We start from the raw sequence: 72,089 nt of genomic DNA, 5'->3' as shown, positions 1-72,089 counted from the left end.
AACATCAATAGATAAGAGGGCAGCCAGCCAATAGGAACACATATTCATTCCTAACTGACCTTCAGTGACCTGGAAAGTGTTTATTTGTATCATTTTCAGTTAGTGCGCACTAAATCGAGTTAGTGCGCACTAACGGGGAGTTAGGGCGCACTAACTCAATTTAGTGCGCACTAACACGATTTAACGATTTTTAACGATAAATCGTTAGAATTTCTATTGTATCGTGTTCTATAACGATTTAAGACGATATTAACATTATCGGACGATAATTTTAATCGTTGAAAAACGATTCACATCCCTAGAAACTGATGGCTAGGGTGCAGGAATGTGAGCATAAGAGGAAGAGGGGCAGTGGGCATGGTGTGGAGGAAAGAGAAAGCTCCTCACAAGGTACTTCAGCATCAGCAACATCCTGAAAGCTATTATTTTCTACAACGCACCGGAGGCCCGAGAGTAAAAGATCACACCGGGACCCCCCCCCCCCACTGGACCCCAGGTAATTTAAGGCATTTGAGGGGGGGTTTGGGAGGGTGGGGGATTTATTTTAAAGGGTCGGGGTGGGTTTTAGGGATGTTTTAGTGTGCCGCGCCATTTCTACAACGCACCGGAGGCCCGAGAGTAAAAGATCGCACCGGGACACCCCCTCCCCCCCCACTGGACCCCAGGTAATTTAAGGCATTTGAGGGGGGGGTTGGGAGGGTGGGGGATTTATTTTAAAGGGTCGGGGTGGGTTTTAGGGTTGTTTTAGTGTGCCGGTTTTCCTTCCCTCCCCCTTCCCCCGATTTACGATTTTTGATGATAAATCGGGGGAATTCCTATTAAATATCGCCTCTAATGATTTTTGACGATTTAAAATATATCGGACGATATTTTAAATCGTCAAAAAACGATTCACATCCCTAGTAAATACACATACCACATACACACATTCGCTATTATAAGAAATAATAGTGCACTGCTGACTATGTATTGATTAACTCTGACTCTGTGTACTGCTATTCTGGGTACTATGCCATTACTTGTACATTCAGAGGATAAACTGTCATAGTGCACAGCACACACTGAAAACAGTCAGTGTACCTTTCCAAAAGACACAAACTACAGTGACTGTCTCTGCTTTCAGTCCTGCTGATATAAGGGTGAATTTTAAAAGCTCTATACACAGCAAATACAAGACTGTTATGGACAGCGTGTAAGTAGTTAAATATTTTAAAAAAGGGTAGTTAGTGGGATTTTAGGGGTTGGTGCTAGTAGGGTAAAACGGAGGCAAATTAGGTGGGGGATTTGGGAAGTCCGCTCATTTACTGGGGCAAACTGGGAGGGAACTGGGAAATAGGTCTATTGCGTCACCACACATACCTACTAAAATTCCCCCCCCCCCCCCCCCTTATGTGCTCAAGACAGGATTCACATGCACATGCACGCGTCGATATAAAATTGTACGCACAGGTAGCTGAGCACATAAAAGCTCACATGTTATAAAATCAGCATGTCCATGTGCGTGCACTGGCAAACGCACACGCATTTGAGCATGCGCATCAGTTTCAAAGTTACCATCATATTGTTTTACTCCAAACATAATGGCTTACAATGCTACACAGTCCACAGTACAAAAGCAGTAGCACAGCAGTGCACTGAAGCTGTGACAGATGACCACACAGTTTTACTCAATTATTTTTCATAAATGTAAACACCCCCCCCCCCCCCCCCTTTTTAACAATGGGTCACATTTCCATGCACTGCTGAGCACAGACCTACTCATTACTGTGGTGAGAACATGTAGATTCTGGATAGTGACAGGATAACCTGTTAGGTCCTAAAGAGGGTCACACTTAAAAAAAAAAAAGTCTACACCAAAGTGTTGTGTTCAAAACAGAAAAGTAGCTTTCATCTAAAAGAATCAAAAAATTAAGCAGATACAAAAATCAAAGATATAGTCCAGATTTCAAAAATCTAAGCAGATGTAAAGAGGGTGCCTACACTACCCCTTACTAGCAGTGTTGTCTTTTACGTTCATGGCAGCAGTGCTCTGAATAGATCTGCTTGCCAGCTGTTAGGGATGTGCATTTGTTTTGAACAAATGTGCAATCCGCAATGCATAAGTCCCTGTTCGTTTGATTCGTGGGTTCGCAAAATGCATGGCGATCCCCCACGAATGAAACATATCATTAGTTTTATTCTTTTGGTTCACAGTGATTTCTTAGTGGCCATTTGAAATAGGACAAGGCCATGTGGGAGTATCCTTAGCAAAAAACAGCCCTTTCCTGTGAGTCATAAGAGACCTCATAGCCCTGTCATAGAGTGGGTCAGACAGGTTGGAAAGGAGACGAGAATGCAACTTATCAGAGCTAAGCATTTTTCTAATGCAGCCAATCGCTGCTCTAACTCAGTGCTCTGTGATGCTATTCCTGTTGACACTCTACTATTTACACCTTAAGCACATGGTGTGCCACGCAATTTGTTTTTGGGTGTTGTCTGGGGAGGTGGCTTTACTCAGAGCTAGTCTGAGTGTCTCAAATCTTTATTCAATTGCTAACTACTTTGATAGAATTTTCCATTGAAAAAGATATTTGTTCATTTTTGCTGCTGTGCCAGCCAGGCTTTTTTTGACTGCACTTATTTTATTGAACTCAGACTGTCTCTCTGTCTCTCCCACTGAAACAAGCGGTCAGTAGTGGCATTTTTCTGCAGATCTTACCTCCCTGGGGTAGGTTGCAGGCAGGGGTGGGTGGGAGATAGTGTGAGCATTGCAGTGGCTGTCTGGGGGTTGGTATTTTCAAACAAGAAGCATCACTGTAGAAATTGGGCTTGCTCAGGCTTCCAGTCTTTTGTGTATGTGTGTGTGTGTGTGTGTGTGTGTGTGTAGTTTTCCACACTCCCTTACTCTCCATCTCTCACCATTTTTAAACCACGTGAGAGATCTAGGAGCCATGCTCAACTCCAGAATGAACCTCAAAAAATTCATTAATACCACCACCAAGGAATGCTTCCATAAGCTTCACGTCCTGAAACAAATAAAGCCTCTCCTTCACTTTCAAGACTACCGTTCTGTACTACAAGCCATACTATTTTCAAAAATAGACTACTGTAACGCGCTCCTCCTGGGCCTTCCAGCCGCCTCAATGAAACCACTTCAGATGCTGCAAAATGCCGCAGCAAGGATCCTTACTAACTCTCGGCGCAAAGACCACATCACACCAATCCTAAAAAACCTACATTGGCTACCTATCAACCACAGAATAATGTTCAAGACCTTATCCATCATCCACAAAAACATATATCACCGATCCACTCTACAACTCAAAATTCCTCTCAAACTTCATGTTTCCTCAAGACCGATCAGATCAACTTACAAAGGATCGCTCCATGCCCCACCAAATAAATCCACCACTCATACTTCCATCCTGAAATGAACCTTGTCCACGGCCGGACCGTATTATTGGAATCTTCTCCCCCCAGAACTTCGACAGGAACAATGCCCGCTTTCTTTCAGAAAGAAATTAAAAACGTGGCTGTTCACCCAAGCCTTCCCTTAATGGACACCATACGAACAGCAAGTTATGCAATCCATTCTCACAGATCCCCTCCCTCCCCCTCCCTCACTCGCACCGGCAACTTTATAGACCTAAAGACTAATCTATTGTCTAAGCCTGCTACATTCGTTTATATGTTAAACTCCGTTATTTTAAACTTAGTTATGTATAACTTATTATACTAATTGTTTGCTTTCACTCTCTACTCTCCCATCCTGTAAACCCCTTGTTCTTTGTAACTTTATTTTCATAGTTAATTGGTTACCCCTTGTTTCAATGTAAACCGGTACGATAAGACACCAGTCTTGAGTATCGGTATATCAAAAAGTATTTAAATAAATAAATAAAATAAAGAAATAAAGAAATAATACTTTTAATTGAAATCCCTAGTAGGCAGTGACATTTACTGCAATTTTTTTTTTTATTATTGAACTCAGGCTGTCTCTCTGTCTCTCCCACTGAGACAAGCTGCCAGCAGTGGCATTTTGCTGCTGATCTTACCCCCCTGGGGGAGGTTGCAGGCAGGGTTTGGGTGGTGTGGGTGGGAGATAGTGTGAGAGTTGCAGAGGCTGTCTGGGAGTTAGTATTTTCAAAGAACAAGCAGCATCACTGTAGTAATTGGGCTTGCTCAGGCTTCCAGTCTTTTATGTGTGTGTGTGTGTGTGTGTGTGTGTGTGTGTGTGTGTGTGTGTGTGTGGTGTTCCGCACTCACATATATTGGTACAGAGGTGTTCAGTCACCAATAAAAAAATAATTCTTTTAATTGAAATCCCTAGTAGTGACATTAAATCCATGATATCAGGGAAAGGTGGACATGGTCGAGTGATTGGGTCTGGCAGAGGAGGCACTTCAAAAGGCAGTGCCAGTCCCCCATTAAAGTTAAAAAGGGAGCTGTTCCAATCTAAAATCTCTTGAGGGGCAGGCAGTTCCATTCAGAAAAAACTGAAATTTAAAGATGATGCACTGCCACCACCTGTTTCTGACCCTGTTGTTTTGGAGGTGAGGGAAGGGGAGGCTGAGACATGCAAGCCAAAAGAGTGAGACCCAAAAGCAGCAGTGTGACAGCAGACTCTAGTTAGCGCTGAAAATGTAGCGTAGACACTGTTTGCTTCTGATTCCAATGAAGAATCATCTTGTGTTGGATTCTCATCATCAGAAATGGAAGAAGTAATAGCTGAAGAAGGTTTATGAGGATTAGTTAGTTCTGTCTTAGCCTCCACTTCAGTGCTGCAGAGGAGAGATGAAACTGATGATGAGGAGGAGGAAGAGCAGTCAGCACAGGCACAGAGTATGTCTGATACCCTGTCATTGCTTCTCAGGGTGCACACACTAATTCAACTCCAATGCCAGCATCCACCCAGAAGGCTATAGAGAAGGGATCATGAAAGAAATCTGTGATCTGGAGCCACTTTAAAGTGACGGAGGACCCGTGTTTTGCTCAGTGTAATTACTGTGCCAGGGCTATTAGCAGAGGCAAGCAAATGGGACATCTAACTAATTTTGGCATGATGCATCATATGCAGAAGCAACACCCAACAGTACTGCCATCTGGGGATGGTAGCAGTCCCAGTCAGGGGACCCCTTTTTCCAGGCGGCATAAAGTGGTTGAAAAGGAGCAGAGTCACCCCACGCCCTCAGCCCCTTCTAGCAGTCAGGTGGCACGCCAGCAGCCCCCTGCCATGTATCAGAAGCGACAACCCACCATGGAGGAAATGGTGTGGTCTTTGGTAATGCTATCCCAGGAAAGAAGGCAGGGAGCCTCAAAGGTTGTAACCATGAGTATTGGGGATTGCCCTTGATGACCAGCCCTTGCAGGTAGGGGAGAATGTAGGTTTCAAGTATTTGCTGAAGGTCTTAGTTCCAAATTACAAAGTCCCCTCCAGAACCACATTTAGCAGACAGGTAATCCCCAGCCTGTACAACTAGTGTCGCAGTCACATCCAAGCATTGCTAGCTAAGGCAGAGGAGGAGGGGGGGGGGGTGCATTTCCTCTGCAATATCTGGACTGCTATGAATGCTGCACACTCTTACCTCTCCCTGATAGCACACTGGTGGGACCTGGCTGAGGCAGGGGCAGGCAGCAGGTCTATTAGTGAACAAGTATCAGGTTGGAGGTGGGCTTTACTGCACATGCACCTGATGGACGAGGCCCATACCTCAGCCAAAATTCTAGCATGCATCAGACAGATGCTGGTGGGCTGGCAGCTATACCAGCAAGACAGGAATTTTCAGGCAGGGTTCTTTGTCACAGACAATGGTGCAAACATGGTAAAGGCAATATGCGATGGGCGCTTTCAGAACATCCGATGTTTTGCACACACTCTGCACCTGGTAGTGAAGTCAGCTCTGGGGTTGGAGTCCAATCACCAAGAGAATGAATACCTGCATATGTTAATACACAAGTGCAGGAACATAGCAGCACACTTCCACAGAAGTGTAAAGGCGGGGCAGGTTCTCCGACAAAAGCAGACTGATTTGGAGATGCCTCACAAGCGTCTCATTCAAGACATTGGCACCCGGTGGAATTCCACCTATATGATGCTGCAGAGGTTAGTGGAGCAGCAGACACCCCTTCATGAACTTTCCGTGGCAATGGACATAGGTGTGCAGAGTCCCCTAGGGTATCATGATCGGTTAGTCATGAGTCAGCTGCTAAAAATACTGCAACCCTTCAAGGATGCCACGGAGGAGCTGAGTTCTAGAAGTGTCAACTTGGCTGACATCATCCCTATAATTAATTCTCTGGAGGAAAATTTGGAGGGTTTTAAACAGGAAGAGGGAATGACAGCAGAGGTGCTACATTGTCTGGATGTTTTGCAAAAGCAGGTGCAAGAGAGATTAAGACATTTAACAAAAGTCCACACATACATGCTCACCACAGTCTGTGATCCCCTTGTGAAAGGGACACTCACCCTACAGTCTGATTGTCTCACATTTGTGAAGGACCTGCTGTTAGTAAAAGTCCATGAATAGGAGCACCATAGGCAAAGACAGATTAGGCATGAAGCAGAGGAGGAAACAGCGGGCACTTCAGAGAGTAGTGCAAGCAGAAGCAGGAGCAGCACTCTGTCAACGACAGCTAGTACTTCCTCCTCCACTTCATCACACCAAAGCCATGTTGCCCCTAAAAAAGCATCTGTTCTGGAATGGGCTAGAGTGAAAGCAGCTGGCAAGAAGGACTTTCAGCCCACCCAAGTGAAGGAGACACCAGCAAAAATGTCAGTGACACAATATCTCACAGAGCCCATAGAGGATATGCAGACAGATCCACTGGCATATTGGGCACACCTCTGTCTGGCTACAGCTAGCCAAAGTGGCTCAGTGATATCTGTCATGTCCACCAACCAGTGTGCCCAGTGAAAGTGTATTTTCAATGACAGTGGCTATCATGAGCCCTCATCACTCAAGACTGGCACCAGAGTTGATGGAAATGCTAATGTTTTTTAAAATAAACATGCCTTTGCTTGGGTTTCCAAATTTTCCCTGTGACTGGCAAGATGAATAAAAGCAATTTAAAGCATTGCAGCAGATCCAACTGCCTCATATGCTCTAGATAAAATCAGCACATGTACCTGACCTCAACCACTGTGCCTGTCTGTCTACTATCCAGCCCTTACATCACTACAAGTGCCTGACTTCAAATGCTGTGCCTGTCTGTCCAGTGCTTATATTACTACAATGGCCAGACCTCAAATGCTGTGCCTGCCCATCCAACCCTTAAGTCACTACAAGGGCCTGACCTCAAACGCTGTGCCTGCCCATCTAACCCTTACATTACTACAAGGGCCTGACCTCAAATGCTGTGCCTGTCTGTCCAGCCCTTACATTACTACAATGGCCAGACCTCAAATGCTGTGCCTGCCCATCCAGCCCTTAAGTCACTACAAGGGCCTGACCTCAAATGCAGTGCCTGCCCATCCAGCCCTTACATCACTACAAGGGCCTGACCTCAAACGCAGTGCCTGTCTGACCAGCCCTTACATCACTTCTAGGGCCTGACCTCAAACGCTGTGCCTGCCGATCTAACTCTTACATCACTACAAGGGCCTGACCTCAAACGCAGTGCCTGTCTGTCCAGCCTTTATGTCACTACTAGGGCCTGACCTCAAATGCTGTGCCTGCCCATCTAATCCTTACATCACTACAAGGGCCTGACCTCAAATGCTGTGCCTTCCCATCCAGACCTTACGTCACTATAAGGGCCTGACTTCAAAACCCTTTGCCTGCCCGTCCAGCCCTTACGCCACTGCAAGGGCCTGACCTCAAAGGCTGTGCCTGTCCATCCAGCCATTAAGTCACTACAGGGGCCTGACCCCAAATGCTGTGCCTGTCTGAGTTTAGTTCTAGTATTTCTAATTTTAGTTTCATGTATTTGTGCATCACTTCTTTACAGAAAATTCTTTTTCCTGTTTTGCAACATTTGGAATGTAAGAACATAAAAGGCTGACTTAGGATGTTTGGAGCTTGCATATTTCATATGCTTAATAGTTTCCATATGGGCCATTTTCCCTAAATCGTTCTTAAGTGCCAACATTAATGTTTCTAGTACTATAGAAAACTGGTGGTAGTTGCACTCTAGTTCATCTAGGCACTGTGTAGGGTACAAAGTCAACATAGGTTGATATTGTAGATTTGGACTTGAGTAGCAGTTTTCTTATTTCTGAGAGCTCTTCAAGTTCCTTTGTCATCAGCTGAAGTTCATAAGCAGTTAATAGCTTCTGGGTATTCACTAGACGCCAATGGAACCACCACACCTTTGAGGCCAACCCATTCTAAGAAGCCCTTTCCTGCGCAAGGTAAAGGGAACTCTCCCCTGGTGTAGCCAACCTATCTCTTAGTACCTGCTGACCCACGTTGAACCAGAACCGCTGTTGACATGGAAACCTTCTCCATCTTGGCCTTCAAAATTCTCGTTTTAAAATCTGGTGGACATAGCAGATATACAAAGACCAGCGAGAGCTTACTAGATGCCAATGGAACCACCACACTAGAGGCGAACCCATTCTAGTGAGCCTTTTCCTGCAAAAAGGAAAGGGAACTCTTTCCAGGGCCAGCCTGTCTTGCCCCTATCAAAACCACAGGGACCCGAGTACCTCACCTCTGCCAACCTGTCTTGCCCCTATCAAAACCACAGGGACCCGACTACCTCCGGTCTGCTTTCCTGTCTTGTACTTATCAACTTTCTGCCACTCTGCCTTGCTGCCATACACCAGATGACTCATTCTGCTCCTTGTGGTGTTCTTGCCACTGTCATGGTTCCTCATAAGAACATAAGAACATAAGAAATTACCATGCTGGGTCAGACCAAGGGTCCATCAAGCCCAGCATCCTTTTTCCAACAGAGGCCAAACCAGGCCACAAGAACCTGGCAATTATCCAAATACTAAGAAGATCCCATGCTACTGATGCAATTAATATTAGGCTATTCCCTAAGTAAACTTGATTAATAGCCATAATGGACTTCTCCTCCAAAAACTTATCCAAACCTTTTTTGAACCCAGCTACACTAACTGCACTAACCACATCCTCTGGCAACAAATTCCAGAGCTTTATTGTGCATTGAGTGAAAAAGAATTTTCTCTGATTAGTCTTAAATGTGCTACTTGCTAATTTTATGGAATGCCCCCTAGTCCTTCTATTATTCGAAAGTGTAAATAACCGAGTCACATCTACTCGTTCAACACCTCTCATGATCTTAAAGACCTCTATCATATCCCCCCTCAGCCGTCTCTTTTCCAAGCTGAACAGCCCTAACCTCTTCAGCTGTTCCGCATAGGGGAGCTGTTCCACCCCCTTTATCATTTTGGTTGCCCTTCTCTGTACCTTCTCCATTGCAACTATATCTTTTTTGAGATGCAGCGACAGAATTGTACATAGTATTCAAGGTGTGGTCTCACCATGGAGCGATATAGAGGCATTATGACATTTTCCATTTTATTAACCATTCCCTTCCTAATAATTCCTAACATTCTGTTTGCTTTTTTGACTGCTGCAGCACACTGAGCAGACAATTTTAAAGTATTATCCACTATGATGCCTAGATCTTTTTCCTGGGTGGTAGCTCCTAATATGGAACCTAACATCGTGTAACTACAGCAAGGGTTATTTTTCCCTATATGCAACACCTTGCACTTGTCCACATTAAATTTCATCTGCCATTTGGATGGCCAATCTTCCAGTCTTGCAAGGTCCTCCTGCTTGCTATGTTCCCCCTTCATTGTGCTGTAGGATGTTGATGCCACTTGACTTGCCACTTTGCCTATCGTGCTGCCTTCGAGGGTTCATGCAATTGTTATTGGTGGTCTCTTTTGAAGCTGTGGTGTGTTTTTGACACTCTCGCTGCTGCTGCTTTGCACCTCTGTTAAAGCACTCTTGCCCCTCCTGGTACCCCTTTGCCCCTTTACAGTGCCTTAGGCTATTCATGCCACTTTGGTGCCACTGTGCCACTGTCTAAGTACCTTGGAGCTCTTTTATCGTTCTGATGATTGCTCCCCAGATGTTTCATCAGAATTGATAATAAAACCCCAATTCTGCAGCCAAAAATAGGCTGCAAATACTTCCCCCATTGACTTTAATGGGAAGTGAAAAATGAATGAAACTAATAAACAAATCAATTTTCCCCCCTATGAAGCTAATGAAAAATATTTGGATACTGGCGAAATGAAAAACGATACGAAACAAATGTTTTCCTTCTGCACATCCCTACCAGCTGTAGGTGTCAGCGATCTCACTAGATCTTGCTCTTTGTTGTGATATCATTGTGGTAAAGTGTGTTAGTGAGATGTACCACTCCCAACTGGGAGGGGTTCTGAGGTTGTATAAAAATCCTGCATCCATGTGATGCAAGGGGAAAACAAGAGAATTGGAGAGCCAGAATTAGCACAGAACAGGAGAGTGTGTCTCTCCTTGTGGAGGACACTTGGTGGGTCTGTTCATCTACAGGGAATAGGATAGGGCCACAAGGACTGAGCTTTCTTCTGGACAAAGAGGTGTCAGAAGAGAGAAGGAACTTCAGGATTCCAGGTGGGGAAATTCCTGGGAATCCAGAGTGAGCTGGAGTGAAGATCCGAGAAGATCGATAATGAAAAGGAATCTTCAGCAGCTGCTAGATAAGAGAAAAAGGAGTAAGAGAAACCGAAGGGAAAGCAGATCTGCTACTCAAAAGGTACCAGGAGGGCCTAAAAAGGAAGGCTTCCTGTCCAGAAGAATTATCTGTTAGGGAAAGTGTGTGAAAAACTGAAAGAGGCTGAGATCATTGGAGTTCTGGTCTTCGTTTCCTGGCGTATACTATCCACTGATACTGTTTTGGACTTTGTTTCCACCCTGCCATCAGTTCAGTAAAAGTTTTATTTTTGAGCAACAGTTTAAAGTAGAGTGCAATTTTTGTTGTAACTGGACATGTGGGCAGAAAATCCCTAAAGCAGAAAAAAAAAACCCTAAGAGCCTTGGAAAAATTTACTTTTCTCCCCTGTGCAGATCGTGCAGCTTTGCATTGTCTATAACCCTCCCATGTGTCCCTACACCCAAGAGCTGACTGGCATCGGGGCTACACAGGACAAACAAGACTTTAATATTCAAAGCTCACCAGAAGACAGATCAGTACCTTATGCAGCTTAAGGACTACATAAGAACAGTGGAATCACTTAATATTCTCCCAAAAGCCTGTGACTCTTCAGACTTCAAGAGAATGGTAGCGAATCCTCCTCTTGCTTCCCAAAGTTACTCACAAATGATAGGCTTGACCAGAAAAAATTATCTTCTTGTTGGATTCTCCTGGGTTGGTTCTTTGCTAATTACAGGAGAGGACACTGCTCTGTTGCAGAATCAAAGCACAATCCCTTAACTGCCACTACCCATCTCCCTCCAAGCAATTTTCAGCTTCTCGTCTATTCAGAATTCAATGAGGCACCATTTACATCTGTAGCCTATTGACCCATTCTTAGGGGATAAACCTCTGGGTCACTCCTAGGTGACTTCAACTCCCCCTAAACCTTCCTTCTCTGGAATTTTCCTAGTTATCTCCTTGCAGAAACATAACCCCATCTACATACATTTTTCCTGGAACTCTAAACTATGAGAAGCAATGAGCTTCCTTGCCTGTGTGGAGCCATGTAGCTTAGCTTTCTGTTCAATTTCAGGTAGAAAAAACAACAGCCATTGAAGCTGAGATGAACTACTTAAAAACTGCTTTCCAGTGATTAGTCCTGCTCCTTACTCCATCCACCACCGGCTCCAGGTTATATGAGACTAAGTAAGAAAAATGCATAAAAAGATTTAAATCATTACAGAAAAAAAAGAAAGAAAAATTGAATGTTTTGTTTGCAGTGATATAACGTTTTGTTGTCAACAAAAGAGAAAATATAATTTGTCACATTTTTCTTCTTATTTTTTTTAATGCATGCACATCCCCACAATTTATATAAGATGAGGATATTAGATAGCTAAAAAGAAGTATAGTCAGTAAAGTGTTAAGTGTTTGCCAGGTTATTAATGATTTATCATTCAGAAGTACAATCATATGATTTTAAATAAAACTGGGTTCAACTCTGGGTAGTAAGTGATAAGTTTGTTACATTAATCTTATTTCTAAGACTGCTTTTTTTTTCAGGGAGAGTATTATCATTTGATTTATATATACGCAAAGCTAAGATGAGTTATTGCTACGTCTGCAGTTTGGTTTATTCTGCTATAGCAAACAGATACTAAAATAAATGCTTTTAATGTTGGACAGCCTCCGATACTTGTAGTGCTTTCTTTTCCATTTACTCGTGACTACTAAAAGCTTACCAACAGATTTAATGGTACCAGGTAAACTTTATTAGATGTCAATAATACCCATTGCAAAGACTTTTAATAAGCTGAAAAGAAAACACTATAGATTCCATGTTGTGGCCGTGCGGTTTTCTGTGTGGTGAATAAACATCAATAATTGTTTTATTTTAGAAATGGCTCAGCCATTGCACAATATTTATTTTATGGCAGGAGGCAATGATCCTGCACCAACCTGTCAGCACAAGGATAATATCATTTCATTACATGTTACCTATGTAATGATGCACTTAGAACTCAATCTATCTAAACTGAGAGCTTACATATTTTATAGTAGGAAGTTATTTGCCTGTATCATGGGTGTTGGGGAGGGAATCAGAATCTGTGTTTTTTGTTTTGGTTTTTTTTTTTACTTATTTATTCTTTATTAAAATATCTTATAATCCACCACCTCCTATACAATAGTCCAGTGAGGATAACAATTTAAAAATACATAATCATTTTGACACACATAAAATCATCATAAGACTCTCACAATTTATAAATCCTAAAAACACAGTGATACAAAGTTAACCAATAAAATCAAAGTTTCCAAGGAGATGCTTATGCAAATGCTTTTTGGGGGTCCAGAGAAACAGAAGAAAGTCCAAAGGAACCCGCGACAAGGGCAGTCCCACCGGGCATATGGCCTTGGCAAACTGTTGCACTGTGATGGAAGGGAGCGCTAGGGGACGCTCCCCAGTGCGGGGGTGAGAAGTGTGTGCCCTTGCGGTGAGACAAACCTCGTCTGGGAATGGAGTCCAGAAGCGTTGGAGACTCGGAACTGAGGTACAGAAGAGATGACTTGGCACTTGGAGCTGAAGACGAGGACTTAACACTTGGAACTGAAGACGAGGACTAGACACTTGGAACTGAAGATGAGGACTTGACACTTGGAACTGAAGACGAAGGCAAGAGCAAGGAGCTCCGAGGACCTAGAAACAGTTCAAGGGAAAGCTTAGAGGTGGAGCTTAGAGCCAGGTGCCCAGAGACAGAACCATAAGCCAGGACACTGAGGCAGGATTCAGTGAAGGATAGTTAAAAGCCAGGAACCTCAGGAGACTTGCACAGCCATGGAGACATCCGGAGATGAAAGACAAGAAGACATCACGCTTACATAGCCATGGAGACATCCAAAGACGAAGGACAAGAAGACATCACATGAGCATGAACAAGGGATCAAAGATGGGACTTGCCAGGCAGGAACAGAAAACGGAAGTTAAAATGAAGCTGAACACAGAGTCCAGGAAGGACTGCTCCTAGGAAGCAAGCTCCTTGCCAAGGCGACGTTGAAGAGTCAACTGAGCCCTTTTGTAGGGCTGGTGCGGAAACTCCCTGGGAGGAGCTGCCAGGTAGACCACACCTCCCTGTCCCTTTAAGAAGGGGAGAGAGGCATGGCCTTGCCCCCTATGAGGGGCAGGAACAGGAAGTCCAGGACCCTAGACAACGGCCAAGCTGCCGCTGATGCCGAGGACCAGGAGGAGCTGGAGAAGGGTCTCAGGCAGGCTCCGAAGCAGAGTAGCGGCATCCTGCCGCTGAAGGCAGGCTGAGGAGTGGCTTCTCTGCCACAGGAGAGGTCCCAGGAGGTAGAGCAAGGCGGCGTCCATGCCGCTGAAGAGAAGCAAGGCCATGGCTCCTGCCGCGGTGAAGAGGAGCAACTTGATCAATTCAGGGGCAGCACCTGCCACAGGAAAGGCCCCGGCTTCTGTGGCCTCCGGGCCGCAAAAGTGAGCGCCTCCCATGGCTCCAGCCGCGGGAGGATCACAACACATACTAGAGTACTCATCCATTCATACACATAAATACCCATAAAGCCATATGTAAATGCATTTAAAAAATCAAAAGGTATAACCTTCTAATTATAATAATAATCAAAAAAGATCTTTTTGTGAAACCATAAGACACTTACAATCATAAAACTTGGGCCCCAGTTGGGATCTTTCCAAATGAAGATTGTTTCTTTGATTGGATGTGAAATTGTTACTTTTGAAGATTAAAGGAAACAACATAAGCACTAACAAGTCAGATGCAAAGCACTGATAAGGAAAGCAAAGAGAGAATTTGAAAAGAAGCTTGTTCTGGAAGCAAAAACTCATTATAAAACCTTTTCAGGTACATTGAAAGCAAAAGCTCTGTGAGAGAGTCAGTTAGACCTTAAGATGATCAAGGGGTAAAAGGGGCAGTAAAGGAGGACAACGCTATAGCAGAAAGGATAAATATACTTTTAGCTTTGGTCTTTATTGAAGGAATATGTAAGGCAGATAAATATGCCAGAAATTATATCTCAAGGTGATGATTCAGAGGAACTGAAACAAATCTCAATGAACCCAGAAGATGTAATAGGATATATTGACAAACTAAAGAGCAATGCTGAAATAAATGAAAACTGAAATTGCAGATCTACAATTAGTAACTATCATTAAAATCAGCTACGGTACTTGAAGATTGGAGAGTGGCCTACATATCGCCAGTTTTTAAAAAGGGTTCCAGGGTTTATTCAGGAAACTACATACCGTTGAGCCTGACATCAGTTCCAGGGAAAATGATTGAAGCTATTATAAAGATCAAAATTACTGAACATGAAGATAGTTTAATCCTAGTTTAATCGGACAAAGCCAACATGGATTTAGCCAAGTGTAGTCTTGTCTCACCAATCTGCTATATTTTTTGAAAGCATGAATAAACATGTTGATAAAGGTGAGCCAGTTGATATAGTATAACTGGATTTTCAGAAAGGGTATGACAAAGTATCTCCTGAGATACTCTTGAGGAAATGAAACGTCATGGGATAGGAGGCAGGGTTCTATTGTTCATTGAGAACTGGTTGAAAGATAGGAAAGGGCTAAATGGTCAATTTTCTCAATGGAGAAAGGTGAATAGTGGAGTGCCCCTGGATCTGTACTGGGATCACTGCTTTTTTAACATATTAATAGATGACCTAGAGATAGAAACAATAAGTTAGGAGATCAAATTTGCTGATGATACAAAATTATTTAAAATTGTTAAATTATATGGTGGTCAAGTTCGGATGTATCACAAGTTTGATAAAACTACACAAGATCGCCGTAAGGCTTTCTTAGATATGAAAAAAGAAGAATTGGATTGTGGTGCATCATTCCTTCTATGATACCCCTGCAAATGTGTGATAAAAAGGGTAATAACACCTTTATCTTTTTTAATCCAAATCAGCTGTGTAATTTCTTGAAAAACCAAAAGAGCCCCCAGATTTAAAACAGCACCCGAGTACTACCTGGTAATATGTAAGTTTACGGTAGTTGTTTAACCACTATTTTTCCTCTAAAATTTTTGATATATTGTACAATCTCCTCATTACTAAATTTCCCTTGTTAAAAAGATTGTGTATCCAATATAGAGATGATTGAGCTGTCTGCTCTATGTTTTTCTTTTTCTTTTTCTTTTTTTTTTTTCTTATATAAAGATATAAAATTTCTTGGCAATGATCTCAACGATTGCTGTACAAAGATGTATTGCTTTGTATATTAATTTGAAAATATTAATAAATAAATAAATTGTTAAATTACAAGACAATTGTGAAAGATTGCAAGAGGAGTTTGCAAGACTGGGCATCCAAATGGCAAATGACATTTAACATGGACAAGTGTGAAGTGTTGCACATAGGGAAGACTTCACACCACCCAGGAAAATGATCTAGGTGTCATCATGGATAATGCTGAAATCCTCTGGCAGTGTGGGGTGGCAGCCAAGAAATCAAATAGAATGCTAGGAATTATTAGGAAAGGAATGGAGACTGAAACAGAAAATATCATAATGTCTATGTATCACTCCAGGACTATTGCCTGTAATTCTGGTCACTGCACAGAGAAGGGGGACCAAAATAATAAAGGGGATGGAATGATTCCTTTTTGAGGAAAGGCTAAAGAAGTTAGGGCTCTTCTGCTTGGAAAAGAGATGGCTAAGGGGAGATATGATAGAGATCTATAAAATAATGAGTGGAGTAGAACAGATTAATGTGAATTGGTTGTTTACTCTTTTAAAAAGTTCCAAAATGAAGGGATCTGCAATGAATTTTCTAGGTAATATATTTAATTTTATTTACTCAACACATAATTAAACTCTTTAATTTGTTGTCGGAAGATGTGATAAAAGCTGTCAGTGTAGCTCATTTTAAAAAAGGATTTGGACAAGTTCCTGGAAGAAAAGTCCATAAAACATTATTAAGTGGGATTTTGGGAAACCCACTGCTTATCCCTGCTCTGGCCATCCTCATAGCAGAAGCCTGGCCCAGGAATCAAACTCAGATCTTGCACATGATGGATTTATGGTCAATTTGACATTTAGTTTTACTTTTATATACACTAGAAATCATTATGAACAGATTCTCTATGCATAAAATATAATCTCTGACATCTGTCAAGATAAGGGATTTGTACATTGTGTGAATAACAAATTTAATTTCACATGGAGCTAATTATCTCAGTCTGCAAATACTGGAAAATGATCAAGTGCTATCCATGTTGGCTTTTTCTCCTGGGATTCTTTATGCAGAGTTACCTGATTATTTGACATTAAAAAAAAAAAAAAAAAATTAAAGTGAATGCTAAGGCAGGAGCACTCGTCTTTGTGCCAGAACACCTGGATTTGAAAGTTATACACCACTGCAGCAAAGCACAGCATTTCAAGCTAGAAAAAAAAAATCAACCTTATGGGTAATAAGTAGCAGATGTCATCCCAGTGGAGGATCAAAAAAAAAAAAAAAGAAGCTAATACCCTTTATTTATGCTAACCCTTTATTTCTGGGACCGAGATTATGAAGCCTGAATGAGATGTTGTTCCTTAAGTGAATGTTTTTCAAACAGTGTGACATGGCACACTGGTGTGCCTTCAGACTTGACCAGGTATGCTAAGGAAAAGTCTCCATTGTCTGATGCTCAGATCCAGGCCAGCATCTAGGCTCTGCTCTCAGCATTTCCCAACAGGCGACACCAGCAGAGGCTATTATACATGTAGGAGCTCCCTTCTAAGAATGTGTGCATGCATGCCTCTTCTTCCTAATTATAGCATGAGCCTTAGAATATGATTATTAATGAGCAACATGCAAGGCATGGTCCCCGCTTTCTGCAATATGCACATTGCACACGGCAAATTCTCCTCTTCTTCTGGCCTCTTTCTTGCCCCCTGAGTGAAATGAGGAGAACATCCAATGAGCACTAAATGGCTGTGATTCATTCCTAGATTTGGGAGCAGCAACAGTGGAGTAGCTATGGCAGCCACATGAGGCAGCCAAGATGAGACAGAGCCAAATGCCCACACCACATCAGCTTCTCCCTTATCCCTTGAATATAGAGAGAGCTGGCCCACCATGATGAGTCCACGTGTGTCTCCGTCTAGCTCTCTCCTTTTGTTTTAAAATTTGGAAGAGAGACTGGTGGGGTTTTCAGTGCTTCCCTAGCTCTTCTTTTGGCCATCTGAGTCCTCTCCTTTTCCACACTATATGCTCTGTGAAGGGTGGTATGCCACATAACATTTTTATTAAAATAGATGTGCCTTGGGCTTGAAATGGTTGGGGAAAAACTGCCTTAAGTGATTCTGCAACTATTCAGAATATGAATAAAATCTACCAATAAATGATATACAGTTAACTGACTGCAAATTATTACATCATTCCTCCATGTCTATGGTTCCACTAATGTCTTAGTAAAGGCAGAAGAAAGGACTGCAATCCAAAATCAGTGTTAAAAATAAGTAGGAAAAACATGTAAAGATATGGCTTTGGTAATATTTTCCAACATAAATGGGTAGAAGGGCATGCTGGGAGTTAGAGCTCTTGAAATGTTGGTGATCATTACAGTCCAAACAATCTCTCTTGCCCCCATATCTCACAGTCTGCTGTCAGACCCCTTGAAATGGGGGCAGTTGAGAAGGGAAATGTACCACTCCTTCCAAGTTTCCAAACCCAAGACTTTGCTGAATGTGAGAAGTAGTCATCCTACAGTTTCTCCCTTTTTCAGTCATGACAGGTGCAACTCATGTCCTTCTCAGCCTATTTTATTGCTCACTCCCTTCCCCCACCCGGATTCCCTTTTTCCACTTGATCTGTAAAAGGACTCTATAGGGGTCATTTTCTAATGGGATTGCACGCAATAGCTTACTAGGGGTGGAGTCGGGGCGGAGTCCCCACTGGAAGAGGAGGAGCCGGGGCGGCGTCGGAACGGACTCCATGACAACTTCGCTGGCGGCAATAAGGTAGGCCACGTTATCATCGCCAGTAGCGCGCCCAATAGCACCACTTTTCACGGTGGCGCTATTGGGTGCGAAAGCCAGCAGCAATAACACCGCGGTGGTGTGATCGCTGCCGGCTTTCGCAGGACCGCCCCCCGTTATCGCGGGATTCACAAATCCCTGCGGAGTTAGAAAATCCAGCCCTCTATTTCACCATTTTTCAAGAAATAGTCTTTATTGGATGTATATGGTCACAGGGTAGGTCAGTTGCATACCGCTGAATATAATCACTGAATATAAACAAATATGTCAACTAACTTTCCAATTACCTATTGGCTGACCGCACCTCTCACTCTCACCAGTCCCTGCTGAATTTTAATTTGCCAGAAGGATGCTGTAAAAACGAACCTCCCTTTCAACATTTCACTGTCCAAGGATGCAGGACCCGTAAGGTTATCCTGCAATCTGATTCTTGCTTGCTGAGTAAGATGTTCTGTACCATGCCTCGATGTTCTGGTCTATGAAAGAACAGCAGTCATTTATGAATATGCTTTATAACTGGGTGAAGAATAGCCCATTCCAAGATGTTAAAGTCTGTACTTGGCAGGTAACTTGTCTCAGCTGCTATGTAAAACATGGGGCATGAAGACAAGTTAATTGCCAGTCCCTGCCTGACCAGCCTTAACAAATTACTTGCTGTGTGCTCCTGAATGTGGCTAACCCTGATCTTCACTATACCACGACTGTTCAAAAAAACTATTTATCCCACTACACTATAATAGGGTCACCTGCAGGCTGTCCCCCAGATGGGTGAGATGGATGGGAAAAACCACTGAAAGAAGAGGCTGATGGGTGGCAGGCCCATACTTATATCTGAGGTTGTTAGTTCATCTCCAATCTCCTCCCATTCTCTGCAGGCTGTAATCCTGGGATCCAGAGGTAGAGCAGTACCTCAATTGTGACATCTTCACCCCTAAAAGGGGATGGGTCGGCTCCTTTCCCACAACTTACTATAATACTTGGGCATGGCTTAACTTGATTTCCAAAATTAAATCTTTGTGTGTTTTTCTCAATTTTCTTTTTTCATTTAATTTTCCAAGTTGATTCTAAGGGCCATTCCTCAAAAGAAACATGTGAAAGCTGCCGGGATATTGTACTGGGAAGGAGAAATCTTCAAAACAAATATATCATATAATTTATTAATTTCTGTCACTAACTTCATTATTTTGAAAGCTTCTGCATTAAGGATAGACATTTAACTCTTTTACATAATTCTTTCCAACATTCCATATATTATAATGTATTTAAAAAATGATTCTTCAAAGATGTTGTTGTATATCACATTTGGAGGAGTGAGATATTATAAGACTCAAAGGTGAAGGCTGATGAGGAAAAAGCAAAAATGCATAACAGATATTTCTGTTTGATGTTCACTGTGGAATGGCCTGGAACAGGACCACATAAAACAAACACAAATAAGATTGAAAGTAAGGTAAGCTTCAATTGATTTTCAGAACAGTGTGTTCGTGAGGAGTTAACCAAACTTAAAGTAGATAAGACGATGGGGCTGGATGTGATACAACCAAAGGTACTAAGGAAATTAGGCCTGGATTTATCAAAATGCAGTAAATAAATATCGCATGCGATAGGAAAAGGGTTATGCTTTATGATAATAGCCTGTTTATCACAAAGTGTGCTTTGCATAGGTATTACGGCAGACTATGATAACTTTTTCACACTTTGGAGTAAGTACCATAATTGTTACAACTCCTACCTACAACCACTGAGAGAGAGAGCGAGACTACATAGGTATTTATACCACTATATGAGGCCTAGCTAGTACCTCGAGGTGAGGTTTAGGTAGTAGTATAGGGATTAGGTGCCACTTTGACATTCAAAGTGAGACATACGAACAGAACACTACACTCTTGTGAGGATTTGATTACTTTGGAGTGAGGAAACTCACACAAAGATGAGATTTGTACAATGTTCTCTCAACCTAGCTTGATGTTACCAGGTAGAGAGTCCATCAAGCTAGGTTGAAAGAACATTGTACAAATCTCATCTCTGTGTGTGTTTCTTCACTCCGAATGTAAACAAACCTTCACTAGGGTGTACTGTTCTGTTCGTACGTCTCACTCTGAATGTTAAAGTGGCCCCTAATGCCTACACTACTACCTAAATCTCACCTAGAGGTACTAGGTGGGCCTCATATAGAGGTATAAATACCTACGTACTATAAGGGCCTTATAGCTAGTCTCGCTCTCTCTCTCTCTCACAGCAGAAAATGTTATTTGCAAAGTGTGATAAAGTCATATTGCACAGCTTAACACAAATGAAATGGTGTAATTTCCCATGTTAGAATTGTGAAGCCAGCCTGCTTGGTCAGAAATCACAAACTCCTCCCCTTTTCCAACTTTGCATCTCACCATGCATTATGGTGCTTTCGAATGCATTAAAGGTGTTTTTTTGCATACGAAAATGCCATAAAGCACTTTGATAAATGACCCCCTTAGAGATGTCCTGGCAGCTCCTCTATCTGACTTTTTAATGCTTCTTTACAGTCTGGAGTAGTTCCAAAGGACTAGAAAAGGGTGGATGAGGTTCCAATTCATAAAATTGGAAGTATGGAGGATGCTGGGAACTAAAGGCCAGTTAATCAGACCTCTGTGGTAAACAAACTAAGGAAATTGCTGCTAAAACAGAGGATAGTGCAATTTTTGTAATCCAATGGATTGCAAGATCTGAGGCAGCATAATTTTACCAGACGTAAATCTTGTCAGATGAATCTGATCAATGTATTTGATTGGGTAACCAGAGAGTTGGATCAAGGGAGAGCACTAGATCTAGCATACTTGGATTTCAGCAAGGCCTTAGACATGCTTCTGTATAGAATACTTATAAATAAACTGAATGCCCTTGGTATGGATTCTAGAGTCACTGACTCAGTTAGAAACTGGCTGAATGGGCGGCAACAAACGGTAGTGGTAAATAGAGATTTCTCTGAGGAGGGGTTGTTACTAGTGGTATGCCTCAGGGATCGGTCCTTGGCCTGGTTCTTTTCAACATTTTTGTGAGTGATTAACGGAAGGATTATCGGGAAAGATTTGTCTTTTTGCCAATGATACCAAAACCTGTGATAGGGTAGACAGCCAGGAAGGTGTGGAAAACATAAGGAGGGATCTAGTGAAGCTTGAAGAATAGACTAGGATATGACAACTAAGATTTTATGCTAAAAATTACAGAGTAATGCATTTAGGATGCAAAACCCAAGGGAAAGGTACAATATTGGAGTTGAAATAATTCTAAGCACAAAGAAAGTGTGGGATCTGGAGGTAATTTTATCTGATGATCTTAATGTGGCCAGACAGGTAGTTAAAATGATGGCAAAAGCCAGAAAGATGCTTGGCTGCACAGGGAGAGGAGTGGTCACTGGTCAGCAGAAAAAGGAAGGTGGTATTGTCCCTGTATAGGTCCCTGGTGAGACCTCACTTGGAATACTGTGTACAATTCTGGAGACCACACTTTCAAAAGGATATAAAAAAGATGGAGTTGGTCCAGAGCGTGGCTACTATAATGATGAGTGGTCTTTGTTCTAAAACATATGGGTACAGACTTAAAAATCTAAACATGTATACCCTAGAGGAAAGGCGAGATAGAAGAGATATGATAGAGACATTCAAATATCTCAAAGTTTCCATGTAAGGGAGGTGAATCTTTTTCAATGGAAAGAAGGCTCTAGAATGAGATGTCATGCGATGAGGTTGAAAGGGGGTAGAATCAGGAAATATTTACAGAGAAAGATGCATGGAACAATCTCCCAGTGGAAATGGTGGAGACAAAAACAGTATCTGAATTCAAGAAAACATGGGATAAATAATGGGGATCTCTAAGGAAGTGATGAGAATTATAAAGCTAAATGGATGGATGGGCTGACTGGATGAGCCATATGGTCTTTTTCTGTTGTCATATTTCTGTTTCTAAATATGCAAACAATAGCATGGCACACCAATGTAATTTAGAATATACCAATATTTTTGTTTCACAGCAAAACTGCCTTCCTCTGTTCCCCCCCCCCCCCCCCCCCCTAGGCAGCAGGCAGCACCGAAATTGGAGCAGCCTGGAAAGGTACTTCCCTTCCCCCTAACCTGACCTTCCCACCCCTTCCCCTAACCTTCCCCCCCAGCCCTACTCTAACCCCTCCCCCGTCCTTTGTCTTACCCTTTTGCGCCTGCCTCCGGATAGGCACAAGATGCACGCGCCAGCACGTGATCCTCCGACACAGCAGCAATGGCTGCTCTGTCAGAGGCCTCTGGCCCCACCCCTGCCCCGCCCCTGGGCTGCCCCTTTTGTAAAGCCCTGGGACTTACACTCCTCCCGGGGCTTTACGCGCATCGCCGGGCTTTTTAAAATAGGCCCGGCGCGGGTAAGACGATTTACGCGCGTAACCTTTTTAAAATCCGGTCCTATGCGTACTAGTTGTTATTTTTTCACAGACTTATGCACTTAAATTTGGCAACTTATTTGTATAATTTTAAACCTGCAAATTTATCTTGTGCAGTTGATATCAGACTTGTCTATTACTTACCACTGCTTGGTGTTGCACTTCCCGGCCGCGCTGGTGCCGCAACCGGGCCTGCTCACCTGGCGCTTCCACCTACAAGCTCTCTCAATCCCAGAACGGCTCACCCGTGGAATCTACAAGCGGCCCCAGGCCCATCGGGGCCTTCTACCTCGCAGCGCTCCTCGCGCCGGGGCTCGGCATCCTCCTCGGTGTCAGCCCCGCCCCCTAGCATGTGCTTGCAGAGCTGTTCCATCTTTAAAAGGCCAAGCGCGGGAAACTCATGGGTGGCGCCCAATTCTGATGTCACTTGAGCCCTGTATTTTTAGCAGGGCTCAGCCACTAGCAAATTACCTTGGCAATCGGATCGTACACTCCGGTGTCATTAGTTTGCCTGTTCCAGTGTCTCCTGTTCCAGTGTCTCCTGTTCCAGCGTCTCTCCATTCCTGGTAGTACCCTTTGGACTGATCTCACGGTACTGACCTTTGCTTGCTCCTGACCTCGTCTGACTGCTGCCTGGATCCAACGCCTGTTCACTGACCACGTCTGACTGCTGCCTGGAACCGACCTCTGCCTGTCCACCGACCACGTCTGACCGCTGCCTGGAAGACCTCTGCCTGACCTGACTACTCCCGGATTGACTACAGGTACTGACCCCTGCTTCGGCTGACCATTCTCGACTGATTCTCTGGCCTTGATCCTTGCTATCCACTCAGACACTCTATTCTGGCCTCCTGCGACCTCTGGACATTCTTGCTTGGACATTGACTGTGCACCCTTGTTCATGGTGGGCACTCCCCTGCACTTCCTTTCTAGGAGACCCTCTGAGGCCCACCTAAGACCAGGCGTCCCGGGTAACCAAGGGCTCAACCTGAGGGAACCCCGGGTTGCTATTGGCGAAGCTCCAGCTAGCCTCTGTTTCCTCCTGTAATCCACCTCCTGGTGGCAGATGCTCTCTGGGCCCAACCAGAGGGCTGTACCAATCCTGCACCAGGCCAAGGGTCCACCTCCAGTGCAACACTTGGATTGGAGGTCTGGGTGAACTGGGGAGAGTTCAGAGTGAAGAACTAGGAGGATCTTGATGTCCTGGAGAAGGACTGGGTGAATTGGTGGATGCTTTAACAAAGTGGTGATTTCAATTATGTGTGCATAAACAGAGCTTTTCACAAGCAAGTCACAACTTTATTCACACATAAAATATAAAAGTGTATGATTTTAAAATAGGCAGGAAAAGTACATTCTTTCAATGCATCATCATAGATATTTGCATGTAAGGAAACATACACGCATATGTTGGGGGTAGACATAAGCGTATTTTATAATCTGCTTGTACCTGATTCATGCAGGTTATAAAATAGTGTAGTAAATCTCCACGTGGCCATGGGCACATATATATGGGGGTCACATGGAGTTGTTTGAAAGTTACCTTCCCTAAGTTCAGTTGTTTGAAATGTCAGTGCAGGGATTGTGTGGCATCATTTGGCGTCTTCAGTCTTGTTCTTACCATGGAGGCTTTTATTTTGATGAAAGCTGAGTCTCATCCTTCTGAAGAGAGAATTTCTGTATTACAGAGTACATTTCTATTGATCTTGTCTGAGGGTCTGCCAGAATCTGGTCCTGGGCATCTCCTCAAAGGTTAATATGGCAATGCCCTTTAAATATTAGTGTAGTGAGCTAAAATCTTGGAAACATCAGCAATCTATTACATCCTTGGCAAAACACTAGGTAATTGCTGTTCAGGTCATTAGAACAAATTGTACTATGCTTACATATATTTAAGTAGAGTTAAGAGACCATTAACAAAAAAGTAACTATATAAAATAAAAATAATTACCTAATGATATATATTCTTCTAATTACAAGCTTCATAACATATTGTCTCATTTAGGAAGGGTCAATTCTCAGTTTTTTCACAGTAGTAATTTATGTTTTAGCTCAAATTTTAATGTAAATTGGGAGTGCTTTTCTTAGTTTAGTTACTAAAAAATGAGAGCCAGAAATATAATCCTAAATCTTTATGTATCAACATAATAAAGGTAATTTTCAAATGCATTTCTGTGCATAAAGCAGTTCCATAATCGCAGAAATGGGATATTTGAAAAGTATAAACCTAACATGCAGGTAAGCTTATGAGGGCAGAGTTGAGGATGGGTTTGGACGTATATGCACATTTTGGATTTTAAAAATTTTGCATGTCAAATTTCACAGAAATTGTGTGTGGACGTTTTAGCAGCAGGTGTAACTTGTATGGGTAGATTTGTTGAGATTATTTTCAGAGCAACATTAAGTATGTACATAAATCCACCTGAAAACTGGTGTAAAATTCACATTGTTACAAAATTATCACCTGAAAGTTTATTGTCTAGAAAGGGGCTGCTCAATACACAGTAAATCTAATGCAGTACAATGCATTAGAATTAGGAATTTAGATATATAATTAGAACAAAGAATCAGATTTACTAAATATGTATAATTGATAGCCATTTTTATAGAACTTTATTAAAATAACCACAATATTCTTCTATTAAGAAACTGCCAAATTGTTAATAAATTAAGGTTTAAATGCAGTTGCACAGAGCCTTTAATTCTGCTCTGTTATTGTCACGATTGTATTTGACCTTCATTGTGTCCTTGCCTTCAGGTCAGGATACAAAGCTCAGATGTACAGTAACACAGGGATTCATTTACCCATTTTAGGACTGCATAGGAAGCTGAAAAGAATAACTATGCATGACTCTGCACTTCTTGACAGAGTCCCATTGCGGAAAGCATAGAAGGTCCCTTCCCATTGTAGAAGAGACAGAAGGTAAAGTTTGTCTGTTTGCAGATAAGATCTACAACAGAGTGGTGATGCCTGAAGGAGTAGAAAGAATGAAAAGTGATTTGAGAAGGCTTGAAGAGTGGTTGAAGACTTCTTAGCTGGGATTCAATGCCAAGTAGTGCAGACTCATTCATCTGTGGTGTGGTAATCCATAAAAGCTGTATGTGATGGGAGTAAAAGACTAATGTGTATGAATTAGGAAAGGGTTCTTACATGGAATGGAACAAAGTCAGCATGGCTTTACCCAGGGCAAGTCTTGCCTCACAAATCTGCTTCACTTTTTTGAAGGAGTTAATAAACACGTGGATAAAGGTGAACCGGTAGATGTAGTATACTTGGATTTTCAGAAGGCATTTGACAAAGTTCCTCATGAGAGGCTTCTAGGAAAAGTAAAAAGTCATGGGATAGGTGGCGATGTCCTTTCGTGGATTGCAAACTAGCTAAAAGACAGGAAACAGAGAGTAGGATTAAATGGACAATATTCTCAGTGGAAGAGAGTGGATAGTGGAGTGCCTCAGGGATCTGTATTGGGACCCTTACTTTTCAATATATTTATAAATGATCTGGAAAGAAATACGATGAGTGAGATAATCAAATTTGCAGATGACACAAAATTGTTCAGAGTAGTTAAATCACAAGCAGATTGTGATAAATTGCAAGAAGACCTTGTGAGACTGGAAAATTGGTCATCCAAATGGCAGATGCAATTTAATGTGGATAAGTGCAAGGTGATGCATATAGGGAAAAATAACCCATGCTATAATTACACAATGTTGGGTTCCATATTAGGTGCTACAACCCAAGAAACAAGCCTTTCCCGAATCTAATATCCAAGGAGAGATCCTACGGCAATCAAGCCCTCCAGAGTCTAATATCCATTGAGAGACCTTACTGCACAACGTAAATAATAACCATAAAGAGACATTACTGCACAATGTAAATAATCTACCTCTGTAAAGATTTATATTTATTCTTGACTATTCTTGTCTTCTCCCCCCCCCCCCCCCCCCCAGTTTCAACAACCTTGTTATATTGTAACTTTTTTGCTTCCTCTGCACTGGTTAAAAGAACAAAGTTATTGCACCCCCCTGTTATTTGTAAACCGGCATGATATGATTGTATCATGAATGCCGGTATAGAAAAGCTTTAAATAAATAAAATAAATAAATAAATCTAGGCATCATAGTGGATAACACATTGAAATTGTCGGTTCAGTTTGCTGCGGCAGTCAAAAAAGCAAACAGAATGTTGGGAATTATTAGAATGGGAATGGTGAATAAAACGGAAAATGTCATAATGCCTCTGTATCGCTCTATGGTGAGACCGCACCTTGAATACTGTGTTCAATTCTGGTCGCCGCATCTCAAAAAAGATATAATTGCGATGGAGAAGGTACAGAGAAGGGCTACCAAAATGATAAGGGGAATGGAACAGCTCCCCTATGAGGAAAGACTAAAGAGGTTAGGACTTTTCAGCTTGGAGAAGAGACGGCTGCGGGGGGATATGATAGAGATGTTTAAAATTATGAGAGGTCTAGAACGGGTAGTTGTGAATCGGTTATTTACTCTTTCGGATAGTAGAAAGACTAGGGGGCACTCCATGAAATTAGCATTGGGCACATTTAAAACTAATCGGAGAAAGTTCTTTTTTACTCAACGCACAATTAAACTCTGGAATTTGTTGCTAGAGGATGTGGTTAGTGCAGTTAGTATAGTGGTGTTTAAAAAAGGATTGGATAAGTTCTTGGAGGAGAAGTCCATTACCTGCTATTAAGTTCACTTAGAGAATAGCCACTGCCATTAGCAATGGTAACATGGAATAGACTTAGTTTTGGGGTACTTGCCAGGTTCTTATGGCCTGGATTGGCCACTGTTGGAAATAGGATGCTGGGCTTGATGGACCCTTGGTCTGACCCAGTATGGCATTTTCTTATGTTCTTATGTTCATGATAGTGTCTGGTGATCTGAAGGCAACAAAGCAATGTGACAAGATGATAGCTAAAGCCAGAAGAATTGCTAGATGCATAGAGGGAGGAATAACCAGTAAGAAAAAGGAGGTGGTAGTGCCCTTGTACTGGTCCTTGGTGAGGCCTTACCTGGAGTACTGTGTTCAGTTCTGGAGACTATATCTTGAAAAGGATAGAAACAGGACGGAGGCAGTCCAGAGAAGGACACCCAAAATGGTGTCTGGTCTGTATCAGAAAACTTATGAGGAGAGGCTGAAGGATCTGAATATATACCCTGGAAAATAGGAAGTGCAGGGGAGATATGATGCAGACCTTCAGATATCTGAAAGGTTTTAATGATGCATGTTCCTTAAACCTTTTCTGTAGGAAAGCAAACAGGGGGATGACTCAAAAACCAACATCAGGAAATATTTCTTCATGGAGAGGATGATGGATGACTGAAATGCCCTTACAGAAGAGGTGGTGAAGTCGAAAACAGTAAACAAATCAAAAAAGACTGAGGATCCCTAAATGCTAGAGTTCTATATTAGTAAAAGAGGTCATTGGGGGTAAGTAGCATGGAACGACAGCTACTACCCCTAACAGAAGGCATGAGGATTATTACACTTAACCAATTAGCTTACATGATTTTGACACAACTGCAGCATCACTCTCAGATTCAACAGCAGAAGGAAAAAAGGGTAATTGGATTCAGCTGTCAGCCAACATTGGACCCTGACTTTTACATTCCAGATTACTGATACACAGACATTAGGAAAAAGCACAGGACTGCTTCTATGACCAAATCCAAAAGCAAAGCACAGTCAAGCAGCAGCATTGTATGAACTATCAGGAAGGATGCTCACCCTATAAAAATGTTGATAGCAGTAATTTTGTTATGGATTTTACAGCTGCTTGGTTTTGATTGTTAATATTTGATTGTTACCATAAGGTAACCTGTACGAAGCAGCAGTTACTAGGGGTGTGCATTCGGATTGACCGCATTAGTAAAACGCAACTCATATTTTTTTTTTACTTAAAAAATTGATTCGACATAAACGATCGGATTTCCCACATATCGAACATAGATATGTTCGATATGTGGGAAATCGCGATTGTTGAGCCAAAATAAAAATATAAACCCCCTCACCCTCCTTAATCCCCCCCCCCCCCCCGACTTACCACAACTCCCTGGTGATGGAGCGAGGAGTGAGGACGCCATTTCTGCAATCCTTGGCGAGAAGCATGTGACGTCGGCGGCACGTCGAGTGACGCCGGCGTCACGTGATTCCCGGCTCGTTCGCGCCGGACGGCTCGTTCGGCCCAAAAAGAACTTTTGGCCAGCTTGGGGGGGCCTCCTGACCCCCCCAAGCTGGCCAAAAGTTCTTTTTGGGCCGAACGAGCCGTCCGGCGCGAACGAGCCGGGAATCACGTGACGCCGCGTCACTCGACGTGCCACCGACGTCACATGCTTCTCGCCAAGGATTGCAGAAATGGCGTCCTCACTCCTCGCTCGATCACCAGGGAGTTGTGGTAAGTCGGGGGGGGGGATTAAGGAGGGTGAGGGGGTTTAATTTTTTTTTTTGCACATATGTACATATACCCAACTCATTGGATTTTTTTTATGTCCATATTGGCCGCAAGTGGGACCCCCTTTCGGACATAAAAAATATGAACATAAAATTTTGCTCTGCACATCCCTAGCAGTTACTACCCTAAACAGAAACATGAGGGTATCCTGCAAAGAGCAGCAGTTACTACCATAAGAAGCTTGCTGGGCAGACGGGAGAAACCATTTCATTTTTTCTGCCATTGTTACTATCTTACTATATAACTAATCAGGAAGAACAAAAAATGAAAATATTTTTTTTCAAAGCCAGAACAGGGATGCCAAATGAGACCAAATATTGGCAATTTGGAGATAATAAGCGCAAAATAAAAAATTTCAGGCCCATGCCACCCTGAGCCATGGAATGCATTATCTCCCTCCTTTCCCTTTACACAAGTTCAGTTATCCTTTTTTGGACATGGGTGATGTCAGCCCCCTATAAGAATAGACTGACCATTCTCACTGAGCATATGTAGGCTTTGATGGCAGCAGAACTGAAGGGCAAAAATCTAAAATGCCTATCCACACTTTAATCTCTACACAGCTTCATTTGCATACCTTATGATAGATAAAAAGGAAAGCATATGTCTCAGGCCAGCTCCCATTATTTTCCTTGGGAGGAAACTGAAAGAAAAAAATGTATTTTTCCTCCATAATAAATAACGGAAACCACTTGGGCAAATGGGAAGCCAGATTAAATAGAGTAAATCTATTAAGAGTAGATTCACTGGGCAGGTAAATAAATGCTGTGCATTTGGGAGGAGAAGGCAGGTGAATCACTAGTTGTAAGTGGGATCATAGGCAAATTGGAACCTGAAAAGGGTAAGTATAGGCAGTAGGGATGTGAATCGTTTTTTGACGATTTAAAATATCATCCAATATATTTTAAATCGTCAAAAATCGTTAGAGGCGATATACAATAGGAATTCCCCCGATTTATCGTCAAAAATCGTAAATCGGGGGAAGGGGGAGGGGAAGAGGGAGGGCGGGAAAACCGGCACACTAAAACAACCCTAAAACCCACCCCGACCCTTTAAAATAAATCCCCCACCCTCCCGAACCCCCCCAAAATGTCTTAAATTACCTGGGGTCCAGTGGGGGGGTCCCAGTGTGATCTTCCACTCTCGGGCCACGGGTGCGTTAATAGAAATAGCACCGGTGCTACCTTTGCCCTGTCATATGACAGGGCAAAGGTAGCACCGGCGCCATTTTGGTTCCTGTCCCCCGACGTCACGAGCGCAGGAGATCGCTCCCGGACCCCCGCTGGACCCCCAGGGACTTTTGGCCAGCTTGGGGGGGCCTCCTGACCCCCATAAGACTTGCCAAAAGTCCAGCGGGGGTCCGGGAGCGACCTCCTGCACTCAAATCGTATTGCCTTTTTGCAAAATGGCGCCGGCCATACGGAATGCAATACAAAATGGCACCAGCCGTATGCCCATATTGCCGTATTGCAAAATGGCGCCGGCCGTATGGCCGTATGGCTGGCGCCATTTTGCAATACGGCAATACGATTTGAGTGCAGGAGGTCGCTCCCGGACCCCCGCTGGACTTTTGGTAAGTCTTGTGGGGGTCAGGAGGCCCCCCTAAGCTGGCCAAAAGTCCCTGGGGGTCCAGCGGGGGTCCGGGAGCGATCTCCTGCGCTCGTGACGTCGGGGGACAGGAACCAAAATGGCGCCGGCGCCATTTCTATTAACGCACCCGTGGCCCGAGAGTGGAAGATCACACCGGGACCCCCCCCCCCCACTGGACCCCAGGTAATTTAAGACATTTTGGGGGGGTTTGGGAGGGTGGGGGATTTATTTTAAAGGGTCGGGTGGGTTTTAGGGTTGTTTTAGTGTGCCGGTTTTCCCGCCGTCCCCCGATTTACGATTTACATGATTTAAAAAAAAAAACAAAACCGCGACGATCCGATTCCCTCCCCCCCCCAGCCAAAATCGATCGTTAAGACGATCGATCACACGATTCACATCTCTAATAGGCAGTCATTAATTCCTGCATGCTCTGAATATCTCTCTTTAATCTCATATATAGATATCTTTGTAAGAGGTTGAAGGCAGCCCAAATAGCACTGGAAAATGCCCTATCACAACAGTGACTCTTTGGGAAAACTTGATTCTAAGCTACTATTGGCCTCCTGGAGGCCAAAACCATCAAGGGTGGCAAGGTCCTACAATTATCAGCAGATTGCATCTTCTTAGTCTACTCAATGTGCCTCATCTGCTATGTTGCTGCCGGATAGGGATGTGCAGCCTCAAAGAACTTGTTTCAGTACATTGGTTCATTTTGTGGATACTTCAATTCATTTCATTAGTTTTGGAACAAAAAATATTTTGTTCATTCCATTTGTTTTTTTCTTTTACATTGAAATCAATGGGGAATGCTGTGTGGAATTCACTATAAAAGAAAAATGGGCCGAGGCCCAGCCCAGACAATGGGACCTAGCCAAATCTGGATCCCAAGCCCAGGCTTGGGCCTAGACCTAGGACTAATGCTGGGTCCTGGAGGAGGCCAGGTTGTAGTTGCCAAGGCCCAGGCTTATGCCTACATCCAGGACCGAGCCTCAGTGATTGGGACAGCCTCGGACAGGCCCTGGCCTAGACCTGGGCCTTACCAACTGGGACCCAGCATTGGAATGGGCCTTAGTATCAAGTCCAGGCCTGGACTTTGGTGACCAGGACCCAACCTCAGCTGCACAACAAACTGGAACAATCCACTCTGAAGAAAGGCACTTGGTGGAGGATATCATTTGTCGACTCCATATCAAGAAAAGAAGATGCCAAAAGGCCTGCTCCTGGGCCTCCAGGTCTAGGCCTCAGGCCTGGACTTAGCATAGGCCTAGGCCCTGGTGACAGAATCTGGCCTCAGCCATGCCCTGGCATTGGATCTAGGCATAGGTCTTGGGCCTTGGCCTGCACCTTGGCAACCTGATCCGGCCTTGACCTGGCCCCAACATTGGAATGGGCCTATGCCTAAGTATTGCCAACAGAACCCAGCCTTGGACTGGGCCCTGGCCTAGATCAGAGCCTAGGATCTGGGGATGAGACTAGGCCAAGACCTGGTCCCATGTGAGGCCCTTTTTTTTTAAGCAGACGAGAACATATATACACATTTTCATATATATTTGCTGAGGCCTATTTTCAGTTGGTATCATTCATATAACCTAAAGTAGCTTTATTTATTGCATATTTTTGCATTTGTTGTAAACAAATGCACATCCCTCTTGCCGAGCCTTCTCGATCTTAGGCAACCTTTCTCCTTTACTTTTTTTGTTCCCTTTTCTGTCTGTTCCAAGCATGCTTGAATTCTGTCACTGCTTTTTTGCTACACATCTTCTGATAGACAACAGATCATTGCCAATGCTTTCTTTAATATAGCACCCACAAGCACCAGCACTATTACCTAAATATAACTGAAGTATATGTAGGGCAAAAATGAAATAAAGACAATAAAATAAGAAAATGAAGAATTACCTAAAAAAGTATACTTGAGAACTTTAAATAGGTGTGCCAATTTTCTTTAAATTGTTTAGATTGAAGATTGTCCGGTTGTGTTGTGGCTTAGTCAAGCATTAGGACAATGCTTTCAGTACTAATGTCCATAAAACTATCAATTATACTCTCGTAATGGAACATGTCACACAGCTGATGATATCATAGTTTAATTTTCTTGTGCATCTTTTAGATATTTTCAGCAAATAAATGTCATTAGAATACAGTACTCTTGTTGCATGTTAGGGAGCTGGCATCTGATGGTGTAGTTTCATTATTCTCAAAATTAAACTATAATTTTACAAGTATGCAGGTTGCGCCAAAAAGTTTTTTTTCCTTAGACAGTGCCTATGAACAGAATATTTATTGAACAAGGTCCTATATTGGGAAGGAGGAGAAGGCATGGCCTGGTGGTTAGAGCAATAATGCTGGGAACCAGGCAATGCAGCATTCAAATCCTGTTTTACCCATTAACACTCCTTGAGTAACCTTAGGCAAGTCATTTTATCTAGCATTGCCTTAGATTGCCACTTAGAAGATAAGCTCTTTGGGAAATTGAATTATTGTGCTTGAATTACTAATAATATTAGCTGCCTTCAGCATTATTTGGGAAAGCAGACTGAAAACCCATATTATTTATTACTTGCAAGTAATAGTAAAATATTTTGAAAGAAAATCATTAGCATTCTCCTTCAAGTGATTTTATGAATATTATCCATTGTCTAAACAAAAATATGTACTTATTGAAAAAAGGCACCTTGGATTCATACACTTTATGGACTTTAGAATAGTGTTACCACGCACATGCAGGAGGACCTTAACCACCTTTTAACCACCTAGTGCCACTCCAGCTGTCATGCAGTTAGAACCACAGGATTGGCTTTGCATGGTTTAAACCATGAGACAGCTGGAGTGGCGCCAGGTGCTTAGAAGACAGTCAGAGGCCTTCATGCTTGTTGGTGGGACATACTGCTTTAGATGCCATTGTATTTTTCATTGGACAGGAAAAATTGCCACTACCTAAGCATCACAAAAGGACTTTTTTTGCCAGCTATATCTGCTGGTTTTCTTCCAGCTGCTGGATAAAACCTCAGAATCACTCACCTTCTTTGCAGTCTTGGGTTTGTCAATAGGCACCTGGGCCTAAGGTGACAAACATTTAAGGGCAGCAGGCAGATTAAGATTTGATGCCCTTTAACTCTGCTGAATCTCATTTAGCAGAGAACCGGTTTCTGCTACCCTGTAACAGACACTTTCTGGATGTGGGGGGTTAAAAAGCACCAAACGTGCCTTGAGCAGCAAAATCCTAAATCTGTCTCTGCTTCTTTGGGAAATAGGTAACACAAATATGAAATGAGAAAGATTATAATGGACACTTACCAAATAAAACCTCATGGATCTTTATTTTCAACCTAAATATCAAATGAACTTTAAAAGACAATATTTGATATTATTAATGGAAAACATTAAATGAAAGATTACTAAATTATTTTATATCAGTATTATACTGCAGGAAAAGGTGGACTGAATTGGTACAGCATGAAATCATATAAGTCAGGATAGAAAAATGTCAGACATATGCACATAACCAAGTAGTTTAATTACTGTGCAAAGAAACTAATTAGCTTAACAAAACGTTTGCTTCATCAAATGCATCAGTTGCTAAAGCAGCAAATTAATTTAGAATTTCCAGTCCCTGCTACAGAAGCCCTTCTTACTGAGGATGGATCACCACCAAAAAACAGCTGAATACTAGTTCTTACAGTGAAAATCACCACTCTGCTGCACTTTTGCCACTATTTTATTTATCTCCTAATGTATTTACTTTGTAAATACATTAGGAGATAAATAACTGCAAACTATTGGAACAATATATTGGAACTGCAAACTAGTGGAACAATAGTATAAAAGAATGATATATGAAAGAAAGAACTCAGTTATTTGTACATAATTTCTAATTTCCCTGTAAACTTTAAAATCTCACAATTTTGTATGACTTGTCAATTGGCTAAAAAATAAAAATTTTAAAACACAGGGAAAAGCAAAGGCGAGGCAATAGAACATAATTCACAAAATGAGAGTGGAAGAGGAGGATAGATACTGGTAATGGAACTGGGAATAAGAAGCATAGGAGAGGAACAATAAAGCAGGCACAGGGACAATTTTCTCAAAATAATAATCAGTACAGAATTGTCGACAAAGGATATACTTTCATTAAGCGACAAAACAACATTTTGAGGTTATAGTGACTTTTAGAAACATTCAGCTTTCAGTGTCCTGGTTTGGATGTCACTCAAAGCCCTTGGTTCCATTACACTTTTATCATATGTACAGCTGTGGATGCATTTTCCCTCTTTTTTCTGAGTATCTTTTAAGAAAAAAAAAATTAAATAAAGTAATCTACTAGTGGAAAAGTAATTGAGTTCAAAGTAACTTAAATCTGTGAAGAGGTGATACATAGGGACAGTAACTTTTAAACAAGCATGTGGGTGCACATGTGCACGTATTTGTCAGCCCGCACCTAGGGATGAGGCCACTTTAAAACATATATACGTGTATGTGCGCACATTATAAAATAGCATGAACATGTGCACATAATTTTAAGGGGGCACGTGCCTGTGCTTGCAGATGCTACTTCTGCTGCTGAGTGGGAGGATTTTAAAAGGCAGATGTGCCGACGCCATTACCAGTTTTCCCAGTTCATTCTCAGTTCGCCCAGGTAATGAAAAGGATTTTCCAAACCTCTCTTGTTTAATTGCCTTCCTTTTCCCCGGGTCACTTGAACATGTAAATTTGAAGCTAAAATCCAGGAATGCCCTTGCCCTGCTTCTTTGTTTGCAGCTTTTCATTTGTGTGTGTAACAGGAGAATCGCGCATACATGGGTGGCTTTTAAAATCCACTCGGCATGCGCTAGCCCGACATATTCGCATATCTCCCAGTTTTGGCACGCGCCAAACTTTTAAAATTCACCTTTAAGAATTTGTTGTTTTTAGTCTTATTGTTAAAGATAATAGTATGAGTGCCATGTCAGCCTAGTTATGTAGAAATAAAGGTCAACAAATGAACTGCAGATGTTTCCTTATTATTGGACTAACTTAATACATTTCTAATAGGTGGTACCACCAAGAGCTGTTTTGAGCCCTTTGGACAAAATAAATGTAACCTCCTCCTAGAAGAGGCAAATAAAAAGTGAGAGGATCTTGCGCCTGAGTGAGCTGATTGCCTATCTCTTGCTAGGGTCCAAAAGAATTTGGGTCAAGCAGATGATGTAGTAGACCCAGACCCAGAGGCCAGGAGGGTATATAATGTGCTGACCGTGAGAAGGCTTTCACTTAATGAGAATCCCCTCTGCGAGCCCTTCTAATTATTTCCCTAGTTGTCCCAATATCTTGCAGTAGAGAATGAAATAGGAACTTACTCCAAGGATATGTTCCCACAAACACATTTTTTTTCTGGTAATTCCAGCAATCAGATTAGGTAACAGAGTGAAAGTCACTAAAGAGGCAAAAAAAAATTATTGATTCATTTATTCATTTTGCAGGTCATAATTATTCATTTGGTTTGCTTCAAACAAAAACACATTGTTTATTCTTTTTTTTGTGTTTATTTGTTTCCCATCATAATCAATGAGGGAAGCAATGCAGCAATGCTGGCTCCTGAATTGTGGTTTACTAATCATTTTCAATGAAACTGGCAGGTAGCCATTAGCAGAAGAATGAAGGCACACCAACAGATCAAGACTATAACAACATGGCAGCAAAAGTGGAATGTGTTGGTGTTTGAGGTAGTTGTAGGTGGATCCTTGGGCCGGTGGCAGATGACCACGCCCCTAGGGGAAGATCCCGAGAGGGATCACCGGTTAGCTCAGAGTATGGAGACAGACACACACTAGTTCTTTTATTAAACAGTCTATTGAACCACCAGAGGTGGCAGAAGTGAGCTGAAAGTGTCCGGCAGGGCTGTAGTCCCTCAGGTACTGGAACAGCGATCCTGGATAACTGAGCTGTAGAGAAACTGAATATAGTGAGTAGGCAGGGTATGCAGAGTTCAGGAACAGAATCTTGATGGTAACACTTACATCATAGTCTCTAGAAGTAGTCCAGGTGTTGGAATGAGTTAGTCCCTCGAAGAACGAGTACCTGGTTCCATGGAAAGCTCTGAGAGAGAGATGGTAACTCACTGGTGTAGTAGGCAGCGATGACTTCCAGGCAGAATAAGTATTCAGCAACCAGTCCAGGAACATGGGCCCTCAAGGAGTGAGTAACGGTTCCTGACTGTGACCTGAAAAACAAAGAGAGAGCGAGGCTCCCGTGAAGCGGGTACCCCCTGGTAAGTCTGAGGAGACAGAGTAGCTAGGAGAGTGCGAAACTGGTCCAACTCCTTGCTAACTCGATTAGTTAGCGATTTCTGAGACCTTATATATCCGGTACGGATGACGTCATCTCAGGGGGATGCCCCTGAAGTTCACGCCACTGCTGGTACATCAGTCGGGGCTGTGCCGCGTGCGCACCCTTAGGCTCTTGTGAATCATGGCGGATTGCAGCGTCGAGCCGCTCCGGGGACGCAGGGAGGAGTCGGCAGAATGACGCCGTGGCAGCCAACCTTTCACTTGAGCAAGAGGGAGTCGCCAAGGAGGTAAGGAGGGCGGAGTGGAGACGTTGAGCCGTGAAGGTCGCAACAGGACCCCCCTTCAAAGGGCGATTTCCTCTTCGGGTACCAGGCTTAGGTTTAGAAGGATGCGCGAGGTGGAACTGATGAAGCATCTCCTTGTCCAGGATATAGGCCTGAGGCTCCCAAGATCTTCTTTGGGGCCAAAACCTTCCACTTCAGAAGGTATTCAAAAATATTGCCTCTTTTACGAACATCCAGGACCTCTTCGACCTTGAATTCTAAGTTGTCTTCTGCATTGATGACAAGTGGATCTTGAGGTTTGGAAGAAAATTCGCTGAGTATAAGTATGTCAGCAGCAATGGATTGAGCTGCTGAGACGTCACTGAGCTTCAGTGGAAGTGGCGGTGTTGGGGAACGTCTATAGACCACTTCAAAAGATGACACAGTAGTGGATCTTCCAGCTTGATGGAGGGACTCCTCATGTATTCCACTAGACATCTGAGAATGAAGTTGCCTCCTGCCCCTGAATCCACCAGGACAAGAGTCTGAACCATGACTGGTCCGTGAGTCAAAGAGACTGGAAGAGAAAGCGGAGGAGTGGGCGTGGTATGGCCTAAGAACAGTCCTTCTGAAGGACTTAGGCCCGTCCATTTTCCGGATGAATGGGGCATGTAGATACATTATGGCCGGGCTGACTACAGTACATGCAAAGGCTGCACGTTTTTCAAAATCTTTCTTTGGAAGATAAATGTCCATGACCAAGTTGCATTGGTTCCTCTTTATCAGCAGCAAGAATTACTGGAACCATCCGAGGTGTGGATATAGAACTAGCCTGTTTCAACCCAGGTAACACCTTAGGCCAGAGTTCCTTCACCTTGTCCCGGAGCTGATGATCAATCCGAGTAGCCAAGACTACTAATTCGTCCAGCGAGTCAGGTGTTTCGCGAGCGGCCAGCTCATCTTTTAAACGGGTATCCAGGCCTCTGCAAAAGAGTGTCTTGAGACATTTGAGGTCCCAGCGAAGTTCTGCCGCAAGAGTTTTGAACTCGATGGCAAATTCAGCCAATGATCTGCTGCCTTGCTTCAATTCCACCAAAGCAGAGCCAGCTACAGCAGTTAGAGCATGGTCATTAAAAATGAACTTAAACAAGTCCATAAATCCTTCCATTTCCTGCAAAATGGGGTCCTTGTGCTCTCACAAGGTAGATGCCCATAAGACAAGGCCCTACCATCCAGGTATGAAAGGATGTAGGTGGTCGTGGAAAGAGCCATAGGAAATAAAGATGGCTGTAAGGCAAAGTGCATGCAGCACTGGTTTAAGAAGCCCTGGGCCTTCTGAATTTCACCGGAAAAGCGAATTGGAGCTGCCAGTGGTACAGCAATTTTTAAAGTTACCTCCGGTAACTGACCTTCTTGGTTGGAAGCTGTGCCTTGAAACTTTTGTGTGTGTACCTGATGAAACACTGAAGTAAGTTTCTCCAAGGTGTCTTGCTGCTCCACAATGCGCTGGGCCAGGCCCGGTATGGCCTACAAGGCATTAAGTTGTGCCGGATCCATGGAGTTAGCAATCTGTTGGTGTTTGAGGTAGTTGTGGGTGGATCCTTGGGCCGGTGGCAGATGACCATGCCCCCAGGGAAGATCCCGAGAGGGACCACCGGTTAGGCTCAGAGTATGGAGACAGACACACACTAGTTCTTTTATTAAACAGTCTATTGAACCACCAGAGGTGGCAGTAGTGAGTTGGAAGTGCCTGGCAGGGCTGTAGTTCCTCAGGTACTGGAACAGCGATCCTGGATAACTGAGCTGTAGAGAAACTGAATATAGTGAGTAGACAGGGTATGCAGAGTTCAGGAACAAAACCTTGATGGTAACACTCACATCATAGTCTCTAGAAGTAGTCCAGGTGTTGGAATAAGTTAGACCCTCGAGGAGTGAGTACCTGGTTCCAGGGAAAGCTCTGAGAGAGAGAGATGGTAACTCACTGGTGTAGTAGGCAGTGATGACTTCCAGGCAGAATAAGTATTCAGCAACCAGTCCGGGAACATGGGCCCTCGAGGAATGAGTACCGGTTCCTGACTGTGACCTGAAAAACAAAGAGTGAGTGAAGCCCCCAAGGAGCGGGTACCCCTGGTAAGTCCGAGGAGGCAGAGTAGCTAGGAGAGTGCGAAACTGGTCCAACTCCTTGCTAACTCGATTAGTTAGTGATTTCTGAGACCTTATATATCCGGTACGGATGACGTCATCTCAAGGGGACGCCCCTGATGTTCGTGCCACTGCTGGTACATCATTCGGGGCCGTGCGCGCGCCCTTAGGCTCTTGTGAATCATGGCGGATTGCAGCGTCGAGCTGTTCCGGAGACGCCGGGGGGAGTCGGCAGAATGATGCTGTGGCAGCCAACCTTCCACTTGATCAAGAGGGAGTCACCAAGGAGGTAAGGAGGGCAGAGTGGAGACGTCGAATAGCGACGGTCGCAACAGCATGAAGGACCCACAATGTGGCAAAATGGTACCAACAGTGGTAGAATTTCTCCAAGGCACCATCAGAGTAGTAAAACAACAACAAATGTAACCAGAACACCTCAAGACACCAAAATTTGAGCAAAGCACACCAATAATAGTGGCATAAACCATCCAAGACTGTGTGAGAGGGGCAAAACAGCACCAACAATGGCATGAAGAGCTCAAGGTACCATGAAGAGGGAACAAGGCATCAACAGAGGCAGGAAAATCCCAAAAGCAGTGAGAGAGGGTCAAGAAACATATAGAGTGGCATAAAGTTCCCAAGTTCATGAGAGGCACAAAGGAGTCACCCAAAGTGGCAAAAACAAGAATTCAAAAGAGGGGCAAAGGGCATGAACAAAATTGGTGCAAAGCCCTAGCAGGGAGAAGCCAGAGTAAATCCCTGAAGAAGGCCTGATGTCATTTCCATATGGCATAATTAGGTGAAGGAGGTGGCTGTTCAGGCATGGGGTTTGTCTTCCTCTTTTCTGAGTATAACCTGATTCACAATCAGACAGGAAACAGAGAGTAGGATTAAATGGACAATTTTCTCAGTGGAAGGGAGCGGGCAGTGGAGTGCCTCAGGGAGCCACTGCCCGCTCCCTTCCACTGAGAAAATTGAGCGGGCAGTGGAGTGCCTCAGGGATCTGTATTGGGACCCTTATTCAATATATTTATAAATGATCTGGAAAGAAATACGATGAGTGAGGTAATCAAATTTGCAGATGATACAAAATTGTTCAGAGTAGTTAAATCATAAGCAAATTGTGATAAATTGCAGGAAGACCTTGTGAGACTGGAAAATTGGGCATCGAAATGGCAGATTAAATTTAATGTGGATAAGTGGAAGGTGATGCATATAGGGAAAAATAACCCATTCCATAGTTACACAATGTTAGGTTCCATATTAGGTGCTACTACCCAAGAAAGAGATCTGGGCGTCATAGTGGATAACACATTGAAATCGTCGGTTCAGTGTGCTGCGGCAGTCAAAAAAGCAAACAGAATATTGGGAATTATTAAGAAAGGAATGGTGAATAAAACAGAAAATATCATAATGCCTCTGTATCGCTCCATGGTGAGACCCCATCTTGATGTACATTTTGATAAGAGGAATGGAACAGCTCCCCTATGAGGAAAGACTAAAGAGGTTAGGACTTTTCAGTTTGGAGAAGAGACGGTTGAGGGGGGATATGATAGAAGTGTTTAAAATCATGAGAGTTCTAGATCAGATAGATGTGAATTGGTTATTTAGTCTTTCAGATAATAGAAAGACTAGGGGGCACTCCATGAAGTTAGCATGAGGTACATTTAAAACTAATCGGAGAAAGTTCTTCTATACTCAATGCACAATTAAACTCAGCACGGGGATATGATAGAGGTGTTTAAAATCATGAGAGTTCTAGATCAGGTATGTCGTGATGTCACTCGAGGGGGATGCCCCTGAGGTTCCCGCCATGACATGGATAAACATGGTGGATTGCCTTGCCATTGCCATTCCGGGGACACCAGAGAGAGCGGCATGCAGACATGGCGGTAGCCATCTTCCCAAGGATAGCGGGGAGAGCACATTTATAGAATGCAAATACATAGTGTAATTTTACCAGACAGGATGCCATCAGCCCTGAAATTTCCAATAGGCATCCATTATGGTGTGCCTAAGGTAGAAAATATTTAGGGAAAGCAGGCTGGCTAAGATTTGCAGCTTTCCAACTGATAAATCTTATTCAACAGAGAGCAGCTCTTTTCTAACCTGTTGACCCTCAGAGGAGGTGTGTTTTCGGGAGGGGGGGGGGGAGGTAAAAGCACCAAAAGTGTCTAGGGGTAGCAAAATCCATACACAGATGCCATTTAGTACTTGTTCATGATACCACTTTGCCCTGTAACTAACAGCGTCTGCTCTCCTATACTATAATAATATCCCTTCATTCCACAAGTTTAGCTAAGCATCCAAATAGAGGATAAATAGTCTCCCCATCTCAAAATTCTTTCCAAGGGTTGTTTTAGTGCTGAAAAGGGCTCTTACTTGGGAAAACTGTCACACAAATATTTGTTTCTCAAAACATGCAATAACAGCCACCCCTCTGAGCCCGTTACTTTTGTCAATCTCAGGGGAATTGCTCCAGTTAACCCTGCTTTTTAGTGGCCTTGGTGATTAGCTTCCAGCTCCTCTCATCAAGTGAATGCAAAGTGAGGTAAGGATGTCTATTTATTTTGTACTATGAAAGGGAATTTAACATTACAAAAAAGTTAGTATTAAATGCATTTTTAGTCCAATATAAACATATCACCTGTAACTTGTTTGTTTGTTTGCCTTTATATATTTAAACACTATAACCATAAAATGGAAACCTTGTGAGAATGTAAAGACAAAAGAAACAGGCATCTGATGACCTCAAGGCTAAATCTGTAAAATTAAATTGAGGATAATATCATAAAAGCTGCAAGTAGTCAATGAAGCAGCAGCCTCACTGATATAAATGAGGTGAGAACCAGTTAAGATTTACTAAGCACTAATTTTAATCATATACCACAGCCACTAAACCTTTTTTTTTTTTTTTTATAAATGTGCAATATTTTATGTATAAAAACATTCAGAACAAAGACACAAAAATACCAAATGGCCAAAGCAAGGTGTCACAAACAAAAACAAACATAGCTCTCAGGCTCTGATGGAACATCAATAGATGTTGCAAAAATGTTATGGAGGAAAAACTTCAAACCGCAGGACATAGCTGAACAGCTCATGGTCTATGTTTTGCAAAGTGAAGTTTTTCCTCCATAACATCTTTGCAACATCTAGGGGTGTGCATTCATTTCCTACGTATTGGTAATCCGCAACGATTAGGGCCATATTCCTTGTATTCGTGGGGAAGCGATTCCCCACGAATACAATGCATTTTCGCCAAATTATTCGGCCGACTAAAGGAGCAAATTTAAACAACACTCCCCCCTCCTCACCCCCCGAAGACTTACCAAAACTCCCTGGTGGTCCAGCGGGGAGTCCGGGAGCGATCTCCAGCACTCGGGCCGTCGGCTGCCAGTAATCAAAATGGCGCCGATACCCTTTGCCCTTACTATGTCACAGGGGCTACCGGTGCCATTGGTCAGCCACTGTCACATGGTAGGAGCACAAGATGGCATCGGCCATCCATTGTTCCTACCATGTGATAGGGGCTGACCAATGGCACCGGTAGCCCCTGTGACATAGTAAGGGCAAAGGCTATCGGCGCCATTTTGAATTCTGGCAGAAAAGGGTGTGAGTGCAGGAGATGGCTCCCGGACCTCCCGCTGGACCACCAGGGAGTTTTTGTAAGTCTTGAGGGGGCTAGGAGGGTGGGGGGTTGTAGGTAATTTAATTTTAGCCGGGAAACGAATAAGAATTAACGCATGAATGTATCGGGGGTCCCTTGCCGAATGCAAAGTATCTGCCCCCCGACGAATACGAATCCCTTATGCAACATATGGTGTCCCTCTGCACATCCCTAGCAACATCTAACAGGTCATCAGAATTTGAGAGCTAATTACAGAAATGAAGTTTTTGGTTTTGTTTTGTTTTTGTTTTTGTGACACCTTGCTTTACCCACTTGATATATCTGTGCCTTTGGACTAGATTATTACATGCATAAAAAACTGGAACATTTATTTAAAAAATTGCATTAAATGATTATGGTAAATGATTAAAATGAGGGCACAATGAGTCTGATTCCTGCCTCACATCAGCAAGGTTGCTTGTTTGTTGACTACCTGCAGCTCTTAAGATACCATTCATGGTATACTTTTAGAAATTTAACCTTATTTATTTATTCATTTATTTATATGGATATTTTATATACCGTCATTCCATATGAAGATCACACCGGTTTACAATAATGACATTCATAGGTATAAATAAACAAATAATGACAGATTACATAGGAAGTATTCATTACCAGGCATTAGCATCTATCAAGTGAATTGTTCAAATACATATTAATTAAAGATCAAGGACATAAGACATGAAGTACAAAATAAAATAAAATAAGAAATTTCACATATTATTCTGTATTTTGTATTGCGATTCTTACAATCTCTCGTTAATTACTTTTTCATGCATCAATTAGTATCTCTTGTACTTTTTATAGTAGATCTCTACATTCTGATGCTTTACATTAGGTTATATGCATTTTTTAATAACCATGTTTTTAGTTCACATTTAAATCTCTTTCTATCTGGTATAGAACGTAGCATTTCAGGTAAAGAATTCCAAGATTTTGGGCCTGCTAAGGAAAACACATGATGTCTTAAATGTGTCAGGTGTGTGCTCAGTATTAAGAACATAAGAAATTGCCATGCTGGGTCAGACCAAGGGTCCATCAAGCCCAGCATCCTGTTTCCAACAGAGGCCAAAACCAGGCCACAAGAACCTGGCAAGTAACCAAACACTAAGAAGATCCCATGCTACTGATGACAGTAATAGAAGAGGCCATTCCCTAAGTCACCTTGATTAATAGCAGTTAATGGACATCTCCGCCAAAAACTTACCCAAACCTTTTTAAAACTCACTAACTGCATTAACCATATCCTCTTGCAACAAATTCCAGAGCTTAATTGTTCATTGAATGAAAAAGAATTTTCTCCAATTGGCCTTAAATATGCTACTTGATAGCTTCATGGAGTGCCCCCTAGTCGTTCTATTATCCGAAAGTGTAAATAACTGATTCACATCTACTTGTTCAAGACCTCTCATGATTTTAAAGATCTATATCATATCCCCTCTCAGCCATCTCTTCTCCAAGCTGAACAGCCCTAACCTCTTCAACTGTTCCATCCCCTTTATCATTTTGGTTGCCCTTCTCTGTACCTTCTCCATCGCAACTATATCTTTTTTGAGAGGCAGTGACCAGAATTGTACACAGTATTCAAGGTGTGGTCTCACCATGGAGCGATACAAAAGCAATATGACATCTTCCATTTTATTAACCATTCCTTCCTAATAATTCCTAACATTCTGTTTGATTTTTTGACTGCTGCAGCACACTGAGCCAATGATTTCAAAGTATTATCCACTATGATACCTATATATTTTTCCTGGGTGGTAGCTTCTAATAAGGAACCTAACATCGTGTAACTACAGCAAGGGTTATTTTTAACACCTTGCACTTGTTCACATTAAATTTCATCTGCCATTTGGATGCCCAATCTTCCAGTCTCGCAAGGTCCTCCTGCAATGTATCACAATCCGCTTGTGATTTAACTATTCTGAATTATTTTGTATCATCTGCAAATTTCATAACCTCACTCGTCGTATTCCTTTCCAGATCATTTATAAATATATTGAAAAGCACCGGTTCAAGTACAGATCCCTGAGGCACTCCACTGTTTACCCTTCTCATTGAGAAAATTGACCATTTAATCCTAGTCTCTGTTTCCTGTCTTTAACCAGTTTGTAATCCATGAAAGGACATCGCCTCCTGTCCCATGACTTTTTAGTTTTCTTGGAAGCTTCTCATTGAGGGACTTTGTCAAATGCCTTCTGAAAATCCAAATAGACTACATCTACCAGTTCACCTTTATCCACACGTTTGTTAACTCCTTCAAAAAAATGAAGCAGATTTGTGAGTCAAGACTTCCCTTGGGTAAATCCATGTTGACTGTGTTCCATTAAACCATGTCTTTCTATGTGCTCTGTGATTTTGTTTGTTAGAACAGTCAGTAGTCCTTTATTTTGGGATCTTAGTGTTCTCTGTAGTGTGTATGGTTGTAGTGTCACATCTATCATACTGTGTTACTGGAGTGAATTATGTTGAATATTAGAGTTAATACTTTAAAATAGATTTTGGATTTTACTGGCAGCCAGTGTAGAGAAATTAGCAAGTGTGTAATATAATCAAATTTCCTGGATCCTAGCAAGAGCTTTGCTGAAGTATTTTGTAGTATTTGTAATGGTTTTAAATGGCATGTGGAAGACCGAGAAATAATGAGTTAAATTAGTCTAAGTTTGAGAAAATTAGAGTTTGTAATACAATTCTGAATTCTTCAAGAGTTATATCAACTGATATAATATACGCAAATTGGCATAACCTGTATTACTTAATTTGCTGATGTGTTTTTTCATAGTAAGGTTCTAATCTAGCTGGATACCTAAATTTCTTACCTGATTTGAGGGAGTAATTTGGAAATTACCTAGGTCTAGAGGCAGTGATTTAGCTGTTGTGGATTTTCTACTTAACCAGTTGATTTTGGTCTTTTTAGGTTTTAATGTTAGTTTAAATTGCTATAGTTCCTGCTGTACTGCTTTCTTATAGGTTGAAAGTGTTGATACTGTATTTTCTACAAATTTGGAAAATGGAATGTAAAACTGTATGTCATCAGCATACAGGAAGTATATAATTCCTAAACCCGCCAGTAGTTTGCACAGTGAGATTATATAACCATAGAACAGTGTTGCAGAGAGTGCTGACCCTTGAAGAACACCTGTATCTATATGTAAAGTATCATATATTATTGCCTAATTTGACTTGGAATGTTCTATTAGTTAAGAAGAAAGAGAACCATTTGAGAACACTTCACTTCCTTCAGTTCCAATGTTGTTTTACTGCTGGTACAACAGGGTATGGTCCACAGTGTCAAAGGTGGCTGTTAAGTTGATTAGCCTAAGAAGATAGAATTCATCAGCATCAAACCCTCATAACACAGAGTCTGTTAAAGAGAGGAGTAATGTTTCAGTTGAATGATATTTCCTAAAATCAAATTGATTTGGGAAAAGAATATCTTGTTCATCCAAGTGATTTACAAGTTGGGATAATACTGCTTTTTCAAGTATTTTAGATAGAAAAGACAGATTAGATATTGTTCGATAGTAGTCCCAATCGTCAATTCTTCCAGTTTTATTTTTAGTAATTGGCTTTATTACAGCTTGTTTTAACCCATGTGGTACAATTCCTTCTGAGAGAGAAAGATTAATTAAGGTTGTGATTGTCTGAGTGATAACACCTTGTAATTGTTTCAATGAATTGTCTAGAATTGGGTCACGTGGGTGAGTCACAGGCTTAATTTTAGCAATGATTTGACTGATTTCAAGATTAGTTACTCTGTCAAATATGGTCCACTTAGCCAGCCCATGTGAATCATCAGGTACTTTTGAAGGAGAACAGATAGGGAATTGATTTTTTAACCCATTGATTTTATCTAAAATGGATGTGGCATATTCATTGCAGGCAGTTTTTGAAAAGTTAGTTTCTCGAGATGGAGGATGACGGATCCTTAATTAAATGTTTAACAACATCAAAGAGCAGTTTAGAATTAAATATTACCCCATGAATATGTTTAGCATAATAAACTCTCTTTTTTTTTTTTTTTGCTTTATTGGTTAGTACACGGTATTTTGTTAGGAGAGATTTATATTTTCCTAGGGATTCAGACAATGGGTGTTTCCGCCATTATGTCTCTACTTTTCTAAGGTTCTGTTTAGTGCATCTTAGCTTATCATTGTATCAGTGCTTTTTATGTTTTAAGGTATTCCTTTCTTCATTAATAGTTTTTATCTGAGTAGGACTAAGGTTTTCAGCTATGTCATTGAAATCTGATTCCAGGATTTAAATGTTGCGTGAGCATTGGTTTGATGTAGTTCAAGGAGTGTCTTTTCTATTCCTTCTGCTTCCTTTAGGAAAAAGATACGTTCTATAGGGGTGTGCATTCATTTTGAACGCATATGTAAAACGCAACTTATATTTTTAAAAGAGAAAAAAAAGGTTTGAGGAGAAACGCATCGCGAGTTCCAACTTATTCAACATAGCTATGTTGAATACATTGAACCTAAATAAACACTTTAACCCCCCACCCTCCTGACCCCCCCAAGACTTACCAAAACTCCCTGGTGGTCCAGCGGGGAGTCAGGAAGCCATCCCTGCACTCCTTTGTGATTTCCTCACTGCGCCGATAGCCTGTGTCACAGGGGCTGCCCGTGCCATTGGACAGCCCCTGTCACATGGTCACGGCGCCATCTTGTGCTCCTACCACGTGACAGGTAGGTCATGTGGCAGGAGATCGCTCCGGGACCCCCGTTGGACCCAACCGGAACTTTTGGCCAGCTTGGAGGGAGTCAGGAGGCCCCCCCAAGCTGGCCAAAAGTTCCGGTTCAGTCCAGCGGGGGTCCTGGAGCGACCTCCTGCCACATGACCTACCTGTCACATGGTAGAAGCACAAGATGGCGCCGTGACCATGTGACAGGGGCTGACCAATGGCACGGGCAGCCCCTGTGACACAGGCTATCGGCGCCGTGAGGAAATCACAAAGGAGTGTAGGGATGGCTTCCTGACTCCCCGCTGGACCACCAGGGAGTTTTGGTAAGTCTTGGGGGGGGGATTAAGGAGGGTGGGGGGTTTAAATTTTTATTTAGGGAACCGGGAAACGTATGGACAGATCCACAACTTATGGATTTCTCCATACTTCCATATTGAACGGAATCGACCCTCACCTTCAACGTATCAACGTTTCACCGAAAACTTTTTGCCTGCACATCCCTAACGTTCTATCCTTTTCCTAAAGGTTTCTATATTTTTATGAGTTGTGTTAAGGAAGGCTATTTCTGTCTTTATTAATTGGTGATCAGACCAGGGTGTAATGGTGTGAGAAGTATTGATTAAACAGTTACCAGATTTGGAAAATATGAGATCTAGTATATGTCCCATTTTATGAGTAGCTTTGGAAACAAATTGGAACCATTCCAAAGCTTCCAGTGCCTCTAAAAACATTTCACAGGCAGTGGCTCTTGGTGCTTTATCTACATGGAGGTAAAGTCTCCTCAATTAAGATAGATTCTCGTCATGGGAACACTTTAGCGAATAATTCAATCAGTGGTGAGCAATCTTTTTTTAGTGTACCTGGAGGACAATAGACCAGACCTATGTTTAGTTGTGGAGATTTGAGAATTACCCACTTTATAGGGAGGGGTAATATCGACAAACAAGCCAATTCAGAAAGGATCACTGGAGAATGGGCTCTCCGCATTCAGTGCCTGCTCTCCCTATGAGCACCCAGCCACCTCGCCTGGGTGCACAATCCTATATTTAAATGAGGGATTACGCTAAAAGGAGACGCTAGGGACAATTATGTGCCCCTTGTGTCTTCTTGGCCCAGGAAAGGTGGCTCTGTCAGCAGGTTCAGGAAACCGATGCTCAATTTTATGAGTGTCGATTTTCTGAACCTGCTGACAGTGATCAGTTAGGAATATGGACACCGGTAAAATTGAGCATTCATTCTCCTAATTGGACCAGCCGGCACATGTTTTTTTTTTAATTTTGTTTTTTTACATTTTTGGTTCCTCTGACTTAATAGGATATTAATAGGATATTAAGTCAGAGGGTATACAGAAAAGCAGTATTTTCTGCGTTTCTGTACACTTTTAAGGGCTGCTCATAAATTAACGCCTGCCCTTGGACTGGCCTCACATTTTACTATCAGAATCACGGGTGACTAACAGCCTCATCAACATGCATTTGTATGTGATGAGCACTATTAGCTTTCAGGGGCTTTGGCCGCACATTTTCAAGGCACTAAACCTCTTACAATATAAGGGGTAATAGATGCACGTTGAAAACACACGGCCAAACCCGTGTGTAATAATGTGCATGGCCAAGCGCACTGTACAGAATCGGCCCGTTTCTAAGGTACTAGCTTAAGTTCTTTTTTACTAATTATTAATAAACCCCCACTATTTTGTTTAGGTCTAGGAAAATGAAATACCTCATAAATAGGGTGGGAAATTTGGTTTAAAAGAACATTATCTTTGTCATTCAGCCAGATTTCAGAGATGCAAAGAGTAGTGGGATATAAATCCTCTAGCAGGTCATTAATCAAAGGAATTTTTTTTTACAGAGACTGGACATTTAATAGTAGCAGAGCAAACATTAGGCAGGAAAAGATAGTGGAAGGGTTAGTACTTATCATAGGGAAGACCAAGTTTGTGATCCTTTTTTGTTTCTTTCTTGGGCCACTCCTCAGATCTTCGTACAGCCCCCTTCCTAGCATAGGCTCAATGAAGTACATCTCCTGCATATTTTTAGTAATTATGTCCAGGGTGCAATGGAATAAGGCACTTCAGGTCTACAGAAAGGGATGCACAAAGGGGTAGGCTCCTTTGTTGCATTCTTTTGTATTTGCGCGCTAAGGAGACATTGGACACACCTGTACCCTTGTCTTTTTATTCTCACATGCCCTCCATAGTGTTTGTGGTCACAGTGAGTGGCCTCAATTTTTGCTTCTTTTTTTAAATTAGTTGATACTATTGCCTTTATTTAAAAACATAAAAAGTGTGTGTACTTATAGATAAATATGTATTAGTGGGAATAAATTAGAACTTCAGTTAGGAAAAAATTCAGTTAGGAAATCCATTGCAAATTTGATGCCTTATACTATGACCTGAACAGGATATATAGTGTGTGGTACCCCAGACATAGCCATTATGACAGCATCACTAAACTCAATAGGACATAGGTCTCCTCCTGCTGGCAGTGAAGGTAGAGTGAGGTATAAGGGGAACCCACAATAGATTCATTGTCTGGAGGGGGGGGGGGGGCTGGAAAGTGATTGGAAGTATTTTGGATATCAGGGGGATAAAAAATGTTTGGGAGGGTATCGGGGGGACTTTCTGTGCTGGGGAGAATTTAGAAGGGGGTGGACGAGGATCATAGGAAGCTTCTGGTTTTAGAGGAATAGGAAGGGGGTGGGAGGCCTTTGACAATGTCCCCCCCTTTTTGGTTAAGTGTCATTCATGGATGACATAGCCTAAAAGCAGAACTTAAATAGCATGCACTGAAAATTGATTTTTAATTTTAATTCCTGTTGGTGTGAGCTCCATCAGCCAAAAATGAGAGGCAGGAAATTGTGGCTGGAGCCATAGGACTGATTGGAATCACCAGGCCACACCAGCTGAAGAGGATAGACTGGAGCCAGTGGCTGGAGGCAGAAGGAGTAAGCGATGGTAATGGTCAGACAGAGTGAAGTAGAGAGACAGAAGGGGACAAGAAGCTATGAGGCTGAATTACAAGAGGGTGAGAGAGAGCAGCAACAGTAGTACTCTGTATGATTTGGAAGGTGGATTCTGGAAACACCCATCGACTCAGTCCCCAGCCTTGTTGTACTCACTCACAAAGTACAATTGCCACTGCTGGCCTTCAGACAGACCACGCTGGCTACTTCCATATCTTGTAAAGACAAATCATGGAAGCTACATTAGAGTTATACCCATGATGTTGGTATTCAAAGGATTTGTCTGACTAATTGTCATTGATTGAAATTTCATTGATTGAAATTTTCCCTCTACATACCAGTTACTTTTTATCTGGATAAATCATTACCCACATAAAATTTACCCAGACAAAAAGAGGTAATATTAGGACTGTTCTTGGGGCATGTTTTCACTTTATTCAGTTTGTGGTGATATTCAGTGCTAATCAGAAAAAATTATCTGGGTAATTTTGCTTACTGAATATTGCAAAAAAAACAAAACAACCCCCCTTACCAAGCCAAGTGACCCCTTTTTCATCCCACAAAATAATAATAGTGCAGCCCAAGCAGCCTCACCACCCTTCTCCCATCCTCCATCTTAAATCAAATTAGACTGCAAACCCCCACCCCTGAATCTGCAAAAGTGCCCAGTAAGCCATGCAGGAGGAGGAGAAGCTCGTATTCCCTTCCGCAGGCCTGAATACTTAGGAATGAATTTTTGAAGATGCTACTTGAATAAAAGTAGCATATAATTGGAGCAATTTTCAAAATAATTACAGTATCTGAATGTAATCTGCTTTGAAGTCCCTGAAAAGCAGAATATAAATCAAATCACCACGTACTTCAAGATCTTCTGACAGACTACTTCTAATCATCCCACCCCTATCATCTGCGAAACTATCGACCACTAGAGATAGAGCCTTCTCGATAGCAGGACCGGTAATATGGAACTCTATCCCAGGATACCTAAGCTCCATCAGAGATCCCAAAACATTCAAAAAAGAACTAAAAACATGGTTGTTTAGACAATCATTCACAGACTGATATGACAAATCCTGAGTTATCCCACTTCTTGATTTCTGTAACAAAACTTTCCCACTTACTTAAGTTATATATTGCCTAATGATAACTTGTTCTAATCTGCTTTTTGCCGATTCTTTATATTTATTATCTATAATTATCCTTAACATAAAACTCGTACTAGTTCTCTGTACGAAGCTGTATAAATCGTTCTCTGTATGAAGTTGTATAACTCGTTCTCTGTATGATGTTGTTGTTGTTTCGCTGTAAACCGGGGTGAAGGCACTAAGCTATACTTCGGTATATAAAAGAATATAAATAAAAATAAATAAATAAATAAATCAAAAAAATTTAAGTACATAAAAACTTTTGAATATTCAGGCCTATAGTGCCTATAGCTCTAGAACATATAGGGCTGGATTTTCAAAACGTTATGAGTGCCGGGCCTATTTTCAAAGGCCCCAGGACGCGTGTAAGTCCCAGGGCTTGCAAAAAGGGGCAGAGAGGGGGTGGGGAGGGGTGGTCTGGGGGGCAGGGCGGGGTCAGAGGTTCCTGGCACAGTGGCCATTTGCCACTGTGACAAGGATTGCATGCCTGCAGTTGGCCGGCGTGTGCAATTTACTTCATCTCCAGGACTGAAGTTAAAGAAAATACAAGAAAAAGGTAGGGGGGAAAGGGCGGGGGAGGAAGGGAAGGGAAGGTGGGCTGGAGGGTAGGGAACGGGGGAAGGAAGCGCGGCTTGGTGCATGCAAGGTGCACAATTGTGCACCCCCTTGCATGTGCCGACCCCCAATTTTATAACATGTGCGCACCTGCGCACGCATGTTATAAAATCGGGAGTACATGTGTGTGCGCCAGGTAGCTGTGCACATGTACGCCCATGCGCAGGTCTTAAAATCTATCCCATAGAACATTATAAGATTGCCATACTAGGTCAGACTACAGGTCAATCAAGCCCAATATTCTGTTTCCAGCAGTGGGCATTAGGGATGTGAATCGTGTCCTCGATCGTCTTAACGATCGATTTCGGCTGGGAGGGGGAGGGAATCGTATTGTTGCCGTTTGGGGGGGTAAAATATCGTGAAAAATCGTGAAAAATCGTTAAAAAATCGAAAAATCGAAAAATCGAAAAACCGGCACATTAAAACCCCCTAAAACCCACCCCCGACCCTTTAAATTAAATCCCCCACCCCCAAATAACTTAAATAACCTGCGGGTCCAGCGGCGGTCCGGAACGGCAGCGGTCCGGAACGGGCTCCTGCTCCTGCATCTTGTCGTCTTCGGCCGGCGCCATTTTCCAAAATGGCGCCGAAAAATGGCGGCGGCCATAGACGAAAAAGATTGGACGGCAGGAGGTCCTTCCGGACCCCCGCTGGACTTTTGGCAAGTCTCGTGGGGGTCAGGAGGCCCCCCACAAGCTGGCCAAAAGTTCCTGGAGGTCCAGCGGGGGTCAGGGAGCGATTTCCCGCCGCGAATCGTTTTCGTACGGAAAATGGCGCCGGCCATACGCGTATGGCCGGCGCCATTTTCCGTACGGAAAATGGCGCCGGCAGGAGATCGACTGCAGGAGGTCGTTCAGCGAGGCGCCGGAACCCTCGCTGAACGACCTCCTGCAGTCGATCTCCTGCCGGCGCCATTTTCCGTACGAAAACGATTCGCGGCGGGAAATCGCTCCCTGACCCCCGCTGGACCTCCAGGAACTTTTGGCCAGCTTGTGGGGGGCCTCCTGACCCCCACGAGACTTGCCAAAAGTCCAGCGGGGGTCCGGAAGGACCTCCTGCCGTCCAATCTTTTTCGTCTATGGCCGCCGCCATTTTTCGGCGCCATTTTGGAAAATGGTGCCGGCCGAAGACGACAAGATGCAGGAGCAGGAGCCCGTTCCGGACCGCTGCCGTTCCGGACCGCCGCTGGACCCGCAGGTTATTTAAGTTATTTGGGGGGGGTTCGGGAGGGTGGGGGATTTAATTTAAAGGGTCGGGGGTGGGTTTTAGGGGGTTTTAGTGTGCCGGCTCACGATTCTAACGATTTATAACGATAAATCGTTAGAATCTGTATTGTATTGTGTTCCATAACGGTTTAAGACGATATTAAAATTATCGGACGATAATTTTAATCGTCCTAAAACGATTCACATCCCTAGTGGGCATTCCAGGTCACAAGTATCTGACAGAATCCCAAACAACAGATAGATTACATAGGATAAGCAGTGGATTTCTGCAATTCTACCTTAATAATGGTTTATAGACTTTTCCTCCAGGAACTTGTCCAATATTTTTATAAGCACAGTTACACTAAGGGCCAGATTTTAGTAGGTACGCGCAGGCATAGATTTGTGCGCGCAACCCGCCGTGCACAAATCTACGCTCGATTTTATAACATGCGCAAGCAGCCGTGTACATGTTATAAAATCCGGGGTCGGTGCGCACAAGGGAGTGCACACTTGTGCACCTTGCGTGTGCCGAGCCCTAGGGGAACCCCGATGGCTTTCCCCGTTCCCTATGCCCCCCCACCTTCCCCTCGCTTCCCCAGCCCTATATAACCCCCCCCCCCCCCCGACCTTTGTTGACAAAGTTACTCCTGCCTCCGGGCAGGTGTAGGTTGCACGTGCTGGCTGAGTGCCATGAGCAATCCCCCTGCACGGCCGCTGTAACGGAGGCCTCGGCCCCGCCCCACCCCTGGACTTTCCCGCCCACTCCCTGCCCCTTTTTTCAAGCCCCGGGACATACACATGTCCCGGGGCTTGCATGCATCGCTGGCCCTATGCAAAATAGGCTCGGCACGCACAGGAGCAGGTTTTCAGAGTTACGGGTGTAATATACGCGTGTAACCCTTTTAAAATCCGCCCCAAGGGCTTTTACCACATCCTATAACAAAGAATTCTAGAGCTTAATTATGCAATGAGTACAAATATATTTTCTCTCTTTAGTTCTAAATGTACAACTTACTAACTTCATGTGTCCCCTAATCTTTGTATTTTTTGATAGAATAAACAAATGATTCATGTTTACTCATTCCACTCCATTCATAATTTTATAGACATCTATCATATCTCCCCCTCAGCCTTCTCTTCTCCAAGCTGAAGAATCCTAACCTCTTTAGTCTTTCCTCAAAAGGGAATCATTCCATCCCTCTTTATTATTTTGGTTACCCTTAGACCATACAAATATAAATTGCCATACTGGGTCTAAACAAAGATCCATCAAGCCCAATATCCCGGTTCGCAACAGTGGCCAATTCACGTCACAAGTATCTGGCAGGATCCTAAATGATAGATTCCTTGCTGCTTATCCCAGGGATAAGCAATGGATTCCTACAATTCCACATTTATAATGGTCTATGGACTTTTCCTCAAGGAACTTGTCCAAACCATTTTTAAACTCAGCTACACTAAAAGCTTTCACAACATTCTCTGGCAACGAATTCCAGAGCTTAGCTATACGTTGAGTAAAGAAAAATTTTCTGTTATTTATTTTAAATGTATAACTTTGTAACTCAATTGTATGACCCCCCAAGTCTTTGTAGCAAAAGCAGGTCCACAACTTCATTTTTCTGTTCTTTTAGCATTCTGGGATGTATAACATCTGGTTCAGGTGATTTGCTACTTTTTAGGTTGTCTTTGTCCTATTACTTCTTCCAGGTTCACTGAGATTTTTTTTCAGTTCCTTTGAATCATCACCTTTAAATATCAATTCTGGCATGGTTATCTCTCTTACATTTTCCTCAGTGAAGTCCAAAGTAAAGAATTAATTTAGTCTCTCTGTTATGGCTTTGCCATCCCTAAATGCCCCTTTTACTCAATGATCATCTAATGGTCCAGTTGACTCCCTTACAGGCTTTTTGCTTCAAATATACCTAAAAAGGTTTTTATTATTAATATATGCTTGCATGTCAACCTTCTTTTCAACTTTTTTCTTTGTCTTCTTTATCAATGATTTGCATCTAACGTGCCAATGTTTATGCTGTTTCCTATTTTCTTCATTCAGATCCTTTTTATATTTCTTGAAAGAAGTTCTTTTAACTAATTATAGCATCTCTAATCTCACCTTTTAACCATGCTGGTAGTCTTTTAGCATTCCTTCTGTCTTTTCTTTCCTTTTTCTCTCTTTATTTATACATTTTCAAAAGACAATCCAAAATATAATCTTGTAAAAAAAAAAAAATAAATAAAAAATAAAGAATTAAACATGGAAAGAGGAAGAAGAAGAAGTCTCATATACAACTGAACTCAGAAAAAGGAAATAAAACATGTAAATTCATATTTTAATTCCTCAAATATGAGGGGGTTACAATTACACAACTCAAAGAAAAATATCCATTAAGAAAAAGTACAGCAATTATGGCCTAATTACGAAAGAATGCAATACACCCAAAGGAGTTGGCTAGATCAAGAAGAAAGTCTAATGCACTCATCACTTTTCACTTAAAAAGCAAGATAAATACCCAGGATCATAAAAAATATATGAAGCATTAATAATTTTAACAAGACATTTACAGAGTGCGGTCACTTGGGAGTGGCCAAGGGTTGTAAACAGCCAGGAGTACAAAAGAAGGAGACCAAATTCTGGCTGGCTTCACCCAAACATACAGTTTATTTACAGGCAAACAAAAATATAGCACAAAGGCCTCATACCTCAGTATTCCCTTGGATTAACAAAACATTCAAAGATATGTAGTTCTGGCATAGGCTGGCTTCCTGCCTTCTTCTGGGGCCCCTCCACCCTGCTAGGCCTTGCCTTATTATGCTAGTCTGCAGTGATCCATCCAAGCCCAGAATCCCTTGCTGGATTGGGACAAGAAGGACAGGGCCAAGATAGCTGTGGCAGGTCCTTTAATGTTTTCTGAGAGAATTTCTCATAAACCCCCTCATACAGGAAAATTTAAGAAAAACAAGACCAATCTGCAATACCCAAGGACTCATTAGAAGAAATTGTCTTCACTTTTTATGTGTTTTAGAATCATCTGGCAATACCTGTACCTTAAAGTGTAAAAAACGTTTACTCCAGTGTCTAAAGTCTCAAAAGCCAGTCTCTATCGGGTTCAAGAGCCAATGAGACAATCAAGATAGAAATGGTAGCCAATGAACTATCTGAAGTCTCCAAAACTGTTTTTAAATCATAATTGTTGCCATCCAGTTCTTGTTGTCCTTCAGCCAAATTTTCTTCCCTTCTTTTATGTGGCAGAAGGTAATAAATCCTAGACACAGGTGGCACAGATTAATCAGGAACTTGCAAAATTTTAGTTAAATATCTCATAAATATATCCCTTGGGGATACCAGTGGTAATTTAGGAAAATTTATTAATCTTTTTATGACCAAATTATCCAATCTTGCTTGGGCAATAGAATTTCCCTTTACCACAGGTTCATGCACTAATTCAGACTGTTCCATTTTCAATTCTAAATCTTCAAACTGCTGAGAAGAAACAGACTTAAAATTTTCCAGAGATTTAATTTGTTCCTCTAAATTTAAACTGTTCTCCATTAAAGGGGTTAGTTGAGAAGCAATGGTATTGTCCAGTTTTTCTATAACATCCCAAATAAACATGATTACAGAAAAAGACCGTATGGCCCATCCTGTCTGCCCATCCCTCCAAATTAATTGGAGGGATGGGCAGATGATGGGCCATTCGGTCTTTTTCTGTCATTATGTTTCTATGTTTCTAAATAGATTCCAAAGTAAATTTTGATGGTCTCACTAGTAGAAAAGGCTTTGAGACAACCAAAGGATTGACGATGGGAATCTTGGATGCAGCAGATGAGTCCTCAACTAGTCCAGCTTCTTCCATTAAAGAGTGATCCAACCTGTCTTCTCTTCCGCCTTTTCTAATGTGTGGAATACATCTGCTCTGGGCTTACAAGATGGTGTTTTTAAACAAGGTCCTTGCCTGATGTAAACTTTTAACCTTTGCAGTTGCTTCTTTCAGTTTTTTCCTAACCATTTCCTCATTTTATCATGATCACCCTTTTTAAAGTTAAATGTTGTTTTAATAGATTTATTTAGTGTCCTCTCTCCAGTTAGTAAGTCAAATCTGATAATGTTGTGATCATTATTGTAAAGTGGCTCCAACACTGTTACCTCTCACACCAAATCCTGTGTTCCACTAAGGACTAGGTCTAAAATAGTTTCCCCACTTGTTGGTTCTTGTACCAGCTGCTCCATAAAACATTTATTTCACCTAGGAACTTTACTAGAATGTCCTGATGTAACATTCACCCAGTCAATACTGGGGTAATTAAATACACCCATTATTACTGTGCTTCTGATTTTGCTAGCTTCCCAATTTCTGTTAGCATTTCATTGTCTGCTTGTTCATTCTGAGCAGGTGGATGGTAATACATCCTTACTGCTATTTAATTCCCCTCTTCATCTGGAATTTCTATCCATAAAGATTCAAAATTGCATTTTGTTTCCTGTAGAATTTTAACTAGTTTGACTCAACACCAATTTGATTCAAATCATTGTGATATAATTTGTACCCTGGTATTACAGTGTCTCATTGGTTATCCTTCTTCCACCAGGTCTTTGAGATGACAATTATATCTATCTCTTCTTTCAGCGTTATACACTCTAACTTTCCAATCTTATTTTTTAGACTTACAGTATTTGTATACAGACATTTCAAAGTATATTTTTTGTTTGTATTAACACCCTGCTTATCTTTTGACAGGGGTAATTTGAAATCTTTCTGCTGTGTCTTCTCTTTATTTAAAGGTACCTGGTCCACTTTAGCATTTATTGCAATCTGTCTACTGGGATGCCCTAATTTCCCTATTCTGGTAGTATCCTTCAAATATGCATCATTACAAACCATGTGCTCTTGAATGCCTTTCAGCTTTCCCCCATTATCTAGTATAAAAGCTTTGCTATCTCTTTTTTAAAGGCTATTGCCAGCTACCTGGTTAAAGTCTTGTTAAGGGGGAGCCCATCCTTTATGAAAAGGCTTCCCTTCCACAAAATGATGACCAGTTTCTAACAAACCTAAAACTCTCTTTCCTGCACCACTGTTTCATCCATGCATTGCGACTCTGGAGCTCTGCCTTCCTCTAGGGTGCTGCACGTGGAATAGGAAGCATTTCTGTGAATGCTACCCTGGAGGTTCTGGATTTCAACCTTCTACCTAAAATCCTAAATTTGGCTTCCAGAATTTCCCTCCTGCAATTACTTTTGTCAATGGTTCCCACAGCACTATCTAAAATTATATCTATGTGACGTGTAAGGTCCGCCACCTTCAAACCAGACAGGCAAGTTACCAAGCAATCCTCACATCCATCAGCCACCCAGCTATCAACCTTCCTAATAATCGAGTCACCAATTACAATGGCTGTGCTAACTCTTCCCTCCAGAGTTTGTGCTACTGGAGACATAAATGAGGTGCAAGAGGATACTACATCACTAGCTACAGGACTGCTTCCTGCCTCACCAAGGTGATGCTCTCCTTCCAATGATGATGCCTAGATCCTTTTCCTGAATGGTGACTCCTACTGTGGAAAATTGCACTGTGTAGCTATACCCTAAGTACATCACTTTGCACTTGTCCACATTATTTATTTATTTATTTAAAAACTTTTATATACCGACGTTCAAAGCAATATCACATTGGTTTACAGACAACAGGGGTAAATAAACATATGAACCAACTGAAAAGGATAAAGTTTCATTAAACAGGACATGAGCGAACATGGGCGGTAGGAGAAAAATAGTAAAGTGATACCGTACCTAAAAGCGAGGTTTTTTAACCAATATCAACCTAGAGAAAAAAGTAACTAAAATACATATGTAGTAGCTTGGGGGCATCAGGGTAGGGAGATTGAAGGGGGGTACTACGGCGGAGTGAGAGGGGAGACGGAAAATGGCAGAATGGGAAATACATCAGGTATAGGCTTGTTCAAACAGCCAGGTCTTCAGTTTTTTTTTTTTAAGGTGGCAGTGCAGGGCTCCTGGCGTAGATCTGGTGGCATGGAGTTCCATAAGGTTGGTCCCGCTAATGATATAGCACGTTTATTTGTGGAAATGAGATGTGATCGATTGGAGGTAGGAATGGCTAAGGATCCTAAGAAAGCATTGAATTCGAATTGCATTTGCACGCTCTGACAGCCACCTGCCCTTGAGTAATAATTTATAGGGATGTGAATCGTTTTTGAACGATTAAAATTATCGTCAGATAATTTTAAAATCGTCCTAAATTGTTAGAGTGCACGATACAATAAAAATGCCCCTGATTTATCGTCATAAATCGTCCTAAATCGTTAAATAGGGCACGGGAATTATTTGGGGGAGGGCGGGAAAACCGGCACACCAAAACAACCCCTAAACCCACCCCGACCCTTTAAAACCAATTCCTTACCCTCCCCCACCCTCCCGAACCCCCCCAAAATGTTAAATTACCTGGTGGTCCAGTGGGGGGGTCCCGGCGAGATCTCACTCTCTCGGGCCATTGGCACCATTTTGGCTGCCACTAATTAAAATGGCGCTGATGGCCCGATAAAAAAAAAAAACCACCCGACCCTTTAAATCGACCCCCCTTAGCCTCCCCCACCCTGCCGACCCTTTTGTTTTAGGGAGGCCCGCGCCGCTAAAAAAAAAAACCCACCCGACCCTTTAAATTGACCCCACCCTCCCGACCCCCCCAAAATCTTTTAAAATTACCTGGTGGTCCAGGGGGGCCTCGGGGAGAGATCCAGGGGGCCTTGGGGAGAGGAGAGATCCAGGGGGGCCTCGGGGAGAGATTTCCCGTTCCCAGGCATCAGCTGTTCTAAAACAAAATGGTGCCGATGCCCCTTTGCTCTTATCATGTGACAGGGTATCCGTGCCATTGGCCGGCCCCTGTCACATGGTAGGAGCCTGTCACATGGTAGGCGCCGGCCATCCAGTGCTCCTACCATGTGACAGGGGCCGGCCAATGGCACGGATACCCTGTCACATGGTAAGGGCAAAGGGGCATCGGCGCCATTTTGTTTTAGAACAGCTGATGCCTGGGAACCGGAAATCTCTCCCCGAGGCCCCCCTGCATCTCTCCCCGAGGCCCCCCGAGGCCCCCCTGGACCACCAGGTAATTTTAAAAGGTTTTGGGGGAGTCGGGAGGGTGGGGTCGATTTAAATGGTCGGGTGGGTTTTGTTTTTTTTAGCGGCGCGGGCCTCCCTAAAAAAAAAAATTAGCGATGTGAATTGGAATCGGAAATGATTCCAATTCACATATCTTAACGATCAGATTTCCACACACCCCCCCCCCCCCCCCGCCCAGCCGAATCTGATCATTAAGACGATCTGGCACACGATTCACATCTCTAATAATTTATTCACTTCACTGTGACTGCATAAACCAATGACTGTTTCATTCACTGAGAGCTGAATATCAGTGCTAGCACCTCTCTTCCCCGCCTCCTACCCCCAACATACACACACACACAGATACATACACACTATGCTTCTTTGTAACTGGCTAAATTTTAGCATGTAATGACTTGCTCAGCTAAAGTTTTCTCGGTCAGCAGGGCATAAAACTAGACAAACCTTTTGAATTTTGACCTCTTAGAATCCAGGGGTACAGAACATTGGGTCCCCCCCCCCCCCCCTGGTCTTATCAACCCTTGTTTATATAAATACTTATATTCCCTCCTCTCCTGCAATGATATCACATTTATCAATGCCCATTCCCATCTCCCTTCCAACGTCTTCCCCTTCTTCTGTAAATACAGAGGAAAAGAACTCATTTAAAATTTCTGTCTTTTGCCAGTCCTTCTTTTCTCCAGGGGTGGCTCCAGAGGGGGAAGGGCCATGAGTTCCCCCAGACAAGAAGCTTGCTCCCCAGCTGTCCCTCCAGTCTGGCTGGACCTCTTTGATTGGTTGGATGGAAAGGCACTTTGCACTTGCACACCCTGAAATTCCTCTGTGCCCCCTGTGTGCCCTCTCGAACAAAAGTTTCTGGAGCTGCCACTGTGGCTTTTCTCAGATCCTACCTTCTCTCTTTCTCTTACCTATTCCCCCTTTGCTTTTTCACCTCTTCCTTATATCACATATCTAAAAACTGATTTATCTCCTCATTCATTCAGGCTTTTACTCTTCTAACCACTTTTCCTGCCTTCCTTTTGTTTTCCTGATAATTCTGCGTATCCTCTCTCACATTGTGTTATTGTATTTTTTTTTTTTTGTATTTGCGAATGCTAATCTATTTTTGTTGTTATTTTCTATGTATAAACATTTACATTCAATCAACAGAGAAAAAAGACACAAAAATTACTAACTTTTCTATAAACAATGGAATAAAAATCTGTCATAACTAAAGCTTTACCCTCAATCACCGTTATGTAAAATATAAATAGAGACAGAGAGAGAGAGATTATTACTTCAGGGGAAATGCCTGAACAACTTAGTGTTCTTGGATGATAAGGTCTGAAGGTGTTGAAATGGACCCCAGGTGGCTACTCATGGCCTAGGAAGTTTCCTCTCTGTAATCTGGAATGCTGTTCTTATGAGGTGGCCCTACGATAAAAACAGAGAGGTTGCAAATTGGCCTGGTTTATTTACAAAAGGAGTTTAAATAACAGGTTGCAAAAGCAGGTTCAGTTCACAGAGATGCTGAGAATAATAGTTCTCCTATTCAAAGATGACCAAGTAAATCTGAAATGCCAAGCTGGCAAGGAACTCCTTTAGTAAGGCTATTGCAGCCTTCATCTCTTCCCTAGGACAGGGTTAGGAGGTCCAGCATTGGGTTGTTTTCTCTGAAGTAGCAAGTCCCCGTTTCCCTTTCAGGGATTTCCCTTCAACCCCAAATTCTTTCTACTATTCTGATAGGAAAGTCCCCACTGTAGATAGCTTGGTCAGGGTCAATTAACAGGGACAGGAGTCCTATAATTGCTTCTAGAAGTTGCAGGCAACCAGGAAAACTGGCTGTAACTGCTGCTCACTGCTGAATCTGGACAAACTGCTCAGATTCTCCTCAAGACTCTCCAGTCAATCCTTCTGCAGAGCAACCAGGATCTCCGGGACAAAGGTCTGCAGGCTCAAACCACTACGCAAGGGTTACATTCTCAAGAGTGTTCTAATAATGGGGGGAAGGAAATCTGAAATAGCTTGCATTTTACATTGATTTGCCCTTTAGTTTTTAAATTGGATCAGCACTGTGCAGAAAGGGCCCCTGATTCCGCACGTCACAAACTATGACCCATGTTTATAGGGTTTTTTCCTAGCTTTTTGCAGAGCTTCTCAACTGCATGATTTTCACATTTATTTCTTTATACTTAAACTAGATGATTGCACAGTAAAAATGACAGAATTTGAGAGTTTGAAATGTACAGAGTGAAACATGCACACAGTTTATTCCCTGTCAAGATTTGAAAGTGTACTCTATGAAGTACAAATGAGTGTATGTGTGTGTGTGTGTGTGTGTGTGTGTGTGTGTGTGAGAGTATTGTATGTCTGTGTGTCCGTTCTTTCTTCCTCCAACCTTCCCCCTTCCCCCTCCTTTTCCTGGCTTGATCATCAGTTTCTTCTCCCTTCCCTGGATCAATCCACATTTCCCTCAGTGCTTCCCAAAAAGCCTCAGTCATTCCCCTCAGTGTCCCCACTAACAATCCCCCTTAGTCATCCCCCACCCCGCCTAACCTCCCGCTCAGCATTGAATTTGACCTCACTGGTCTCAATCTCTCCTCTCAGCAAGTCATTGCCTTATTTCAACAGAATGGTTGGACAGCACCCCCCAATCCCCAGCCTCAATGTTTTCCCTCAGCAGACAGCAGTCCTTCCCAGCCTTAAGCTCTCTTCCTGCTCTACAGCCTCCTCTCCCAGTTGCAATTTTTTTCTCTCAGCCTGGGCAGAAGCCCCAACTTCCTCCTAGCTGCAATTTCTCTTTTAATGCATTGATGTTTGTGAGAATGTGTGTGTGTGTGTGTGTGTGTGTGTGTGTGTGTGTGTGTGTGTGTGTATGTGTGAAAATCATCTTCCTGCAGTTCACAGGGAAACAAAACCTTTGCTTTCATATTCTGGCAGGCAGCCTGGTTGCCAGTTCAAAAGCTGATTGGTAGGCAAGAGACTTTATAACTTTAGACTCCTATTATGGGAGCATAACAGAGAGACAAGCACTGGTTTTTATTATATAAGATGGAAATCAGTGCCATCCTGCAATTATAAGCAAAGGAACTTCAAACCTTAAAATCAGTAACAGAACATCTCCCATATTTCAGAGAGGGCAAGCATCATTCCACCTTGGTTTTGAGAGAATGGGTGGTTGTAGCATGAAGGAAAGCCCTTAGTGCTTGCCACAGCAACCAATCAAATAGCAGGGAACATTCCCAGCATTCTAAGTAGTTTTCTAACAGGAATGAGAGTTATTAGCTAAAACCAAGTTCACTAATAATACAAATGCTAATTAAGACTAAAGCATTAATGGTTCCTTTGTATAATGGATTGAATAGAGAATAGCTGAACGGGGAAGACTGATGTGGTAAGACGAGCCTGGAGAGGGTGAGGAGTAGGATAGGGAAAAGCTTGAGGTCGGCTACAGCTCTGGTGTTTTCTTTGAAGATGGGGGGCATCACCCTGGCCCTTTTGTTTCATTTTATGCTTTCCATTATTTTGTTTTTCCATTCATTTTATTTCATTTCAAATAAGACATAAACAAAACAAAACAGAATGAAACAAATGTAAGTGTGCATCCCTAATGCTTAGATTTGCCCATAATCTTTCTCTAACTGAAGGAGGTATGTGAAATGAAAGCATCTTACACAATAATACTTCAGGTATTTTTACATTTACACTTACTTACATGTCACCTTTTTCCCAAAAGGGATCCAGAACACTTTACTTTAGAAAGAGCAATTCCAAAATGATTTACAACATAAAAAACAACAATACACACCAAATACAATACACAAAACTTTAATGCAGATCCATTCCCTCCCTGTTTTCCACTAGGAAAGGTAGCAGGCTGCCACACATAACTAAAACAAAGTAAAACTTTAGAGTAGAAATTAATTTGAAATGAATGGGTAAAATGAAACAAATGAGACCATTTTTCTTTCATTCATGGACCCCTGAAATGAATGGAGGGTGCCCACAAATTTAAACAAAAATCTTTGTTTCATTCGTTTATGTCTCCCATTCAAGCCTGTGGCATATTGAAAAGTGCTGCACTAAGAAAGCTACAGTGGAACTGGTAACTATAGCCTGAGTGAGATAGCAGCCGGGCTGGAGCAGAATCAAGAGAAGTAAAAAGTATCCTCCCACTAAAAGGTCTGAGAATGTGCAAAGAAACTCCATTTTCTCTGTAGCATTTCTTGTCTCTTCAGAAGCTCTCTTAGAGTCAAAGAAAAGCTTTAAAAAAGGAAAGAATAAGAATTTTAGCATTGGCAAAGAGCTTTTACTGATCTTCGGTACTGCAGTCATAGTTCTGTCACTGTAACAGAAAGACAGAGGCACTGTTTTCTGTCTGTTTACTGGGGCAGGGTAGTGGACTAGAGGAGATACAGAAGCAGTGAACACACTGAACAGTGATGCTTTGTGTCTGTCTGACTCTGCACTGTACTGGTTATCTGCAGAGAGACTGCAGTGAAGAAAAGCATAGTCTTGCCATCCTTCTTATTTTATTCTCTTTCTGACAGATTTTTGTATACATGCAAAAGGAGTCAATCAACAGTACACATACATACATTGTGTATATATGTGTGTATACGTGAGACAAATTATTTTTGCACACACTGTGAAGGATAGCCCTAGAAAAACAAAGACTGGTGTTGTGCCATTAACAAGCTTCTAGCTCTGCTCAGCAAGTTGGCAATGCTTGCTAAGCACTGAAGTGAACTCAGTCTGTCAATTTGATTGAGTGTGCATGAAGAAAGACACTTAGTTTTAGAACAGTACTGGTGAGTGGTACAGTACCCATAAAACATATTGTAGATCAAAACAAACAGTAGCCACTTCTAATTCCATCATGCCACGATGAGGAAAGGGGAGACAAAGGGAAGGCAGAAGGCAGAAAACTGGCAGGGGTAGAGGATTTTGGTGTTCCTGCAGAGCCAGCCCAGGCTGTCAGAAGCGCAAGCAGTAGAAGCAGTGAGAGAAAAGGGAGTCCTTCCCCTAAACTTAAAAGAAATTAGTTTTAGCTACAGAATGCAGTGGAAGCCAGCTCAAGCCATAAGAAATTAAATTTGGGAAGCATGTGCCACCGCCCCCTTTTCCTCTCCCTCTTGTTTTGGAGCAGGGTCAAAAGATAGGCGAGATATCTGAGGCTGGCATTAGCAGGCAGGGGCAAGGATGGGGTAGAGAAGTGCAACATCCAAAACCAGAAGCGAGCTTCTCCATGACTACTACTTCTGAGACAGTGTAGACAATATTTTCAATATCTGACTCCCTGACTCAGAAGTTATTGAACAGCTAGTAGCTAAAGAGAATTTGGGAGCTTTAGTCAGTAGTGTATTAGGCTCCAGTAAGGATTTAGGGGAGGTAAATGATACTGAAGTTAGAAATTAGAAATTAGGGCTGTTCAGTTTGGAGACGAGATGACCGAGGGAGGATATGATAGAAGTCTACAAAATCATGAAAGGACTTGAACATGTTAATGCAAATTGGTTATTTATTCTCTCAGAAAATAGAAGGACCAGGGGGCACTCCATGAAATTAGCAAGTAACTCATTTAAAAAAAAAAAATTGAAGAAAATTATTTTTCACTCAGCACATAGTTAAGCTCTGGAATTCATTGCCAGAGGATGTGGTTACAGCAAATAGTGTAACTGGGTTTAAAAAAAAGGTTTGGATAAGTTTCTAGAGGATAAATCCATAAACTGCTATGATAGTAATTAATAACCAGTGGTAGCTTGTGTTCTATCTAATGTTTAGGTACTTGCCAGGTACTTGGACTTGGATTGGCCACTGTTGGAAACAGGATACTGGGCTTGATGGACCCTTGGTCTGACCCAGTATGGAAAATCTTATCTTTTTATGTTATGATGGTATTGAGAGCATCCCCTAGGTAGAGCAGGCATAGTTGATGGAAAACTTGGCCTTTTTGAAAATCAATCTGCCTTTACTGGGTTTCCCAGAATTTCCATGCAAATTGTTGGATGTCTGAAAGCACTTTGTGGGTCTCATTACCATTCTGTCTTGCTGCCATATCACAGACTTTACACATTGGGGGGGGGGGGGGCGGGGGGGATCTTGCATCCCTTGAGGGACTTGCAGCCACTTTGCCTTGCTGTCATATCCCTGATGTATCACTCTGGGTGTCTTGCTGCCACTCTGCCTTGTTATCATAACCCAGACTCTTCACCTTGCAGGTCTTGCTGCCATTCTGCCTTACTTATATACTCCTTATCCTAATCCTTGGGGGGGGGGGGGAGCTTCTGCCACTCAGCATTGCCGCCATACCCTCAGACGTTTACCCCAGAATTTGAACTTTGAGGATATTGCTGCCACTCTGCCTTGCTGCCATTCCCAAAATTCTACACCTTGGGGTGTTCTTGCCACTGTGGGTGGCTGCTGTGTACGTTTCACGGTGCTTAGGGGTGTTCTTGCCACATATTTTTTTGCTGCTTTGTCCCTCACTGTGATTTATTTTTTCTGCTTCTTTTGCTGCTTTGTTACCCTTTCATGCCACTCTTGGTGCCATTTTGCCCCTCTGCTGCTGTTTTTAGCGGTACATGTCGCTGGTAATGCCCTCTTTTGCGGCCTTCGGGTGTTCTTGCTACCCTTGCTGCTGCTGCTTCATTCCTCTCAGAACACGTTGGAGAACGTCTCCCACTGCTGGGTTGCTTTTGTCCCTTTATGGTGCCTTAGGCTGTTCATGCCACTTTGCCACAGTCTGGGTGCCTTGAGGTTTTCTTCCCCTGATGTCTACACATAAGTTTCATTAGACCTGATTAGAAAACTCCAAATTTGAAGCTAAAAATAGGCTGCATTATTTCCCCTGCTGACTTTCATGGAAAATGAAAAATGAATGGAACAAATAAATGGATTTTTTGTTTTCCATTTGAAATGAACCAAACCAATGGAGGTGACCTATAAAATTAATAAATAAGCAAAAATGAAAATGTTAACTTTGTACATCCCTATAAAACATTCCCTCTCAATCATAAATCTCTCATGACTTCCTTTAATGTGCCCCTTGAGGGGTATGCTGTCTGCTTGTCACCCCCCCCCCTCCCCAGAATTAACATCACTGGGTGGTGGAGACAGGGCCAAAGAGTCCATGTCAGCAGCTCAGGGGGGACTGTGGAAAATATAGCATTGCACAGAAAAAGAATTTTCACCCATCCCTTAAAACTTCATGTTATCTAATTTCAGAAAATATAATCTACTAGTACTATAGCCTGTCCAAAGATGGGGCAATCTGTCCCATCTCACTATCCCTTTTCCTTTTCTCCCTGCTTTCTGTCACCTCCAATTGTCTCAGTTTCCCGTGACCTCTCTTCTCTTCCCCCACCCCCCATGTATGGTGGTTCTTGCTTTGGCAGCCACAGAGCTCTAGTAGAGGGATGGGGTCCCTGCCAGCAATTCATTGCTGCTGTGGGTGTCTCTCCATCCTCTGCATGCAAGGGGTGGGGGGCCCATCATGGATTTCTCTCTTTCCTCTGCTGCCAGGATTTGGGGGTTCGCTGGCATTCCGGCCTCTCCATCTCTGCCACATGTGTCTGTCTGTCCTTTGCCTGCAGGGGGAAGGATCCCTGCCAGCACTCCAGCCTTTCCAGTGCCACTGTAAGTGTCTGTCTCTCCTCTGCCAGTGGGGAATGTCCATCAAGCGATCCAGGGTATTGGCAGAATGCTGTAGGAGAAGCTGGAAGGAATAACCACTTTCTGAAGGGAAATGCTGCAGTGAATGCCACCCTGCCAAACATACCAATATGGAGTGCTCTATGGAATCCACTGGTCCCCTGGATGCAGTCTCCCCAAGCATTTGCAGTAGCACCACCACCACTCTGGATGATTCTAGTGCCTGTTGTTGGTCTGCCTCCCTGGTGGGAAGCTCCCCTAGAGGGTCTGCCACCATCCATGATGAGGCCTCATCCTCCACTGGGTAGACCACATGCACTGATAAATTCTCCAGCTGCACCTCGACCTCTGCAGAGAAAAGTCTCCCCCTCTGCTACCATGGGGATGGACTCTTCATGTGCTGCTGCTGCTGAAGAGGAGTGGCACACCACAACTAAAAGACCATCAGCCTCTGGCTCCTTGATGTCAGCTCTCAGGAACTACTCTCCATCCCAAAACCCTCATGCAGTTTTGACCTCCTGCCACTGTCCTAAGTGTTTGTGCCCTCTGAAGGCACTGAGTAGTGATCGGACTCCGCTACAGAGGAACACCAGACTGGGCCAGTCCAAGACACCAGAGCTGCCCTTCAAAAAGAGAGAACAGCCTAGGAAGGATTCATTTCTTGTTTTATATGCACTATTATCACCATTGCTTTGTAAATAAATTCACCTTCACCGTTGAAAATGTCTTTGAATGAGAGTGTTCCTTTCTTCTGCAGCCTGCTGGTAAGTCTGGTGATGTATCTCTTGCAATTTCTCAGCACTGATCATATGCCTACTCCTCAAGATGATCATCTAATCCCTCTGGAGTAGTCAGGCCTTTGGTTTTGGCAAGCATGAAGGTTAGAAAGATCTCACAGACCGTAGTGGGGTTGTAGACAAGACATCCCCTAGATCTGTGCAGGCAGTGGAAATGTGTTTTGAGTAGGTCACAGTTTCTCTCAATGATGGCCCTGTTTTAGTGTATATTTGCTGCAATCTCTGGGTATGCCAGTGCAATAATGAGTGGATTTCCTTTATCAGCTGTAAAGGAGAAGGAGAGATATCCCATGATGCTAGGTAGCAAGGTTGTTCCCTGATAGAGGCTGGAGTGGGCCTCCTGGGCCTAAGCAATAAGTCCACCTAGATATCAGGAGAGAAAAGGGGCAGAGGTTAGTAGCTATGTGTGTGGTTGTAATAAGAGCAGCATACCTGCCTAGATTCCACCTCCCAATGATGTGACTTTCCTGAATTCGGTCATGAATTCCTGACTGTAAGAGGATGTAGTTATTATGACAGGATCCCAGAAACCTGGGCCCTACGTCCATGATGATCCCACTGGCATCACAGACCACCTGCATATTGAGGAAGTGGAAGCCCTTGTGGTTACAATAGGTGACCTCATTGGCTGCTGGTGCTCTTATAGAGACATGAGTATAATTGAAAGCCCCCAAACCAAGGGGAAGCATGCAATTTGGTATAACTCAGTTGTAATTTGTTATTGTTGCTGTCTTCTCTGAGGAAAAGATATATACTGGTGGGTATTTCTGAGAAAAACAGCCAACAACTGATTTCAAACATATAAAGGTGTCTGACTGACTTAAACCAGCCATGATACCTAGAGGTGTCTGAAAGGTGCTGGTTGTCAAAAAAGGTAGGGCCATAGTGACCTGGAAGTGTACTGGCAAGATGTGACCTCTCTGGATGGAAGGGCACAGGTCCTGCTCTAGCTGCTGGCTTAGGTATAGTATGGTTTCCTTGTTGAAAATGAAACTGCACAAGACTTGCTCCTCAGTCATATCCAAGAACTGTGCCCTGGACCTGATGTACTTTCTGTAAGTAGCATCTACTCCTCTTACTCTACTCTTTCTCTCTCGCTCTCCTCCACTGTCATGCTGTGAGTTTCCATAAGTTTATTATTCTCCTTTTGGAATATATTTCTCCTGCCTATTATGCCCCAGTCACATTCATTAACACCCCCCCCCCCCCCCCCCCCCGTATGCCCCAGTCACCAAATACATACATTCACATTCACTAACCCTCTCTGAAATGCTGTTCCATTCACTAAAAGGTTCTCCCAAAGAAAAACAGCATATCAGACAGTATTAAAGGGAACAGGCAAACACACTTCTGTTCAAGGACCATTATTTCCCTGACTGCTCCCCGTCCATCCTCTCTGCCTTTCCTCCTGTCTTGCTGCACTATGCCCTCACTGAGAGAAGCCAGCCAACAAATACCTAGTTGAAAAAGAAAATACAAGCTTGAATTTGGTGTGTAAATGAACTGTAGTGAAAGTGTTCACTCAGTCTTCATGGTGTTTGCTTGGAGGTTCTTTATAAAATAAGAAAGTGCATGCACCGTGGTAAACCACACCCTGACATGCTCAAACACAGCCACTTTGCTTGCACGTATTTTTGCCCACAAAAGTGAGTATACGTAAGTACGTCACCCTATTTTTTTAAATCAAGTGTATGTGTGCATGTAGTGCTTTTTCACATGCAACTCTTTTGAAATTTACTTCTTGTTTACCTCCCATTGTCTGTGTATAGGGGGAAAAAAAACTTTGTGAATCGGGCACTTAATTGTTGTTAGATTCTTACGAGTAATGCTGCTTAATTGCACATACTCTGATCCCCTAAATAAATTGCAAATATCAAAAATGTACATATTGTAAGATTGTATCATCAAAAAGGCACAACACTACATGAAAAGAATGCCATTTTCTAATCAGCCGTAGGAAAGAAGAAGTGCTGGACCAGCACCTACACTATTTGTGGGAGGAGGAGGAGATAACAGAGCTGGAATATTGTAAAATGCATCCTGTAAGATTATGCCATACCATCACACTTCTACCATTCCTTTGCTCTAGCAATTGGAGCTGCTAGAAACTGAAAGGGCGTAACAGTGCATATTGTCCTTTAAGCACCACTGCATCAAAATCTTGGGCAATTTTAATAGGTAAGGCAAACAGCAAACAATTGGATTGATTTGATTGCCTGCTTGCTGTTGCTGGAGGCAGAACGTTGGACTAGATGGACATTTTGGTCAGACCCACTTTGGTTATTTTTTCTGTTTATTTTAAGGAGGTCTTTAAAAAGCTTAAACAAAAAATGGAAGGAGAGGGTCTGCAGAAAACCAGTGAAGTAACAATCAAGGAAAAAGCAGTAGGAGGAATGCCAGAATTGGTCAAAAGGCACATTCTGTTTAAAGTCTGTACTCTGTGGGGGTGTATGACACCAGTCACAGTGAAAATGACACAAAGCAAAAACTAGAGCTTTAGCCTATTTTTG

This window comes from Rhinatrema bivittatum, chromosome 2 (assembly GCF_901001135.1).
Source record: "Rhinatrema bivittatum chromosome 2, aRhiBiv1.1, whole genome shotgun sequence".
Taxonomy (NCBI): Eukaryota; Metazoa; Chordata; class Amphibia; order Gymnophiona; family Rhinatrematidae; genus Rhinatrema; species Rhinatrema bivittatum.
This window is presented reverse-complemented; position numbering follows the sequence as displayed.